Source organism: Neoarius graeffei, chromosome 1 (genome assembly GCF_027579695.1).
Source record: "Neoarius graeffei isolate fNeoGra1 chromosome 1, fNeoGra1.pri, whole genome shotgun sequence".
Lineage (NCBI taxonomy): Eukaryota > Metazoa > Chordata > Actinopteri > Siluriformes > Ariidae > Neoarius > Neoarius graeffei.
Genome location: NC_083569.1, coordinates 26,943,731 through 27,008,322, shown reverse-complemented (window position 1 = coordinate 27,008,322; position 64,592 = coordinate 26,943,731). Strand labels below are relative to the sequence as shown.

The window sequence follows — 64,592 nt, the reverse complement described above, 5'->3', positions numbered from 1 at the left end:
TGGCGGCACTTTGCCTGTCCCGCTCACGTTCGCTTGTCTGTAAAAGAAAGAAAGAGTACCTGGCGGCACTTTGCCTGTCCCGCTCACGTTCGATTGTCTGTAAAAGAAAGAAAGAGTACCTGGCGGCACTTTGCCTGTCCAGCTCACGTTCGCTTGTCTGTAAAAGAAAGAGTACCTGGCGGCACTTTGCCTGTCCCGCTCACGTTCGATTGTCTGTAAAAGAAAGAAAGAGTACCTGGCGGCACTTTGCCTGTCCCGCTCACGTTCGATTGTCTGTAAAAGCAAGAAAGAGTACCTGGCGGCACTTTGCCTGTCCCGCTCAAGTTCGATTTTCTGTAAAAGAAAGAAAGAGTACCAGGCGGCACTTTGCCTGTCCCACTCACGTTTGATTGTCTGTAAAAGAAAGAGAGAGTACTTGGCGGCACTTTGCCTCTCCCACTCACGTTTGATTGTCTGTAAAAGAAAGAGAGAGTACCTGGCGGCACTTTGCCTGTACCAACTCACGTTCAATTGTCTGTAAAAGAAAGAAAGAGTACCTGGCAGCACTTTGCCTGTCCCGCTCAAGTTCGATTTTCTGTAAAAGAAAGAAAGAGTACCTGGCGGCACGTTGCCTGTCCCACTCACATTCAATTGTCTGTGAAAGAAAGAAAGAGTACCTGGCGGCACTTTGCCTGTCCCGCTCACGTTCGATTGTCTGTAAAAGAAAGAGAGAGTACCTGGCGGCACTTCGCCTGTGCCACTCACGTTCGATTGTCTGTAAAAGAAAGAAAGAGTACCTGGCGGCACTTTGCCTGTCCCGCTCACGTTCGATTGTCTGTAAAAGAAAGAAAGAGTACCTGGCGGCATTTTGCCTGTCCCGCTCACGTTCGCTTGCCTGCAAAAGAAAGAAAGAGTACCAGGCGGCACTTTGCCTGTCCCACTCACGTTTGATTGTCTGTAAAAGAAAGAGAGAGTACCTGGCGGCACTTTGCCTCTCCCACTCACGTTTGATTGTCTGTAAAAGAAAGAGAGAGTACCTGGCGGCACTTTGCCTGTACCAACTCACGTTCGATTGTCTGTAAAAGAAAGAAAGAGTACCTGGCAGCACTTTGCCTGTCCCGCTCAAGTTCGATTTTCTGTAAAAGAAAGAAAGAGTACCTGGCGGCACTTTGCCTGTCCCGCTCACGTTCAATTGTCTGTAAAAGAAAGAAAGAGTACCTGGCGGCACTTTGCCTGTCCCACTCACGTTCAATTGTCTGTGAAAGAAAGAAAGAGTACCTGGCGGCACTTTGCCTGTCCCGCTCACGTTCGCTTGTCTGTAAAAGAAAGAAAGAGTACCTGGCGGCACTTTGCCTGTCCCGCTCACGTTCGATTGTCTGTAAAAGAAAGAAAGAGTACCTGGCGGCACTTTGCCTGTCCCGCTCACGTTCGATTGTCTGTAAAAGCAAGAAAGAGTACCTGGCGGCACTTTGCCTGTCCCGCTCAAGTTCGATATTCTGTAAAAGAAAGAAAGAGTACCTGGCGGCACTTTGCCTGTCCCACTCACGTTCAATTGTCTGTAAAAGAAAGAAAGAGTACCTGGCGGCACTTTGCCTCTCCCACTCACGTTTGATTGTCTGTAAAAGAGAGTACCTGGCGGCACTTTGCCTGTACCAACTCACGTTCGATTGTCTGTAAAAGAAAGAAAGAGTACCTGGCAGCACTTTGCCTGTCCCGCTCAAGTTCGATTTTCTGTAAAAGAAAGAAAGAGTACCTGGCGGCACTTTGCCTGTCCCGCTTACGTTCGATTGTCTGTAAAAGCAAGAAAGAGTACCTGGCGGCACTTTGACTGTCGCGCTCAAGTTCGATTGTCTGTAAAAGAAAGAAAGAGTACCTGGCAGCACTTTGCCTGTCCCGCTCAAGTTCGATTGTCTGAAAAAGAAACAAAGAGTACCTGGCGGCACTTTGCCTGTCCAGCTCACGTTCGCTTGTCTGTAAAAGAAAGAAAGAGTACCTGGCGGCACTTTGCCTGTCCCGCTCACGTTCGATTGTCTGTAAAAGAAAGAAATAGTACCTGGCTGCACTTTGCCTGTCCCGCTCACGTTCGCTTGCCTGCAAAAGAAAGAAAGAGTACCTGGCGGCACTTTACCTGTCCCGCTCACGTTCGCTTGACTGCAAAAGAAAGAAAGAGTACCTGGCGGCACTTTACCTGTCCCGCTCACGTTCGCTTGACTGCAAAAGAAAGAAAGAGTACCTGGCGGCACTTTGCCTGTCCTGCTCACGTTCGCTTGTCTGTAAAAGAAAGAAAGAGTACCTGGCGGCACTTTGCCTGTCCCACTCACGTTTGATTGTCTGTAAAAGAAAGAGAGAGTACCTGGCGGCACTTTGCCTCTCCCACTCACGTTTGATTGTCTGTAAAAGAAAGAGAGAGTACCTGGCGGCACTTTGCCTGATCCAACTCACGTTCGATTGTCTGTAAAAGAAAGAAAGAGTACCTGGCAGCACTTTGCCTGTCCCGCTCACGTTCAATTGTCTGTAAAAGAAAGAAAGAGTACCTGGCGGCACTTTGCCTGTCCCACTCACGTTCAATTGACTGTGAAAGAAAGAAAGAGTACCTGGCAGCACTTTGCCTGTCCCGCTCAAGTTCGATTTTCTGTAAAAGAAAGAAAGAGTACCTGGCGGCACTTTGCCTGTCCCGCTCACGTTCAATTGTCTGTAAAAGAAAGAAAGAGTACCTGGCGGCACTTTGCCTGTCCCGCTCACGTTCAATTGTCTGTAAAAGAAAGAAAGAGTACCTGGCAGCACTTTGCCTGTCACGCTCAAGTTCGATTTTCTGTAAAAGAAAGAAAGAGTACCTGGCGGCACTTTGCCTGTCCCGCTCACGTTCAATTGTCTGTAAAAGAAAGAAAGAGTACCTGGCGGCACTTTGCCTGTCCCACTCACGTTCAATTGACTGTGAAAGAAAGAAAGAGTACCTGGCGGCACCTTGCCTGTCCCGCTCACGTTCGATTGTCTGTAAAAGCAAGAAAGAGTACCTGGCGGCACTTTGCCTGTCCCGCTCACGTTCACTTGTCTGTAAAAGAAAGAAAGAGTACCTGGCGGCACTTTGCCTGTCCCGCTCACGTTCGATTGTCTGTAAAAGCAAGAAAGAGTACCTGGCGGCACTTTGCCTGTCCCGCTCATGGTCGCTTGTCTGTAAAAGAAAGAAAGAGTACCTGGCTGCACTTTACCTGTCCCGCTCACGTTCGCTTGTCTGTAAAAGAAAGAAAGAGTACCTGGCTGCACTTTACCTGTCCCGCTCACGTTCGCTTGTCTGTAAAAGAAAGAAAGAGTACCTGGCGGCACTTTGCCTGTCCCACTCACGTTCGATTGTCTGTAAAAGAAAGAGAGAGTACCTGGCGGCACTTTGCCTGTCCCGCTCAGGTTCGCTTGTCTGTAGAAGAAAGAAAGAGTACCTGGCTGCACTTTACCTGTCCCGCTCACGTTCGCTTGCCTGCAAAAGAAAGAAAGAGTACCTGGCGGCACTTTGCCTGTCCCACTCACGTTCGATTGTCTGTAAAAGAAAGAGAGAGTACCTGGCGGCACTTTGCCTGTCCCGCTCACGTTCGCTTGACTGCAAAAGAAAGAAAGAGTACCTGGCTGCACTTTACCTGTCCCGCTCACGTTCGCTTGCCTGCAAAAGAAAGAACGAGTACCTGGCGGCACTTTGCCTGTCCCGCTCACGTTCGCATGTCTGTAAAAGAAAGAAAGAGTACCTGGCGGCACTTTGCCTGTCCCGCTCACGTTCAATTGTCTGTAAAAGAAAGAAAGAGTACCTGGCCGCACTTTACCTGTCCCGCTCACGTTCGCTTGTCTGTAAAAGAAAGAAAGAGTACCTGGCGGCACTTTGCCTGTCCCGCTCAAGTTCGCTTGACTGCAAAAGAAAGAAAGAGTACCTGGCTGCACTTTGCCTGTCCCGCTCACGTTCGCTTCTCTGTAAAAGAAAGAAAGAGTACCTGGCTGCACTTTGCCTGTCCCACTCACGTTCAATTGTCTGTAAAAGAAAGAAAGAGTACCTGGCTGCACTTTACCTGTCCCGCTCACGTTCGCTTGTCTGTAAAAGAAGGAAAGAGTACCTGGCGGCACTTTGCCTGTCCCGCTCACGTTCGCTTGACTGCAAAAGAAAGAAAGAGTACCTGGCTGCACTTTGCCTGTCCCGCTCACGTTCGCTTGTCTGTAAAAGAAAGAAAGAGTACCTGGCTGCAATTTACCTGTCCCGCTCACGTTCAATTGTCTGTAAAAGAAAGAAAGAGTACCTGGCGGCACTTTGCCTGTCCCGCTCACGTTCAATTGTCTGTAAAAGAAAGAAAGAGTACCTGGCGGCACTTTGCCTGTCCCACTCACGTTCGATTGTCTGTAAAAGAAAGAAAGAGTACCTGGCTGCACTTTACCTGTCCCGCTCAAGTTCGCTTGTCTGTAAAAGAAAGAAAGAGTACCTGGCTGCACTTTACCTGTCCCGCTCACGTTCGCTTGTCTGTAAAAGAAAGTAAGAGTACCTGGCGGCACTTTGCCTGTCCCACTCACGTTCGATTGTCTGTAAAAGAAAGAGAGAGTACCTGGCGGCACACTGCCTGTGCCACTCACGTTCGCTTGTCTGTAGAAGAAAGAAAGAGTACCTGGCTGCACTTTACCTGTCCCGCTCACGTTCGCTTGCCTGCAAAAGAAAGAAAGAGTACCTGGCGGCACTTTGCCTGTCCCGCTCAAGTTCGATTTTCTGTAAAAGAAAGAAAGAGTACCTGGCGGCACTTTGCCTGTCCCGCTCACGTTCGATTGTCTGTAAAAGAAACAAAGAGTACCTGGCGGCACTTGGCCTGTACCAACTCACGTTCGATTGTCTGTAAAAAAAAAAGAAAGAGTACCTGGCGGCACTTTGCCTGTCCCGCTCACGATCGCTTGTCTGTAAAAGAAAGAAAGAGTACCTGGCGGCACTTTGCCTGTCCCACTCACGTTCAATTGTCTGTAAAAAAAAAAGAAAGAGTACCTGGCGGCACTTTGCCTGTCCCGCTCAAGTTCGATTTTCTGTCAAAGAAAGAAAGAGTACCTGGCGGCACTTTGCCTGTCCCACTCACGTTCAATTGTCTGTAAAAAAAAAAGAAAGAGTACCTGGCGGCACTTTGCCTGTCCCGCTCAAGTTCGATTTTCTGTAAAAGAAAGAAAGAGTACCTGGCGGCACTTTGCCTGTCCCACTCACGTTCAATTGTCTGTAAAAGAAAGAGTACCTGGCGGCACGTTGCCTGTCCCGCTCACGATCGCTTGTCTGTAAAAGAAAGTAAGAGTACCTGGCGGCACTTTGCCTGTCCCGCTCACGTTCGCTTGCCTGCAAAAGAAAGAAAGAGTACCTGGCGGCTCTTTGCCTGTCCTGCTCACGTTCGATTGTCTGTAAAAGAAAGAAAGAGTACCTGGCGGCACTTGGCCTGTACCAACTCACGTTCGATTGTCTGTAAAAAAAAAAGAAAGAGTACCTGGCGGCACTTTGCCTGTCCCGCTCACGTTCGCTTGCCTGCAAAAGAAAGAAAGAGTACCTGGCGGCACTTTGCCTGTCCTGCTCACGTTCGCTTGTCTGTAAAAGAAAGAAAGAGTATCTGGTGGCACTTTGCCTGTACCAATTCACGTTCGATTGTCTGTCAAAGAAAGAAAGAGTACCTGGCAGCACGTTGTCTGTCCCGCTCAAGTTCGATTTTCTGTAAAAGAAAGAAAGAGTACCTGGCGGCACTTTGCCTGTCCCGCTCACGTTCGATTGTCTGTAAAAGAAAGAGAGAGTACCTGGCGGCACTTTGCCTGTACCAATTCACGTTCGATTGTCTGTCAAAGAAAGAAAGAGTACCTGGCAGCACTTTGCCTGTCCCGCTCAAGTTCGATTTTCTGTAAAAGAAAGAAAGAGTACCTGGCGGCACTTTGCCTGTCCCACTCACGTTTGATTGTCTGTAAAAGAAAGAGAGAGTACCTGGCGGCACTTTGCCTGTACCAATTCACGTTCGATTGTCTGTCAATGAAAGAAAGAGTACCTGGCAGCACTTTGCCTGTCCCGCTCAAGTTCGATTTTCTGTAAAAGAAAGAAAGAGTACCTGGCGGCACTTTACCTGTCCCGCTCACGTTCGCTTGCCTGCAAAAGAAAGAAAGAGTACCTGGCGGCACTTTGCCTGTCCTGCTCACGTTCGCTTGTCTGTAAAAGAAAGAAAGAGTACCTGGCGGCACTTTGCCTGTCCCGCTCACGTTTGAGTGTCTGTAAAAGAAAGAGAGAGTACCTGGCGGCACTTTGCCTCTCCCACTCACGTTTGATTGTCTGTAAAAGAAAGAGAGAGTACCTGGCGGCACTTTGCCTGATCCAACTCACGTTCGATTGTCTGTAAAAGAAAGAAAGAGTACCTGGCAGCACTTTGCCTGTCCCGCTCAAGTTCGATTTTCTGTAAAAGAAAGAAAGAGTACCTGGCGGCACTTTGCCTGTCCCGCTCACGTTCAATTGTCTGTAAAAGAAAGAAAGAGTACCTGGCGGCACTTTGCCTGTCCCACTCACGTTCAATTGACTGTGAAAGAAAGAAAGAGTACCTGGCAGCACCTTGCCTGTCCCGCTCACGTTCGATTGTCTGTAAAAGCAAGAAAGAGTACCTGGCGGCACTTTGCCTGTCCCGCTCACGTTCGCTTGTCTGTAAAAGAAAGAAAGAGTACCTGGCGGCACTTTGCCTGTCCCGCTCACGTTCGATTGTCTGTAAAAGCAAGAAAGAGTACCTGGCGGCACTTTGCCTGTCCCGCTCAAGTTCGATTGTCTGTAAAAGAAAGAAAGAGTACCTGGCAGCACTTTGCCTGTCCCGCTCAAGTTCGATTGTCTGTAAAAGAAACAAAGAGTACCTGGCGGCACTTTGCCTGTCCAGCTCACGTTCGCTTGTCTGTAAAAGAAAGAAAGAGTACCTGGCGGCACTTTGCCTGTCCCGCTCACGTTCGCTTGTCTGTAAAAGAAAGAAAGAGTACCTGGCGGCACTTTGCCTGTCCCGCTCACGTTCGATTGTCTGTAAAAGCAAGAAAGAGTACCTGGCGGCACTTTGCCTGTCCCGCTCAAGTTCGATTGTCTGTAAAAGAAAGAAAGAGTACCTGGCGGCACTTTGCCTGTCCCGCTCAAGTTCGATTGACTGTAAAAGAAACAAAGAGTACCTGGCGGCACTTTGCCTGTCCAGCTCACGTTCGCTTGTCTGTAAAAGAAAGAAAGAGTACCTGGCGGCACTTTGCCTGTCCCGCTCACGTTCGATTGTCTGTAAAAGAAAGAAAGAGTACCTGGCTGCACTTTACCTGTCCCGCTCACGTTCGCTTGCCTGCAAAAGAAAGAACGAGTACCTTGCGGCATTTTACCTGTCCCGCTCACGTTCGCTTGTCTGTAAAAGAAAGAAAGAGTACCTGGCGGCACTTTGCCTGTCCCACTCACGTTCGATTGTCTGTAAAAGCAAGAAAGAGTACCTGGCGGCACGTTGCCTGTCCCGCTCAAGTTCGATTGTCTGTAAAAGAAACAAAGAGTACCTGGCGGCACTTTGCCTGTCCAGCTCACGTTCGCTCGTCTGTAAAAGAAAGAAAGAGTACCTGGCGGCACTTTGCCTGTCCCGCTCACGTTCGATTGTCTGTAAAAGAAAGAAAGAGTACCTGGCTGCACTTTGCCTGTCCCGCTCACGTTCGCTCGTCTGTAAAAGAAAGAAAGAGTACCTGGCGGCACTTTGCCTGTCCAGCTCACGTTCGCTCGTCTGTAAAAGAAAGAAAGAGTACCTGGCGGCACTTTGCCTGTCCCGCTCAAGTTCGATTGTCTGTAAAAGAAAGAAAGAGTACCTGGCGGCACTTTGCCTGTCCCGCTCAAGTTCGATTGTCTGTAAAAGAAAGAAAGAGTACCTGGCTGCACTTTGCCTGTCCAGCTCACGTTCGCTCGTCTGTAAAAGAAAGAAAGAGTACCTGGCGGCACTTTGCCTGTCCAGCTCACGTTCGCTCGTCTGTAAAAGAAAGAAAGAGTACCTGGCGGCACTTTGCCTGTCCAGCTCACGTTCGCTCGTCTGTAAAAGAAAGAAAGAGTACCTGGCGGCACTTTGCCTGTCCCGCTCACGTTCGATTGTCTGTAAAAGAAAGAAAGAGTACCTGGCTGCACTTTGCCTGTCCCGCTCACGTTCGATTGTCTGTAAAAGAAAGAAAGAGTACCTGGCGGCACTTTGCCTGTCCCGCTCAAGTTCGATTGTCTGTAAAAGAAAGAAAGAGTACCTGGCTGCACTTTGCCTGTCCCGCTCACGTTCGATTGTCTGTAAAAGAAAGAAAGAGTACCTGGCTGCACTTTGCCTGTCCCGCTCACGTTCGCTTGACTGCAAAAGAAAGAAAGAGTACCTGGCTGCACTTTACCTGTCCCGCTCACGTTCGCTTGCCTGCAAAAGAAAGAACGAGTACCTGGCGGCACTTTGCCTGTCCCGCTCACGTTCGCTTGTCTGTAAAAGAAAGAAAGAGTACCTGGCGGCACTTTGCCTGTCCCGCTCACGTTCGCTTGTCTGTAAAAGAAAGAAAGAGTACCTGGCTGCACTTTACCTGTCCCGCTCACGTTCGCTTGTCTGTAAAAGAAAGAAAGAGTACCTGGCGGCACTTTGCCTGTCCCGCTCACGTTCGCTTGTCTGTAAAAGAAAGAAAGAGTACCTGGCTGCACTTTACCTGTCCCGCTCACGTTCGCTTGTCTGTAAAAGAAAGAAAGAGTACCTGGCGGCACTTTGCCTGTCCCGCTCACGTTCGCTTGTCTGTAAAAGAAAGAAAGAGTACCTGGCTGCACTTTACCTGTCCCGCTCACGTTCGCTTGTCTGTAAAAGAAAGAAAGAGTACCTGGCGGCACTTTGCCTGTCCCGCTCACGTTCGCTTGCCTGCAAAAGAAAGAAAGAGTACCTGGCTGCACTTTACCTGTCCCGCTCACGTTCGCTTGTCTGTAAAAGAAAGAAAGAGTACCTGGCGGCACTTTGCCTGTCCCACTCACGTTCGATTGTCTGTAAAAGAAAGAGAGAGTACCTGGCGGCACTTTGCCTGTCCCGCTCAGGTTCGCTTGTCTGTAGAAGAAAGAAAGAGTACCTGGCTGCACTTTGCCTGTCCCACTCACGTTCGATTGTCTGTAAAAGAAAGAGAGAGTACCTGGCGGCACTTTGCCTGTCCCGCTCACGTTCAATTGTCTGTAAAAGAAAGAAAGAGTACCTGGCTGCACTTTGCCTGTCCCACTCACGTTCGCTTGCCTGCAAAAGAAAGAACGAGTACCTGGCGGCACTTTGCCTGTCCCGCTCACGTTCGCTTGTCTGTAAAAGAAAGAAAGAGTACCTGGCGGCACTTTGCCTGTCCCGCTCACGTTCAATTGTCTGTAAAAGAAAGAAAGAGTACCTGGCCGCACTTTACCTGTCCCGCTCACGTTCGCTTGTCTGTAAAAGAAAGAAAGAGTACCTGGCGGCACTTTGCCTGTCCCGCTCAAGTTCGCTTGACTGCAAAAGATAGAAAGAGTACCTGGCTGCACTTTGCCTGTCCCGCTCACGTTCGCTTCTCTGTAAAAGAAAGAAAGAGTACCTGGCTGCACTTTGCCTGTCCCGCTCACGTTCGATTGTCTGTAAAAGAAACAAAGAGTACCTGGCGGCACTTGGCCTGTACCAACTCACGTTCGATTGTCTGTAAAAAAAAAAGAAAGAGTACCTGGCGGCACTTTGCCTGTCCCGCTCACGATCGCTTGTCTGTAAAAGAAAGAAAGAGTACCTGGCGGCACTTTGCCTGTCCCACTCACGTTCAATTGTCTGTAAAAAAAAAAGAAAGAGTACCTGGCGGCACTTTGCCTGTCCCGCTCAAGTTCGATTTTCTGTCAAAGAAAGAAAGAGTACCTGGCGGCACTTTGCCTGTCCCACTCACGTTCAATTGTCTGTAAAAAAAAAAGAAAGAGTACCTGGCGGCACTTTGCCTGTCCCGCTCAAGTTCGATTTTCTGTAAAAGAAAGAAAGAGTACCTGGCGGCACTTTGCCTGTCCCACTCACGTTCAATTGTCTGTAAAAGAAAGAGTACCTGGCGGCACGTTGCCTGTCCCGCTCACGATCGCTTGTCTGTAAAAGAAAGTAAGAGTACCTGGCGGCACTTTGCCTGTCCCGCTCACGTTCGCTTGCCTGCAAAAGAAAGAAAGAGTACCTGGCGGCTCTTTGCCTGTCCTGCTCACGTTCGATTGTCTGTAAAAGAAAGAAAGAGTACCTGGCGGCACTTGGCCTGTACCAACTCACGTTCGATTGTCTGTAAAAAAAAAAGAAAGAGTACCTGGCGGCACTTTGCCTGTCCCGCTCACGTTCGCTTGCCTGCAAAAGAAAGAAAGAGTACCTGGCGGCACTTTGCCTGTCCTGCTCACGTTCGCTTGTCTGTAAAAGAAAGAAAGAGTATCTGGTGGCACTTTGCCTGTACCAATTCACGTTCGATTGTCTGTCAAAGAAAGAAAGAGTACCTGGCAGCACGTTGTCTGTCCCGCTCAAGTTCGATTTTCTGTAAAAGAAAGAAAGAGTACCTGGCGGCACTTTGCCTGTCCCGCTCACGTTCGATTGTCTGTAAAAGAAAGAGAGAGTACCTGGCGGCACTTTGCCTGTACCAATTCACGTTCGATTGTCTGTCAAAGAAAGAAAGAGTACCTGGCAGCACTTTGCCTGTCCCGCTCAAGTTCGATTTTCTGTAAAAGAAAGAAAGAGTACCTGGCGGCACTTTGCCTGTCCCACTCACGTTTGATTGTCTGTAAAAGAAAGAGAGAGTACCTGGCGGCACTTTGCCTGTACCAATTCACGTTCGATTGTCTGTCAATGAAAGAAAGAGTACCTGGCAGCACTTTGCCTGTCCCGCTCAAGTTCGATTTTCTGTAAAAGAAAGAAAGAGTACCTGGCGGCACTTTACCTGTCCCGCTCACGTTCGCTTGCCTGCAAAAGAAAGAAAGAGTACCTGGCGGCACTTTGCCTGTCCTGCTCACGTTCGCTTGTCTGTAAAAGAAAGAAAGAGTACCTGGCGGCACTTTGCCTGTCCCGCTCACGTTTGAGTGTCTGTAAAAGAAAGAGAGAGTACCTGGCGGCACTTTGCCTCTCCCACTCACGTTTGATTGTCTGTAAAAGAAAGAGAGAGTACCTGGCGGCACTTTGCCTGATCCAACTCACGTTCGATTGTCTGTAAAAGAAAGAAAGAGTACCTGGCAGCACTTTGCCTGTCCCGCTCAAGTTCGATTTTCTGTAAAAGAAAGAAAGAGTACCTGGCGGCACTTTGCCTGTCCCGCTCACGTTCAATTGTCTGTAAAAGAAAGAAAGAGTACCTGGCGGCACTTTGCCTGTCCCACTCACGTTCAATTGACTGTGAAAGAAAGAAAGAGTACCTGGCAGCACCTTGCCTGTCCCGCTCACGTTCGATTGTCTGTAAAAGCAAGAAAGAGTACCTGGCGGCACTTTGCCTGTCCCGCTCACGTTCGCTTGTCTGTAAAAGAAAGAAAGAGTACCTGGCGGCACTTTGCCTGTCCCGCTCACGTTCGATTGTCTGTAAAAGCAAGAAAGAGTACCTGGCGGCACTTTGCCTGTCCCGCTCAAGTTCGATTGTCTGTAAAAGAAAGAAAGAGTACCTGGCAGCACTTTGCCTGTCCCGCTCAAGTTCGATTGTCTGTAAAAGAAACAAAGAGTACCTGGCGGCACTTTGCCTGTCCAGCTCACGTTCGCTTGTCTGTAAAAGAAAGAAAGAGTACCTGGCGGCACTTTGCCTGTCCCGCTCACGTTCGCTTGTCTGTAAAAGAAAGAAAGAGTACCTGGCGGCACTTTGCCTGTCCCGCTCACGTTCGATTGTCTGTAAAAGCAAGAAAGAGTACCTGGCGGCACTTTGCCTGTCCCGCTCAAGTTCGATTGTCTGTAAAAGAAAGAAAGAGTACCTGGCGGCACTTTGCCTGTCCCGCTCAAGTTCGATTGACTGTAAAAGAAACAAAGAGTACCTGGCGGCACTTTGCCTGTCCAGCTCACGTTCGCTTGTCTGTAAAAGAAAGAAAGAGTACCTGGCGGCACTTTGCCTGTCCCGCTCACGTTCGATTGTCTGTAAAAGAAAGAAAGAGTACCTGGCTGCACTTTACCTGTCCCGCTCACGTTCGCTTGCCTGCAAAAGAAAGAACGAGTACCTTGCGGCATTTTACCTGTCCCGCTCACGTTCGCTTGTCTGTAAAAGAAAGAAAGAGTACCTGGCGGCACTTTGCCTGTCCCACTCACGTTCGATTGTCTGTAAAAGCAAGAAAGAGTACCTGGCGGCACGTTGCCTGTCCCGCTCAAGTTCGATTGTCTGTAAAAGAAACAAAGAGTACCTGGCGGCACTTTGCCTGTCCAGCTCACGTTCGCTCGTCTGTAAAAGAAAGAAAGAGTACCTGGCGGCACTTTGCCTGTCCCGCTCACGTTCGATTGTCTGTAAAAGAAAGAAAGAGTACCTGGCTGCACTTTGCCTGTCCCGCTCACGTTCGCTCGTCTGTAAAAGAAAGAAAGAGTACCTGGCGGCACTTTGCCTGTCCAGCTCACGTTCGCTCGTCTGTAAAAGAAAGAAAGAGTACCTGGCGGCACTTTGCCTGTCCCGCTCAAGTTCGATTGTCTGTAAAAGAAAGAAAGAGTACCTGGCGGCACTTTGCCTGTCCCGCTCAAGTTCGATTGTCTGTAAAAGAAAGAAAGAGTACCTGGCTGCACTTTGCCTGTCCAGCTCACGTTCGCTCGTCTGTAAAAGAAAGAAAGAGTACCTGGCGGCACTTTGCCTGTCCAGCTCACGTTCGCTCGTCTGTAAAAGAAAGAAAGAGTACCTGGCGGCACTTTGCCTGTCCAGCTCACGTTCGCTCGTCTGTAAAAGAAAGAAAGAGTACCTGGCGGCACTTTGCCTGTCCCGCTCACGTTCGATTGTCTGTAAAAGAAAGAAAGAGTACCTGGCTGCACTTTGCCTGTCCCGCTCACGTTCGATTGTCTGTAAAAGAAAGAAAGAGTACCTGGCGGCACTTTGCCTGTCCCGCTCAAGTTCGATTGTCTGTAAAAGAAAGAAAGAGTACCTGGCTGCACTTTGCCTGTCCCGCTCACGTTCGATTGTCTGTAAAAGAAAGAAAGAGTACCTGGCTGCACTTTGCCTGTCCCGCTCACGTTCGCTTGACTGCAAAAGAAAGAAAGAGTACCTGGCTGCACTTTACCTGTCCCGCTCACGTTCGCTTGCCTGCAAAAGAAAGAACGAGTACCTGGCGGCACTTTGCCTGTCCCGCTCACGTTCGCTTGTCTGTAAAAGAAAGAAAGAGTACCTGGCGGCACTTTGCCTGTCCCGCTCACGTTCGCTTGTCTGTAAAAGAAAGAAAGAGTACCTGGCTGCACTTTACCTGTCCCGCTCACGTTCGCTTGTCTGTAAAAGAAAGAAAGAGTACCTGGCGGCACTTTGCCTGTCCCGCTCACGTTCGCTTGTCTGTAAAAGAAAGAAAGAGTACCTGGCTGCACTTTACCTGTCCCGCTCACGTTCGCTTGTCTGTAAAAGAAAGAAAGAGTACCTGGCGGCACTTTGCCTGTCCCGCTCACGTTCGCTTGTCTGTAAAAGAAAGAAAGAGTACCTGGCTGCACTTTACCTGTCCCGCTCACGTTCGCTTGTCTGTAAAAGAAAGAAAGAGTACCTGGCGGCACTTTGCCTGTCCCGCTCACGTTCGCTTGCCTGCAAAAGAAAGAAAGAGTACCTGGCTGCACTTTACCTGTCCCGCTCACGTTCGCTTGTCTGTAAAAGAAAGAAAGAGTACCTGGCGGCACTTTGCCTGTCCCACTCACGTTCGATTGTCTGTAAAAGAAAGAGAGAGTACCTGGCGGCACTTTGCCTGTCCCGCTCAGGTTCGCTTGTCTGTAGAAGAAAGAAAGAGTACCTGGCTGCACTTTGCCTGTCCCACTCACGTTCGATTGTCTGTAAAAGAAAGAGAGAGTACCTGGCGGCACTTTGCCTGTCCCGCTCACGTTCAATTGTCTGTAAAAGAAAGAAAGAGTACCTGGCTGCACTTTGCCTGTCCCACTCACGTTCGCTTGCCTGCAAAAGAAAGAACGAGTACCTGGCGGCACTTTGCCTGTCCCGCTCACGTTCGCTTGTCTGTAAAAGAAAGAAAGAGTACCTGGCGGCACTTTGCCTGTCCCGCTCACGTTCAATTGTCTGTAAAAGAAAGAAAGAGTACCTGGCCGCACTTTACCTGTCCCGCTCACGTTCGCTTGTCTGTAAAAGAAAGAAAGAGTACCTGGCGGCACTTTGCCTGTCCCGCTCAAGTTCGCTTGACTGCAAAAGATAGAAAGAGTACCTGGCTGCACTTTGCCTGTCCCGCTCACGTTCGCTTCTCTGTAAAAGAAAGAAAGAGTACCTGGCTGCACTTTGCCTGTCCCGCTCACGTTCAATTGTCTGTAAAAGAAAGAAAGAGTACCTGGCTGCACTTTACCTGTCCCGCTCACGTTCGCTTGTCTGTAAAAGAAGGAAAGAGTACCTGGCGGCACTTTGCCTGTCCCGCTCACGTTCGCTTGACTGCAAAAGAAAGAAAGAGTACCTGGCTGCACTTTGCCTGTCCCGCTCACGTTCGCTTGTCTGTAAAAGAAAGAAAGAGTACCTGGCTGCAATTTACCTGTCCCGCTCACGTTCGCTTGTCTGTAAAAGAAGGAAAGAGTACCTGGCGGCACTTTGCCTGTCCCGCTCACGTTCGCTTGACTGCAAAAGAAAGAAAGAGTACCTGGCTGCACTTTGCCTGTCCCGCTCACGTTCGCTTGTCTGTAAAAGAAAGAAAGAGTACCTGGCTGCAATTTACCTGTCCCGCTCACGTTCGATTGTCTGTAAAAGAAAGAAAGAGTACCTGGCGGCACTTTGCCTGTCCCGCTCACGTTCGCTTGCCTGCAAAAGAAAGAAAGAGTACATGGCGGCACTTTGCCTGTCCTGCGCACGTTCGATTGTCTGCAAAAGAAAGAAAGAGTACCTGGCGGCACTTGGCCTGTCCCGCTCACGTTCGCTTGCCTGCAAAAGAAAGAAAGAGTACCTGGCGGCACTTTACCTGTCCCGCTCACGTTCGCTTGACTGCAAAAGAAAGAAAGAGTACCTGGCTGCACTTTACCTGTCCCGCTCACGTTCGCTTGACTGCAAAAGAAAGAAAGAGTACCTGGCGGCACTTTGCCTGTCCCGCTCACGTTCGCTTGCCTGCAAAAGAAAGAAAGAGTACATGGAGGCACTTTGCCTGTCCCGCTCACGTTCGCTTGTCTGTAAAAGAAAGAAAGAGTACCTGGAGGCACTTTGCCTGTCCCGCTCACGTTCGATTGTCTGTAAAAGAAAGAAAGAGTACCTGGCGGCACTTGGCCTGTACCGCTCACGTTCGCTTGCCTGCAAAAGAAAGAAAGAGTACCTGGCGGCACTTTACCTGTCCCGCTCACGTTCGCTTGACTGCAAAAGAAAGAAAGAGTACCTGGCGGCACTTTGCCTGTCCCGCTCACGTTCGCTTGACTGCAAAAGAAAGAAAGAGTACCTGGCGGCACTTTGCCTGTCCCGCTCACGTTCGCTTGCCTGCAAAAGAAAGAAAGAGTACCTGGCGGCACTTTGCCTGTCCCGCTCACGTTCGCTTGTCTGTAAAAGAAAGAAAGAGTACCTGGCGGCACTTTGCCTGTCCCACTCACGTTCGATTGTCTGTAAAAGAAAGAGAGAGTACCTGGCGGCACACTGCCTGTGCCACTCACGTTCGATTGTCTGTAAAAGAAAGAAAGAGTACCTGGCGGAACACTGCCTGTGCCACTCACGTTCGATTGTCTGTAAAAGAAAGAAAGAGTACCTGGCGGCACTTGGCCTGTACCAACTCACGTTCGATTGTCTGTAAAAAAAAAAAAGAAAGAGTACCTGGCTGCACTTTGCCTGTCCCGCACACGACCGCTTGTCTGTAAAAGAAAGAAAGAGTACCTGGCGGCACTTTGCCTGTCCCGCTCACGTTCGCTTGACTGCGAAAGAAAGAAAGAAAGAGTACCTGGCTGCACTTTGCCTGTCCTGCTCACGTTCAATTGTCTGTAAAAGAAAGAAAGAGTACCTGGCGGCACTTTGCCTGTCCCGCTCACGTTCGATTGTCTGTAAAAGAAAGAAAGAGTACCTGGCTGCACTTTGCCTGTCCCGCTCACGTTCGCTTGTCTGTAAAAGAAAGAAAGAGTACCTGGCTGCACTTTGCCTGTCCCGCTCACGTTCGCTTGTCTGTAAAAGAAAGAAAGAGTACCTGGCGGCACTTTGCCTGTCCCGCTCACGTTCGATTGTCTGTAAAAGAAAGAAAGAGTACCTGGCGGCACTTTGCCTGTCCCGCTCACGTTCGCTTGCCTGCAAAAGAAAGAACGAATACCTGGCGGCACTTTGCCTGTCCTGCTCACGTTCGCTTGTCTGTAAAAGAAAGAAAGAGTTCCTGGCGGCACTTTGCCTGTCCCGCTCACGTTCGCTTGCCTGCAAAAGAAAGAACGAGTACCTGGCGGCACTTTACCTGTCCCTCTCACGTTCGCTTGACTGCAAAAGAAAGAAAGAGTACCTGGCGGCACTTTGCCTGTCCCACTCACGTTTAATTGTCTGTAAAAGAAAGAAAGAGTACCTGGCAGCACTTTGCCTGTACCAACTCACGTTCGATTGTCTGTAAAAGAAAGAAAGAGTACCTGGCTGCACTTTGCCTGTCCCGCTCACGTTCGCTTTCCTGCAAAAGAAAGAACGAGTACCTGGCGGCACTTTACCTGTCCCTCTCACGTTCGCTTGACTGCAAAAGAAAGAGTACCTGGCGGCACTTTGCCTGTCCCGCTCACGTTCGCTTGCCTGCAAAAGAAAGAACGAGTACCTGGCGGCACTTTACCTGTCCCTCTCAAGTTCGCTTGTCTGTAAAAGAAAGAAAGAGTACCTGGCGGCACTTTGCCTGTCCTGCTCACGTTAGCTTGTCTGTAAAAGAAAGAAAGAGTACCTGGCGGCACTTTGCCTGTCCCACTCACGTTCAATTGTCTGTAAAAGAAAGAAAGAGTACCTGGCGGCACTTTGCCTGTCCCGCTCACGTTCGCTTGTCTGTAAAAGAAAGAAAGAGTACCTGGCGGCACTTTGCCTGTCCCGCTCACGTTCGATTGTCTGTAAAAGAAAGAAAGAGTACCTGGCGGCACTTGGCCTGTCCCGCTCACATTCGCTTGTCTGTAAAAGAAAGAAAGAGTACCTGGCGGCACTTTGCCTGTCCCGCTCAAGTTCAATTTTCTGCAAAAGAAAGAAAGAGTACCTGGCGGCACTTTACCTGTCCCGCTCACGTTCGCTTGCCTGCAAAAGAAAGAAAGAGTACCTGGCGGCACTTTGCCTGTCCTGCTCACGTTAGCTTGTCTGTAAAAGAAAGAAAGAGTACCTGGCGGCACTTTGCCTGTCCCACTCACGTTCAATTGTCTGTAAAAGAAAGAAAGAGTACCTGGCTGCACTTTACCTGTCCCGCTCACGTTCGCTTGACTGCAAAAGAAAGAAAGAGTACCTGGCTGCACTTTGCCTGTCCCGCTCACGTTCAATTGTCTGTAAAAGAAAGAAAGAGTACCTGGCTGCACTTTACCTGTCCCGCTCACGTTCGCTTGTCTGTAAAAGAAAGAAAGAGTACCTGGCGGCACTTTGCCTGTCCCGCTCACGTTCGATTGTCTGTAAAAGCAAGAAAGAGTACCTGGCGGCACTTTGCCTGTCCCGCTCAAGTTCGATTGTCTGTAAAAGAAAGAAAGAGTACCTGGCGCCACTTTGCCTGTCCCGCTCACGTTCGCTTGACTGCAAAAGAAAGAAAGAGTACCTGGCGGCACTTTGCCTGTCCCGCTCACGTTCGCTTGCCTGCAAAAGAAAGAAAGAGTACCTGGCGGCACTTTGCCTGTCCCGCTCACGTTCGCTTGTCTGTAAAAGAAAGAAAGAGTACCTGGCGGCACTTTGCCTGTCCCACTCACGTTCGATTGTCTGTAAAAGAAAGAGAGAGTACCTGGCGGCACACTGCCTGTGCCACTCACGTCCGATTGTCTGTAAAAGAAAGAAAGAGTACCTGGCGGAACACTGCCTGTGCCACTCACGTTCAATTGTCTGTAAAAGAAAGAAAGAGTACCTGGCGGCACTTGGCCTGTACCAACTCACGTTCGATTGTCTGTAAAAAAAAAAAGAAAGAGTACCTGGCTGCACTTTGCCTGTCCCGCTCACGACCGCTTGTCTGTAAAAGAAAGAAAGAGTACCTGGCGGCACTTTGCCTGTCCCGCTCACGTTCGCTTGACTGCGAAAGAAAGAAAGAGTACCTGGCTGCACTTTGCCTGTCCTGCTCACGTTCAATTGTCTGTAAAAGAAAGAAAGAGTACCTGGCGGCACTTTGCCTGTCCCGCTCACGTTCGATTGTCTGTAAAAGAAAGAAAGAGTACCTGGCTGCACTTTGCCTGTCCCACTCACGACCGCTTGTCTGTAAAAGAAAGAAAGAGTACCTGGCGGCACTTTGCCTGTCCCGCTCACGTTCGCTTGACTGCGAAAGAAAGAAAGAGTACCTGGCTGCACTTTGCCTGTCCTGCTCACGTTCAATTGTCTGTAAAAGAAAGAAAGAGTACCTGGCGGCACTTTGCCTGTCCCGCTCACGTTCGATTGTCTGTAAAAGAAAGAAAGAGTACCTGGCTGCACTTTGCCTGTCCCGCTCACGACCGCTTGTCTGTAAAAGAAAGAAAGAGTACCTGGCGGCACTTTGCCTGTCCCGCTCACGTTCGCTTGACTGCGAAAGAAAGAAAGAGTACCTGGCTGCACTTTGCCTGTCCTGCTCACGTTCAATTGTCTGTAAAAGAAAGAAAGAGTACCTGGCGGCACTTTGCCTGTCCCGCTCACGTTCGATTGTCTGTAAAAGAAAGAAAGAGTACCTGGCGGCACTTTGCCTGTCCCGCTCACGTTCGATTGTCTGTAAAAGAAAGAAAGAGTACCTGGCTGCACTTTGCCTGTCCCGCTCACGTTCGCTTGTCTGTAAAAGAAAGAAAGAGTACCTGGCGGCACTTTGCCTGTCCCGCTCACGTTCGATTGTCTGTAAAAGAAAGAAAGAGTACCTGGCGGCACTTTGCCTGTCCCGCTCACGTTCGCTTGCCTGCAAAAGAAAGAACGAGTACCTGGCGGCACTTTGCCTGTCCTGCTCACGTTCGCTTGTCTGTAAAAGAAAGAAAGAGTACCTGGCGGCACTTTGCCTGTCCCACTCACGTTCGATTGTCTGTAAAAGAAAGAAAGAGTACCTGGCGGCACTTTGCCTGTCCCGCTCACGTTCGATTGTCTGTAAAAGAAAGAAAGAGTACCTGGCGGCACTTTGCCTGTCCCGCTCACGTTCGATTGTCTGTAAAAGAAAGAAAGAGTACCTGGCGGCACTTTGCCTGTCCCGCTCACGACCGCTTGTCTGTAAAAGAAAGAAAGAGTACCTGGCGGCACTTTGCCTGTCCCGCTCACGTTCGCTTGACTGCGAAAGAAAGAAAGAGTACCTGGCTGCACTTTGCCTGTCCTGCTCACGTTCAATTGTCTGTAAAAGAAAGAAAGAGTACCTGGCGGCACTTTGCCTGTCCCGCTCACGTTCGATTGTCTGTAAAAGAAAGAAAGAGTACCTGGCTGCACTTTGCCTGTCCCGCTCACGTTCGCTTGTCTGTAAAAGAAAGAAAGAGTACCTGGCGGCACTTTGCCTGTCCCGCTCACGTTCGATTGTCTGTAAAAGAAAGAAAGAGTACCTGGCGGCACTTTGCCTGTCCCGCTCACGTTCGCTTGCCTGCAAAAGAAAGAACGAGTACCTGGCGGCACTTTGCCTGTCCTGCTCACGTTCGCTTGTCTGTAAAAGAAAGAAAGAGTACCTGGCGGCACTTTGCCTGTCCCACTCACGTTCGATTGTCTGTAAAAGAAAGAAAGAGTACCTGGCGGCACTTTGCCTGTCCCGCTCACGTTCGATTGTCTGTAAAAGAAAGAAAGAGTACCTGGCGGCACTTTGCCTGTCCCGCTCACGTTCGATTGTCTGTAAAAGAAAGAAAGAGTACCTGGCGGCACTTTGCCTGTCCCACTCACGTTCGCTTGTCTGTAAAAGAAAGAAAGAGTACCTGGCTGCACTTTGCTTGTCCCGCTCACGTTCGCTTGTCTGTAAAAGAAAGAAAGAGTACCTGGCGGCACTTTGCCTGTCCCACTCACGTTCGCTTGTCTGTAAAAGCTAATTAACAGCTAATTAGCTTAGCAACCGGATCCGACTTTTCTGACTAGCCGCTAACTTTCAGCTCATTATCATGGATATAAACCGATTCGCCCAACAATAAGGAACAGGTCACTTTGAGCAAAAACCCTCTGAACGCTGTGAACTCTATTCCTGAGAGCATTTCCGCCTGTTCACTGCTGTTGTTGACCCTTTTCTGTAATAAGGCGGTGCAGGGCTGTAACCAGGATTTTTCAAATCCCGAGGTCAAACATTGCGATACATCTTATTTGCCAAAAAAAAAAAAGTCCTAATATGGTGACTTTTCATACATTTTGGAAACGAGTCAAAATCACAAGCCCAACAAGATGAACATGTAGGTGAACATGTTTATTTTAACAATTTCAAAACTGCACGATCACAAAAGTATTTTGTGTGTGTGTGTGCGCGTGAGTGAGGGTGAGTGAGTGAGAGTTTGAGTGAGTGATGGAGTGTGAGTGAGTGAGTGTGAGTGAGTGTGGGTGTGAGTGAGAGTTTGAGTGAGTGATGGAGTGTGAGTGAGAGAGTGATGGAGTGTGAGTGAGAGAGTGTGAGTGAGTGAGAATGAGAGTGTGAGTTTGAGTGAGTGATGGAGTGTGAGTGAGAGAGTGTGAGTGAGTGAGAATGAGAGTGTGAGTTTGAGTGAGTGATGGAGTGTGAGTGAGAGAGTGTGAGTGAGTGAGAATGAGAGTGTGAGTGAGTGAGTTAGTGTGAGTGAGAATGAGTGAGAGAGTGTGAGTGAGAGAGTGTGAGTGAGAGAGTGAGAATGAGAGTGTGAGTGAGTTAGTGTGAGAGAGAATGAGTGAGAGAGAGAGTGTGAGTGAGTGAGTGAGTGAGTGAGAATGAGTGAGTGAGAGAGAGAGTGAGTGAGAATGAGTGAGTGAGTGTGAGTGAGAGTGACAACGCAATCTAGCCGAGCCTGAATGGACTTCAATTGCTTTTTAAAAAATATATGCCCTTTTCAATAGCAAAATACTAAACGGTTATTGGACAAAACCGACTAAAACGCCACATTCGGAGACTGAGCCTCACTGGGGATGGGAGTCAATAAGAGGGGCGGGACAAGACTTCCCGAGAGGAGGCTCATCTCCAGCTGCTGATCGGAGGAGGAGCTGTGAACGCGGCTGGGCTGCTCATGATTGACAGAAAGCAGTCAGAGGTGGTACATCATGTTGTAAATAAAATGTGAACATAAGTTTGCTACCCGTTTTCATTTCCGTTCGAAAATACAACCAATGATCAAAACAATAGTGTCTTGTGTTCACGTTAGCCTATAGTCTGGTAAGTTAGCAAAATAGCTCAAGTCTCGTCAGCACCCAATAACTTCATAAACAACAGGTCACGACTGTCCAGCCTTTTCTGATCTGAAACGCACCAAATCAAATCGAGACGAGAGAATAAAAGAGTTTGTGCCGCCTGGAAAACGAAAATCCTATCTCGCTAAGTGGCTTCGACTGTTGTTGCTTGAAATGCTAATTAAAATTGCACTGTTAATGATCATAAGCATTCCGGCACATAACTGTCAGTGACTGGCAAAATTAACTCCCCTTCTTCCCTCTTTCTTTTTCTCTCACTTGCTGACTTTCCAGAGCGGAGTTTGGTTTGTTTTAGTGTAGTAGAATTCTTCATCTTATGTCAATTTTCAGATTCCACGACTAATTGACAAACTGCCTGGCTGCGGAGTCGGACCTTGATGAGAACACTTCTCAGCTCTTGTATATCCCGCGGTGCTTAGCTGACTATCGCGAGGCTGCCTGATATGAAATGTTTCCAATGTCGGATATTTCAGCTTCGTTTAAAAATGATTATGTGGACTTTATTTTTAGACAAACAAATGAGAACAGGGGGATGCAAGCTGAATTTAGAATTTTCCACCGATCAAAGTCAACGATTTTCATCATATATTAATTTCACATTTCTGAGTGAAAAAAAAAAATACCGTGGGGAAAAAATGCCGAGGACATGACCTCGGTGTCCTCAATGGTAGTTACGGCCCTGAGGCGGTGTTTAAAGCGCTTGTTGTTGAAGGGGAAACTCGGTAACTCACCGTTGCAGGGCTCGGTCAGTCCGCTCCATCCGGCCTGAGGGGCTTTTCTCCTGGAGCGCACCATTGAAGACGGGAATAAATCCAGATGTGTTGCAGGAAGAAATCCAGAGGTTTTTCAGGAATAATCTCTGTGTCCGAGTCGCTGGTCTGATCCTGATTTCTCCGGTTTCACGAATGAACGTTGACGATTTAAACATAAACATTTCAAAGCACGCGGGGTGGGCGGGGACCTCATTAATATTCAGGAATTAGGCAGGAGGAAAGTGCTTCCTGATTGGCCGGTGAAAGCCTTTTTGTTTGACGTAACATAGCTGGAGAGCCCATTGTCCAATCCGCGCTGTACAGATGAGTGAAGTCATCTGGCCGCCATATTACCACGCACATCGCGTGTATTTTGGCTAAAGTATATCCTGATTTTTTCACCCTTTCATTACTTCCTCTTATTTTCTCAACTTTACCCGCATTCCTTACATATCTTTATAGCGCTCCCCTTCACTCTTATTGTTTTATTTTCCTTTCCAGTTCAGTCTGATCATTTTTGAACGGCTCTTTTACTACTATAATTATTTTTATGGAGATTATTTCAGTTTTTCTCTGATATACCCAGGTAACAATTTTACGTAGTAACTCCGTAATTACTACGTAAAATTCTGGAACGTTTTTACTACGTCTCAGTTATAGTCTAGATGGAAATAGGGGTCCGCGCGCACCCCCCGGCTTTTTTTTATGACACCTGATTTTTTTTGTATCTTTAAAGTGTTTACTTTCAGAATGTGACAGGTACCAAGCTGAAATAATGTCCCAAGGGCTTCATCTTTAACCCTTTAATACACCTGACCGGAACCCGACAGATTGAAAAAAGGATACAGAATGGGTCATAACTTTTGAAGTAAACTACATACAGAGACAAATTAACACATTTTCCCATACAATACTGACCCAAGGAATGAAATGAAGTGGTTGTTTTTGACTTTTGACAACATTTAAACTGCATTTCTGGACAAAAACGGCAATAAATGGCCTAAAATGTGTAGAAAAACAACTGTCTTTTCATTCTTTCAAATGTTATTGTGTGTTTTCACCACCTCTGGCTCTTCATTGCCTGTCCCACTCACGTTTGCTTGCCTGTAAAAGAAAGAAAGAGTACCTGGCGGCACTTTGCCTGTCCCACTCACGTTCGCTTACCTGTAAAAGAAAGAAAGAGTACCTGGTGGCACTTTGCCTGTCCCACTCACGTTCGCTTACCTGTAAAAGAAAGAAAGAGTACCTGGCGGCACTTTGCCTGTCCCACTCACGTTCGCTTACCTGTAAAAGAAAGAAAGAGTACCTGGCTGCACTTTGTCTGTCCCACTCACGTTCGCTTGTCTGTAAAAGCTAATTAACAGCTAATTAGCTTAGCAACCGGATCCGACTTTTCTGACTAGCCGCTAACTTTCGGCTCATTATCATGGATATAAACCGATTCGCCCAACAATAAGGAACAGGTCGCTTTGAGCAAAACCCCTCTGAACGCTGTGAACTCTATTCCTGAGCGCGTTTCCGCCTGTTCACTGCTGTTGTTGACCCTTTTCTGTAATAAGGCGGTGTTTAAAGCGCTTGTTGTTGAAGGGGAAACTCGGTAACTCGCCGTTGCAGGGCTCGGTCAGTCCGCTCCATCCGGCCTGAGGGGCTTTTCTCCTGGAGCGCACCATTGAAGACGGGAATAAATCCAGAGGTGTTGCAGGAAGAAATCCAGAGGTGTTTCAGGAATAATCTCTGTGTCCGAGTCGCTGGTCTGATCCTGATTTCTCCGGTTTCACGAATGAACGCTGACGATTTAAACATAAACATTTCAAAGCACGCGGGGTGGGCGGGGACCTCATTAATATTCAGGAATTAGGCAGGAGGAAAGTGCTTCCTGATTGGCCGGTGAAAGCCTTTTTGTTTGACGTAACATAGCTGGAGAGCCCATTGTCCAATCCGCGCTGTACAGATGAGTGAAGTCATCTGGCCGCCATATTACCACGCACATCGCGTGTATTTTGGCTAAAGTATATCCTGATTTTTTCACCCTTTCATTACTTCCTCTTATTTTCTCAACTTTACCCACATTTCTTACATATCTTTATAGCGCTCCCCTTCACTCTTATTGTTTTATTTTCCTTTCCAGTTCAGTCTGATCATTTTTGAACGGCTCTTTTACTACTATAATTATTTTTATGGAGATTATTTCAGTTTTTCTCTGATATACCCAGGTAACAATTTTACGTAGTAACTACGTACTTACAACGTAAGGGGTGTTCACACGGCAACTTTTACTCCGGTGTAGCACCGGGGCTGCCCCGGTAGAGCGTTCACACGGTACAAAGTTATACCGGTGTAGCCCCTGAAAGCTGCTTAAACCGGTGCAAATCTAACCCTGCTCGGGAGGTGGTTTAATAGGGTGTTCACACGGCACATATTTGCATCGATGCTGCACCGATGTATTTTGTTGCGATATATCTTACACCGGTGTAAATTTTGCGCAGCGTTCACACGTCACAACCCTGCTTACTAGAGAGAAGCATGTTAGCACCGGTGCAGCCCCACTTGCGGTCACACGGCAGTTTCTGCGACCGTGTTATAGTAGCAAAAACTATTACTATCATTTCCTTTGATAGTAATAAAGTTTTGATATTTCCTTTTATTACTATCATTTCCTATCATTATTACTATCATTTCCGATAGTAATAATGCGGAAATGAAATATGCGCATGCGTGAAACTGTACTTCTTTTTCCCGGTTGTCATGGCATCACCAAGCGCCGGGAAAACAACGTGGATGAAGACACCAGTGTTGCCAGATATTGCTGACGTTTTCCACCCCAAAATATGTTCAAATCCGCCAAAATGCACTTAAAACTGCCAAATCTGGCAACACCGGAAGACACGCAGTTCTGTTGTTGTTGATATTCGCCATTTTGGAAGCGCAAAATACCAGGATGCAAATTATGCAATGCTCGTATGTAATCAACTCTCCTCACGCGTAGCGAGTCTACCCCTGTAGCGTTCAGACGTCCCATTTTATATCGGTGCTGCCCCGCAAACTAGCATTTACTCCGGAGTAAATTTCTTAAACCACCTCCCGAGCAGGGTTAGATTTGCACCGGTTTAAGCAGCTTTCAGGGGCTACACCGGTATAACTTTGTACCGTGTGAACGCTCTACCGGGGCAGCCCCGGTGCTACACCGGAGTAAAAGTTGCCGTGTGAACACCCCTTAAGAAATTTACTCCGGAGTAAATGCTAGTTTGCGGGGCAGCACCGATATAAAATGGGACGTCTGAACGCTAGGGGTAGACTCGCTACGCGTGAGGAGAGTTGATTACATACGGGCATTGCATAACTTGCATCCTGGTATTTTGCGCTTCCAAAATGGCGAATATCAACAACAACAGAACTGCGTGTCTTCCAGTGTTGCCAGATTTGGCAGTTTTAAGTGCATTTTGACGAATTTGAACATATTTTGGGATGGAAAACGTCAGCAATATCTGGCAACACTGGTGTCTTCATCCACGTTGTTTTCCCGGCGCTTGGTGATGCCATGACAACCGGGAAAAAGAAGTACATTTTCACGCATGCGCATATTTCATTTCCGCATTATTACTATCGGAAATGATAGTAATAATGATAGGAAATGATAGTAATAAAAGGAAATATCAAAACTTTATTACTATCAAAGGAAATGATAGTAATAAAGTTTTTGCTACTATAACACGGTCGCAGAAACTGCCGTGTGACCGCAAGTGGGGCTGCACCGGTGCTAACACGCTTCTCTCTAGTAAGCAGGGTTGTGACGTGTGAACGCTGCGCAAAATTTACACCGGTGTAAGATATATCGCAACAAAATACATCGGTGCAGCATCGATGCAAATATGTGCCGTGTGAACACCCTAGTAGTGGTTTGGTAGATGTTACGTAGTGTTTTTACGTAATTACTACGTAAAATTCTGGAACGTTTTTACTACGTCTCAGTTATAGTCTAGATGGAAATAGGGGTCCGCGCGCACCCCCCGGCTTTTTTTATGACACCTGATTTTTTTTTTTTGTATCTTTAAAGTGTTTACTTTCAGAATGTGACAGGTACCAAGCTGAAATAATGTCCCAAGGGTTTCATCTTTAACCCTTTAATGCACCTGACCGACAGATTGAAAAAAGGATACAGAATGGGTCATAACTTTTGAAGTAAACTACATACAGAGACAAATTAACACATTTTCCCATACAATACTGACCCAGTGAATGACATTAAGTGGTTGTTTTTGACATTTGACAACATTTAAACCGCCTTTTTGGTCAAAAACCGCAAAAAAAAATGGCCTAAAATGTGTAGAAATTCAACTTTCTTTTCATTCTTTGAAGTTTTATTGTGTACTTTTTTCACCACCTGCTCTTCATTTATCATTTACAGTATCCATTTGATTATTATATTGGATATTAAGCTGAAATAATGCCCCAAAGTCAACATTTTTAACCCTTTAATGCCCTAGACTGGAACCCGGAAAATGATAAAACTGTCAGAATGTGGGATAACTTTTGAAGTAAACCACATACAGAGACAAATGAACACATTTTCCCATACAACACTGATCCAAGGAATGAAATGAAGTGGTTGTTTTTGACTTTTGACAACATTTAAACTGCATTTCTGGACAAAAACGGCAATAAATGGCCTAAAATGTGTAGAAAAACAACTGTCTTTTCATTCTTCAAATGTTATTGTGAGTTTTCACCACCTCTGGCTCTTCATTTATCATTTACAGCATCACTTTAATTATTATATCGGTTATTAAGCTGAAACAGTATCTCTCTCACTTTATTTTAACCCTTTGCATCAAACCTGAAAACTCAAAATAGAGTATAAAGTGGCATTGCTTTGATGTAAACGAAAGGGGACAAACAGACACATTTTTCTATACAACTATGACCAAGGGGAATATTTGACATCTGGACTATAGTGTCGAAAATACCAATAAAAGCTCATTTGAGCACATTTTATGAATAAAAAAGAGTAACCTACAGGAAAAAAGAACACCACAGCTTTGGAATGTTGGAATGCCAGTTTTGGAATATTGGCGCTGTGGCAGTTGGTGGCCATCAGTTGGTACCTGGAGACATCTCACAGTTCTCAACAAGTCATGAGTAATGAGTTGAACAAGAAGTAGCTATGTGACCTCCTTCTTAAGGTCTGGGGGAGCAATGAGGCAGCATCTCGGATTGAGAGGAGTATGAGAGCAGTGGTGTGTGTTGATGGGAAATCCTATGACATAACATCAACCAATGGAAAAGTAAGTTGACCGGAGACATAAGCAGTCACCCTAACAATACTGGAGGATTGATAAGTAAACCAAATGCTCTGGAATTGTGAATGTTATATTATAATAATGTAGTTACTTAGTTTCTTTATGTGTTATAGGTCCAGACTTCCGAAATCTATGCACTGCGGTCCAACCAGGAGGAGACAGACAGTCGCATTGTGCTCTACCTCCACCAGGCTGTCAAATGGGGGTACAAGTCATGTGTAGTGAGGACACCTGACACAGACATTTTGATGATCCTCCTCTACCATGCCAGCAAGATCAACCTCTCAATCAATCTTGACCATGGCTCTGGCAAACATCGCGTACAGGTAAATGTGACAGAACTGTCTGAATCACTGGGCCCTGACTACTGTAGCACACTGCTGGGATTCTATGTCTTTACTGGGGAAGACTGTACCAGTGCTTTTAAAGGCAAAGGAAAGGTCAATCCTCTGAAGAAGCTACAGAAGAATCCTAAACTCCACAATGCTTTCAAGCAGCTTGGTGGAGACTGGCTGGTCACCAATGAGCTTCAACAGGAGATGGAGTGCTTCACATGCATCATGTATGGCGAATCACGAACGACATCAGTTGATGCTGTACGGGCCAAGATGCTGAGAAACATGGTTGGTGCTGACAAAGTCCTGGACTCAAAGTCAAAAGTAGACCTGGAACACCTGCCTCCCCCCAAAGTATGTCTCATCCCACATGTACAGCGAGTCAACTACAGAGTTGCTTGCTACAAGAGAGCAGACGAAGCAATAATCGAGAGCCCCAAACCATATGACCCAGGCATGGGCTGGGAGAAGACAGGAGAAGAGGAGATGTTGGAACCCATCTGGATGATTGGACCCATCCTCCCTCCTTCTCTTGTTGAGGTACTGGCTCAGAGAGCAGTGTCAGAAGAGCAGGTAGTCGACAAGGTAGTTGATTCCAAGAGCAACAACTTGTCTGTCAATGAAGAGGGAGAGTATGAACCAAATGATGAGGATGAAGAGCTGGATATGGAAGAAATAGACTTTGAAGATCTCTTCAGTTATGATGAAGATGAGTAGTGGAGGACAACTGCTTGCCAGCCTACTTTTATGAAAATAGTTTTTTTGAAGATCATTAAAACAACACAAATCAACATGTTATCTGTTAAGTCTGTTAATTAGTTGCATGTGCCCATTTGTCCCTGTTTCTTTACATCAGAGTTATCCCACTTTTGGTTATTGGGCTATGCTGCACAGGTTTTGTTTCAAAGGGTTAAAATAAAGTGAGAGAGATACTGTTTCAGCTTAATACCCGATATAATAATTAAAGTGATGCTGTAAATGATAAATGAAGAGCCAGAGGTGGTGAAAACACACAACATTTGAAGAATGAAAAGACAGTTGATTTTCTATACATTTTAGGCCATTTTTTGCCGTTTTTGACCAAAAATGCAGTTTAAATGTTGTCAAAAGTCAAAAACAACCACTTCATTTCATTCCTTGGGTCAGTGTTGTATGGGAAAATGTGTTCATTTGTCTCTGTATGTGGTTTACTTCAAAAGTTATCCCACATTCTGACAGTTTTATCATTTTCCGGGTTCCAGTCTAGGGCATTAAAGGGTTAAAAATGTTGACTTTGGGGCATTATTTCAGCTTAATACCCAATGTAATAATCAAATGGATACTGTAAATGATAAATGAAGAGTAAGTGGTGAAAAAAGTATACAATAAAACTTCAAAGAATGAAAAGAAAGTTGAATTTCTACACATTTTAGGCCATTTTTTTTTGCGGTTTTTGACCAAAAAGGCGGTTTAAATGTTGTCAAATGTCAAAAACAACCACTTAATGTCATTCACTGGGTCAGTATTGTATGGGAAAATGTGTTAATTTGTCTCTGTATGTAGTTTACTTCAAAAGTTATGACCCATTCTGTATCCTTTTTTCAATCTGTCGGGTTCCGGTCAGGTGCATTAAAGGGTTAAAAATGAAGCCCTTGGGACATTATTTCAGCTTGGTACCTGTCAGATTCTGAAAGTAAACACTTTAAAGATACAAAAAAAATCAGGTGTCATAAAAAAAGCCAGGGGGTGCGCGCGGACCCCTATTTCCATCTAGACTATTACTTCTGAGAGCCGCTGCCACTCCAAGATGCTCTTTTTATACCCAGTCATGTTAATGACCTATTGCCAATTGACCTAATGAGTTGCAATTTGGTCCTCCAGCTGTTCCTTTTTTGTACCTTTAACTTTTCCAGCCTCTTATTGCCCCTGTCCCAACATTTTTGAGATGTGTTGCTGTCATGAAATTTCAAATGAGCCAATATTTGTCATGAAATTTCAAAATGTCTCACTTTCAACATTTGATATGTTGTCTATGTTCTATTGTGAATACAATATCAGTTTTTGAGATTTGTAAATTATTGCATTCCATTTTTATTTACAATTTGTACTTTGTCCCAACTTTTTTGGAATCAGGGTTATATTTTGAAATGTTTCTTCATCTATGTCTACATGTTTGTATATGTTAAGACACAAGTACAGTCACCAGTTTCTGATGAATATTGGCAGAACAAGTGAACACAGCTTGACAAGCAGCACAAGAACAAAATCTCTAGAGCCTCAGCCTACTCTGCCAGATCACAACATCACTGACTTCAAGTACTGTTTTCTATCAGGAGAGGGGGCACTGCAGGCATTGTGAGAGGAAGCAGGAAAGGGGAAAGTGCAGAGGGACACGGGCTAGGCTAGCGACTCATCCAAATAGACCGGCAGTACCATCCATCATATTCGCCAATGTTCACTCCATAGACAATAAGATGGACCATGTACACCTTCTGAGAGCCACCCAGTGCGACATGAGAAAATGTGTTTGTATTTTCACAGAAACATGGCTAAATAACACCATCCCAGACTCCGCCATACAGCTAGACTGGCTAATGTGCCACATAGCCGACGAGGCCTGTGGAGTGGGAGGTAAGACCAAGCAATGCTCAGTGTCGGGATATGATAGTGGTTTCTAAACACTGTTCAGCTCTGGTGGAGTTTATGATCATGAAGTGCTGAACTTTTTACCTGCTGATGGAATTTACAGCTATTTTGTTAGTAACTGTATACATTCCACCCAGCACTAATAACAGCAACAGAGAGGCAGCACTAAGTGAACTGTACCAAGCTATCAGTGAGCAAGAGCCAGCCCGCCCAGATAGATTTCTTATTCTTGCTGGGGATTTTAACTATGCCAATCCAAAGTCTGTTTTACCCAAGCTACACAAACACGTTGATTTACCGACAAGAGGAAATAATACACTGGACCTTGTTTTCACTAACAACAAAGGAGCATACAATTCACAGACAGACTGAAAAACAAAAAACACACATGATGTGAACAAATCTACAGGAGGTGTGATAATTATATAGTGGGGAAAGTCAAGAACAAGAGTTTGCTTAGAAATTTCTTTTTCAGATCCTTTTCTAGGGTGGTACGGTGGTGTAGTGGTTAGCGCCGTCGCCTCACAGCAAGAAGGTCCGGGTTCGAGCCCTGTGGCCGGCGAGGGACATTCTGTGTGGAGTTTGCATGTTGTCCGTGTGGGTTTCCTCTGGGTGCTCTGGTTTCCCCCACAGTCCAAAGACATGCAGGTTAGGTTAACTGGTGACTCTAAATTGACTGTAGGTGTGAATGGTTGTCTATGTCTCAGCCCTGTGATGACCTGGTGACTTGTCCAGGGTGTACCCTGCTTTTCGCCCGTAGTCAGCTGGGATAGGCTCCAGCTTGCCTGCGACCCTGTAGAACAGGATAAAGTGGCTACAGATAATGAGATGAGATGAGGTTCTTTTCTATCTGAATGATTGTATGTACTGCTGCCATTTTATTATTCATCCATTTCATCTTTGTAAAAGGCCACTGCCTGAGCTCCCATCCAGCAAAATAACATGCATTTTTATGTACATGCATAATTAATTAAAATAATTAAACTTGAGCATTACGGTATGTATAATGGGGAAAACTGGCCAGAAAAGTTCAGGACCTTTAATTCAGAGTAGTTCACACCAACAACACCTGACACAATGGCTCTGGTAATGTCAGTAAAATATTTCTGAAAAATGTCAGTTTGTGAATTTACTGTGATAAATGTGTCCTTGTTTAAAGTTGCACCACATTTAAACCCTCTTTGTTTTAATTTGCTTTGACTTTTAGCTGCAGATGTTACCACGAACTTTGTTTGTGTGTGTGGTTAACTGATAATAATTTGGTAAAGAGAGTATCTTTGATGAGGTTTTAGAAACTTCCTGTGTAACATTTGTATGTTTTTGTAAAGCCTTTCATTGACTCTGTATTACTGTGGTCCCTCTCTAAGAGCACAGTGATAGAGCACAGAATCTGAGAGCTTTAGACCTCTGATAGTAAGTTCAGTGGAGTCTCTGGTTGTTTTTGACTCTAATCGACGATCAGTAGGAGTGCTCTGGTAGGTGTTTGACCTTGCGCCTTTATGCAGTAAATACTGTGGTGCGCTGTTCGGATATTGTTTGTACCAGTAAAGCCAAATCTTCTCACTGCTTGACTCAAATGAGCATTTCAGAGTAACAGTGTCTGTTTCTTTCCTGACAATGGCATCTTCATCTGTCGGCCAAATTTTATCAGCAAAACTGTCTGTTGTAAAGAGGAACATAAAGAAATAAATCTGTGAAGTATTTTTGGAAACAAGCACAAAACAATCATTTCAAGAATTTATGCTTAAAAAATGGGTATTAAGGAATATAATTAATTATCTGATGAAATTTAATTACCTGTAGTGACAGTGAGAATCAGTGGGATGTATCTCACTATGTACAGGAAGTTGTATAGTTGAGCCATTTCTGAACACAGCTCTGTGAGGATCCTGTATAATAGTGCTTGCTGTATGTGCAGAACTTTACACATGAGGGAACACATTTCTAGAAGGCCACACCCAGGAAGTTCTGCTGTTGGAGCATAACTTTGTACAGATCATCACTTCACAGTATCAGTCACAGTGAACTAAATCACCAATACAACACAGAACAATCCCACTGTTGCTGATCAACTCACTGCATCCAACTTCACCTCTTAAATAGATCTTTTGGAGTTAGAGGCCTGGGCTGTGTCTCAACATTTAACTTTTATACAAAAATATAACCCTCTTTCCAGTTTTGTTTTACTTTATTGGTCCATGAACAAAGAATTATAATTATTGTACGGTTTAAGTGTCCATTGTAGTATTTTAACTCCTGAAAATAGTTCTTAACATTGTAAATGTTAACACAACTGCTCTGACAAATTAGTTCAGTGACGACTCCAGTTGAGGTTTTTGTATGAAAGATTAATGTCCAACTGCCATTATGGTCATTCGCTAACAGCTGAACCAGATTTGAAAAAAAGCTACTGAGTCATCTTGAAGGCAGCATATGTTGCTCCAAAAATCTCAGTGTACTTTTCTGAATTAATGCTGCCATCACAGAAGTGTGTTACCAAGGGCACTGACACAACCCCATACCATGACAAACCCTGGCTTTTGGATTTGTTGTTGGTAACTGTCTGGATGGTCCTTCTCATGTTTGGTCCAAAGCCCACAGTGTCCATTTCTTATAAAAAAGACCTGGAATATTGATTCACCTGACCACAATACACTTTTCCACTGTGAGATGGTCCGTCCCAGATACCGCCGAGCCCAGAGGAGTCAACAGCACATCTGGACATAGTCAACATCAGGTTTCTGTTTTGCACATTAAAGTTTTAACAGGTATTTGTGGATGTAACTCCTCATTGTACTGCTTGACAAAGATTTGGCAAAGTAATCCCGAGCCCATGTGGTTATATCAGCTAAAGTTCAATGATGGTTTTTGATGCAGTGCCGTCTGAGATATCAGAGATCACAGGTGTTCAGCTGAGGCTTGTGCACTGAAACTCCTCCTTGAATCGTTTAATGATATTATGCAATGTAGAGGGTGAAATATTCAAATATCTTCCTCTCTTTCTTTGAGGAACATTTGTTTTTCAACATTTCAATAATTTTCTCATGCATTTGTTGACAAACTGGAAATCCTCGGCCCATCTTTGCTCCTCAAAGACTAGGCCTTTCCTGGATATCGATTTTGTACCAAATCATGATTACAATCACTTGTTGGCATCGTGTGTTTCAAATTACATCATTGTTTAATTGTTTTACCTCATCACTAGCCCTAAATTTCACCATCTCAACATTTTTTGGAATGTGTTGCAGGCATGAAATGCAGGAATTGATGTATATTAACAAATGAAATAAAGTTGACCAGGCACATGCTCTCTCTCGCAGCTCGTGGTTGCTTGGCTCTGTGGATGGCTCCAGACCAGTTTGTCTAGCTGAAGGCTGAACACCACTGCTGCCTGAAACATCATGAAAATGAGGAAATAAGAAACGCCACAACTTGTAATTTTTGTGGCATGTTTGAGATCTGACAATTGTTTCTTCACCCACATCTAAAGATTTGCGATATAAGCTATTATATCCTTATTATTATGGACAGAATATTGGCTATATATCTCATGGATATATAAATTAAATAATCAAACAGCTGGATTTCAATTGTTGATGGCAATGCTGTTGACCGCAGCAGTGATTTCAGTACTGCATTTTTCTGACTTTCTATGATGCTACTTTTCTTGCTGCCAAATAGAAATAATTTCTTCAACTGGACATTTGAGCTTCTATTTGGAGGGTGGAGAAATGTTTCTTCTTGAACGTATCACACCTCTCCATGTTGGAAAGTCTTGGGCACAGCCTCTAAACCAAGAATATTTAGGGGTGTGATATTTAAATGATGGGTGGCATGGTGGTGTAGTGGTTAGCGCTGTCGCCTCACAGCAAGAAGGTCCGGGTTCGAGCCCCGTGGCCGGCGAGCGCCTTTCTGTGCGGAGTTGGCATGTTCTCCCCGTGTCCGCATGGGTTTCCTCCAGGTGCTCCGGTTTCCCCCACAGTCCAAAGACATGCAGGTTAGGTTAACTGGTGACTCTAAATTGACCGTAGGTGTGAATGGTTGTCTATGTGTCAGCCCTGTGATGACCTGGCGACTTGTCCAGGGTGTACCCCGCCTCTCGCCCATAGTCAGCTGGGATAGGCTCCAGTTGCCTGCGACCCTGTAGAACAGGATAAAGTGGCTACAGATAATGAGATGAGATATTTAAATGATGATGGTTTTCAGATGCCACAATTATCAATAGCTGATCGTTCTTATGCCGTGATTGGTAAGAAAGAAATGTTTCATGAATCACACATGAACACTGTCGTATTCTGATTTCTACACTCAGACCTGGTTTCTATGCTTGATTGGTAAACGAGGGCTATTATTTTTGTTTATACTTGTGACCAGTTAGTGGAATTCTACAGGTTTCACATACTTTTTCTCACCACTGTGTTTCTGTGTAAGCTGCATTTTTTTTCTTTACAACTATTTATGGGATATTATTCTTGACAAAAATTTGTGCATTGTAGGACTGCTGTGAAAAGTAAAAACTGAATCAGGAAAAAGGTTGAATGCTCATGTTTTCTTGTCTTGTCCCTATTTTCAGACTTGATGGAAGGAAATGGCAGCAACCATTTGAAAAAATATTGTTTTTTTTTATATCAGTACAACATTCCCATCCCTCTGTCTTGGACATATTGCTGATGGATTAAGTAAAGATGACACTTTCCTCTGAAAGATAGTGTTGGCCGCAAGTAAAAAAGCCATTACATAATACTGGCTTGAGAAAAAAATTGCCCTACTGTTGGCTTCTTTGTCAATATTGTTCAACAACTACACCTTCTTCAACAGATAACAGAAATAATTACGGCTCCAAAAAGAGCTGGGAGAAAAACTGTGGGGAAACTGGTGTGTTTTTCCATAATTATTCTCTGTATGGATATTTTGTTTTAAATTATGCAAATCTGTGTTTATTTACTGAACATCCCATGATCTCATGTTATTTCTCTCTTTTTTCTTCTTGCTTTGTTTCTTAACTGCTTCTTACTAGTTATTCTTAACATGTGAAAATGTTTATAAATAAAAAGTTTAAAAAAAGAGAGAATTCAGTAAAATTAGGTTCAGAAAGCATGCAAATTATGGAACTTATCAGTTAATTTGTTTTCAGTATAATAAAACTGCTTTACTGTTTTATGATACTATTATACATGTGACATCAATATAATCCCTTTATAAATATTCAGAGAGAAAGTGAGATTCTCATCAAAAACTTCTCAAAATCATCAGCAGAACTGTCTACAGTATAAACGAAACTGTGTGAAAGTTTTTGTACAGTGCAGTTGGATTTCCTGTCACTGTGGGCTGCAGAGCACAGTAGTATAGTGCAGAGTCTGATACAGCAGCAGAGGAGATGAGCAGATCCACTTGGTTATTATTTCCATTCACTTTAGCAGACATTCTTGGGGGAATGTTGGGACTTAAATCTCCACTTTGGTAAATATAAAGAAGGAACTCAGGTTTAGATTTTGGATATTGTCTGTACCAGTAGTTTGTTGTAGTACTTGAGTCATAGTTGCAGGACAGAGTAACATTACTGCCTTCATCTCTCACTGTCTGAGTGAAAAGTGGCTTTATTGATGCTGCCATGGAGTCACCTGTCATAGAGAAGAGAACATAATGTGTTTAACCTTTACACCATCAAACCAGAACTACATGTCAGACCCACATTCTGATTTTTCTCACCACCACACAGACTGATTAATCACTCATTCTACAATTAATATTTCTGAAATAACAAAAAATAAATGTATAACTCACCTAGTGAAAGCCACAGACCCATGAATATAACAGTGAACATGATGAACGGTCTCAGCTGAATGAAACTATTATTTGTGTCTCCAATATTGTTCACATCATGCAGGTTGATGAAGCTCCGCCCCACAGCATCACATGACAGTGACACCTACAGAATGAAACAGGCTGATTTTGGGGGTGAGCCTTTCAATTTAAATATGTAAATATGTCCACTGTGATTGGCTAACAGAATCCATATGTGTGGATGGCAGAGTTGGATATTAGCCAATCAGAGTGAAGCTATTTACATATTTTGAGAGTTCAAGCTGCAGCTGCATAATCAGCCTGGAGTGTTTACATCCCATGATAAAACAGCATGAGGCAAAAGAACCAAGGTGCTTTTTCAATCAAAACAATATCACAAACTTTACAAAAGCACCTCAGAGAATAATATAAATTAATTGAAAAGAGTATGGCATGTCCCTTTGAACACTCTCAATCAATTTATAATAATAATAATAATAATAATAATAATCAGCATGGTCTTGGAACATATGAGACACTGGTTTTGAACTTCCTATGTGAAGAATAAACATGTCAGGGTCTGTCCATTCTTCATCAAAAGCTCTGCTTTTTTATCCATGTTTCTCTTTTTAGAGCACCATGTGAAATTACTTTCCTCTGTTTCTCTGACTGTCTCTTGTCTTTCCCCTGTGTGTGTGTGTGTGTGTTTCACTGACTCGAGCCTTTGACTTGAGGACTACACAGATTTCATTGATGAAAGAAACACACAGCATAATTATTTTTATCTCCTTATCAGAAATTGCTGTGAATAAGTCATGATAAATAATTTAGTATCACAAGTTATTATTACTATTATGATAATGTGATTGATTTATTGACTTTGTCATCACAAAGCCTGTTATTTCACTGAGGTGAGGAACAAACCAGCTGCTGCTCTTGGTAATAATATTAAAGATGCCAGTAAGTCATTAGGCCTTAAGGGAGGTGATGCATTTTGTGCGTGAAGTTTGCTGGATCGAGTGAAGGTTGCAGAGAGAGAGAGAGAGAGAGAAACTGGGTGTTTTTTTCCTTTATGTTTCTTATTTCCTCTCTGTAGCCTCGTGTTCTGCCTGGCCTACCTGTTCTCTTTCTCTTTTTATTTATTTTTTAATTAATTTGCCTCTAAAAAATAAATCTCATGATTGCTCATTGTCATTTAAACATGAAACTCTGTCAGCACAATAAAGTATTTACATTATCCAATCACAAACACCTCCATTACAAGTGAACCTGTCCAGAGCCCATTTTATTCACTGCAGCTTGTCCATGCAGGAGAGAAAAATATTACAGGTCACACATTATTAAGAAACTGTATTTATAGCCTGACTGCAATTTCAGTTTTCTTCATTAATTCAGAGAAACAAGTCATTTTGTTGATGATAAGTTGACAGTTATACTATTCAGCTCAATCGAATAATCAGATTTGATGCTGAAGCTCCAAAGATTCAACTGCAATAAGATCTCGCATTTGGACAAACTAGTTTTTGTACAGTACTATAAGTACTATGTATGTATGATTGAAGAGAGTCTATATTATAATAAAAAGTAGTATTCATAATCAAAGAAGTTGAACTCTTTGGGGATGTGATCAGGGCCCTCGTGCTTGGCCCACAGTAAGATAACTGACAGTGCCATCTTGTGGAGAAAGGTGAAAGACTTTAACACACCAAGGTTGTTTTGTTTTCTTAAAATGAACCTTGTCCCAGTTAACCCTGAAAACAAAAGTGTTGCTGGGAAAAAGAAGCCTTTTTTTTTTAATTCACAAATCATTACAGCAAAGATCTGAACTTGAAAAAACTCATGAGCTTGTACAGATCCTCAGCTCCATCACTCAGGTTCAGTATTGGTCTCAACCACAAACCCTGTGGACCTTTCTGTAAAACCTTCTGTCTGCTGTAACTGAGTCAGCTAGAAAGTCTTCTTGTGTCTAAAAAAATCAGGAAATCTTTATGATTTCGACAGTGAAAATTGGTCCATGTAGACAGAAGAAGTTGTACTTGAAAGTTTTGGCACAAGTCTATCAAAATCAAATTTCTATATTTTGTTTTAATTTTATTAATATATTTACATGTTTACGCAGACAGCTACTTTACACTTAAAGTGTGTAAGTCAAAATGTGCCATTAATCCAATCGCCCAAAAAAATGTGTAAACCACCATGAGATAAAAGTGATGCATTTGAGATCAGTTATTGACTGACCTGAGAGTTATATTCACTATAGATCATTCCTGAAGCTTTTAGCTACCTGAGACCTTTAACTGTGAAATGTTACCATTTAATAAGATAATCTGCTTTGGAAATCCTGAGTAATGTATACTCGTTTTTCCACAAAAAGGATATAATTCATAAGTATTGAAAATGTGTCTAATCTAGTAGCCTGCTGAATGCGTGTACATGCACTGAATATGGCAATAATTCAACTGGGCATTTATATGCACAGCAATACCATGATTAGAATAAAAACAAACAAACAAACAAACAAAATGGATCAGTGAAGTAGCGCAGCGGCTACAATTATCGACGCCTTAACAGTCTTTTGGCCGTTGCAAAAGTAGAAAAGACTTTCAATGCGTAAATTGTGCATGAATCGTTACTCAAACTTCCACTGGAAAAAAAAAAAGAGTTGATTCCCGATTACTTAGCGTATCAGATCAAGTGACACCGTTCCACAAGTATTGACACCATTCCACAATTATCAACACCCAGATGATTATTTCATCTCATCTCATTATCTCTAGCCGCTTTATCCTTCTACAGGGTCGCAGGCAAGCTGGAGCCTATCCCAGCTGACTACGGGCGAAAGGCAGGGTACACCCTGGACAAGTCGCCAGGTCATCACAGGGCTGACACATAGACACAGACAACCATTCACACCTACGGTCAATTTAGAGTCACCAGTTAACCTAACCTGCATGTCTTTGGACTGTGGGGGAAACCGGAGCACCCGGAGGAAACCCACACGGACACAGGGAGAACATGCAAACTCCACACAGAAAGGCCCTCGCCGGCCCCGGGGCTCGAACCCAGGACCTTCTTGCTGTAAGGCGACAGCGCTAACCACTGCACCACCATGCCGCCCAGATGATTATTTATTTAAAAAATAATCAGTATGTGGCATTAAGTTAACAAAACATAGTTCTTATTTAAAATTTGTTTTAGATTGACATATTTTGTACAAATTTATTTTATATAAATATATGGACGTCGGTGCTTACATAAATGAGGAAGTAATTGTAATGTTTGTAAACAAATGAACTGATAATGTTTAACCTGTCAGAAAATCTTAATAATAATAATAATAATAATAATAATAATAATAATAATAACCCAAAAATTTGGGAAAGGGAAAACCAAAGACTGGGAAAGTTGTGTAATGTTTAAAAAAAATAATAACAATAATTAAAAAACTAATAAGGTTAATTGGCAACAGGTCAGTAATACGATTGGGTATAAAAAGAGAATCCCAGAGAGGCTGAGTCTCTCAGAAGTAAAGATGGGGAGGGGTTCACCGCTCTGTGGAAGACTGTGTGGGCAAATAGTGCAACAATTTAAGAATAACTTTCCTCAAAGTTAAATTGCAAAGAATTTGGGATCACATCCTCTACGGTACATAATATCATTAAAAGATTCAGAGAACCTGAATAAATCTTTGTCCGTAAGGGATGAACGTGCGCACGTCGTATGGTCAAAGCCATCAAAAATCAGGCCAATGCATTACCATATTCTCTTAAGTCTGGGGCTACGCTCTGCTATAAATGAATAAAAGTTGATTGGAATAAATCATGGGGTAAACTGGGCGACAAAGTAAACTACAATGAAGTTAAAACAGGATGCAGCAGTAACACCTGACACACTCCCTCTTTATTTTTATTTTCTGTTATTCAGCTGCATCTGTTACCACAAATGTTGTTTGTATCTGTGGTTAACTGATAACAAGTTGGTAAAGGAAGTATCTTTGATAAAAACCTTTTAACTTCACATGTACTGTTCTTAGGTTTTTGTACAGCCTCTCATTGACTCTGTATTACTGTGCTGCTACTTCTGCTCTAAGTGCGCAGTGATAGAGTGCAGAATCTGAGATCTGTAGATCTTTAATAGTAAGTTCAGTCGAGTCTGAGGATGTTTCTGCCTTGAATCGTGAGCCAGAAGGGTTGCGCCCAGCAGAACTTTCTGACTTTGCGCCTTTATACAGTAAAAACTGTGGTGCGCTGTTAGGATATTGTTTGTACCAGTAAAGCCGAATGTTATCGCTGCTTGACTGATATGAACATTTCAGAGTAACAGTGTCTGTTTCTTTCCCCACAATGTTGGTATCTTTGTCCATCGGCCCAATGTTATCTGCAAAACTGCCTGTTTGCAAAGAAGAATAGAAATAAATAGATCTGTGAAATATTTCTGTAAACAAAATACTGACTTACAAAAATAAGAAGTTAATATATTAACACACACATGAGTATTAGTTAATACAATGAATGAGCTGATGAAGGTGAATTACCTGTTGCTACAGTGAGAATCAGTGGGATGTATCTCACTGTGTACAGTAAGTTGTATAGTTGAGCCATTTCTGAACACAGCTCTGTGAGGATTCTGTATAATAGTGCTGTATGTGCTGAAGCTGAGGTTGAAACAAGGTTTACACATGAGGAAACATGTGTCTCTAGAAGGCCACACCCAGGAAGTGCAGCTGTTGTTGCAGAACGTTACACAGATCATCACTTCACAGCATCAGTGACAGTGAACTGAGTCACCAGTACAACACAGAACAAGTCCTGCTGCTGATCAACCCAAAGCATCTGATTTTTTCCCATTGCAATTGTAATTCATGATGATTTTATCAGTGAAATTGATGGATGATCATGATTTAACTCTTAAACAGCATTATTTAAAAAAAAAAAAAAAAAACAGGACACATCCAGAACTGAATATCTCCGCCTACACACATCCCTTTATCTTTACTAAGTGCACAGTGGATCTGGAACCTTTTCCTGAACACACTGAGCAAGTCGTAGGAATTAGCTTCATTTTATTTCAGAGTTTTTAGAGCTTCACAAAAGAAGACTTTTTTGTCGCAACTTGAGGCACAAGCACCTCTGCCAGTTTCTCTGAAATAACATTTTTTCTGAACAGGACTTAAACAAGGTGTGGAAAAAGGTTTACACACAGTGGATTAGTAAAATGTATATATTTTTTAAACAAAACAAAATATCTTTGGCAGTTCATCAGTAGATATCGCCGATGGGGAATAAACACTGATAAAGAATTCAGCAGATAATTATTGTACAACAATCCTAAAATACCCTAATGATACCCTGAATATGCTGCTGGTGTGAAATTATTTTTCTTGTACATTGCACGTACATCAAGTTAATTATTAAATAAATATATGCAAAATATTCTGACTATATTTCAATGTGTTATGGAATTATGTATGGATATTGTAATGTCACATTGATGTCACCACATTTTAATCAAATTTAACTCCATTAGGCAAGTGATTATCTCATTTAGTGTCTAATTTCTGCACCTGTAACATTGTGTGTGTGTGTGTGTGTGTGTGTGTGTGTGTGTGTTTATATATGAGAGACCATTGCCAACTTGGCATTGTGAATAACAGTTAAAATAATCATAACTCCGTGAATCCACTCTGAAGCTCCACTTCTCTGACCAGCAGGTCTAGTTTTGCCTGTTTAAGGCCCATCCGCTCCTGATGGTGCCACTCATACAGGTCTCGGAGTAACTGGAGCCGCTCCTTCTCAATGCTGATCAGCTCCTGGGTGCACTGATGCTCTCGGCCAGCTGTAATCTGGCTGCCTGCAATCTGTGAAGCGGCACTGCGGTCTGGGGAAGTGATGGGATCGATACTGTACCTCCTTCATATGCCAAACATCACTCAGCTGCATGCCAGTGTATAAGGGACATTAAGCTCTTGATTGGGTAAAAATGAAATGAGCAGGCAAAGGAAAAACATTTTACTGAACTACAACCCCGATTCCAAAAAAGTTGGGACAAAGTACAAATTGTAAATAAAAACACAATGCAGTAATTTACAAATCTCAAAAACTGATATTGTATTCACAATAGAACATAGACAACATATCAAATGTCGAATGTGAGACATTTTGAAATTTCATGCCAAATATTCGCTCATTTGAAATTTCATGACAGCAACACATCTCAAAAAAGTTGGGGCAGGGGCAATAAGAGGCTGGAAAAGTTAAAGGTACAAAAAAGGAACAGCTGGAGGACCAAATTGCAACTCATTAGGTCAATTGGCAATAGGTCATTAACATGACTGGGTATAAAAAGAGTATCTTGGCGTGGCAGCGGCTCTCAGAAGTAAAGATGGGAAGAGGATCACCAATCCCCCTAATTCTGCGCCGACAAATAGTGGAGCAATATCAGAAAGGAGTTCGACAGTGTAAAATTGCAAAGAGTTTGAACATATCATCTACAGTGCATAATATCATCAAAAGATTCAGAGAATCTGGAAGAATCTCTGTGCGTAAGGGTCAAGGCCGGAAAACCATACTGGGTGCCCGTGATCTTCGGGCCCTTAGACGGCACTGCATCACATACAGGCATGCTTCTGTATTGGAAATCACAAAATGGGCTCAGGAATATTTCCAGAGAACATTATCTGTGAACACAATTCACCGTGCCATCCGCCATTGCCAGCTAAAACTCTATAGTTCAGAGAAGAAGCCGTATCTAAACATGATCCAGAAGCGCAGATGTCTTCTCTGGACCAAGGGTCATTTAAAATGGACTGTAGCAAAGTAGAAAACTGTTCTGTGGTCAGACGAATCAAAATTTGAAGTTCTTTATGGAAATCAGGGACGCTGTGTCATTTGGACTAAAGAGGAGAAGGACGACCCAAGTTGTTATCAGCACTCAGTTCAGAAGCCTGCATCTCTGATGGCACGGGGTTGCATTAGTGTGTGTGGCATGGGCAGCTTACACATCTGGAAAGACACCATCAATGCTGAAAGGTATATCCAGGTTCTAGAGCAACATATGCTCCCATCCAGATGACGTCTCCTTCAGGGAAGACCTTGCATTTTCCAACATGACAATGCCAAACCACATACTGCATCAATTACAGCATCATGGCTGCGTAGAAGAAGGGTCCGGGTACTGAACTGGCCAGCCTGCAGTCCAGATCTTTCACCCATAGAAAACATTTGGCGCATCATAAAACGGAAGATACGACGAAAAAGTCCTAAGACAGTTGAGCAACTAGAATCCTATATTAGACAAGAATGGGTTAACATTCCTATCCCTAAACTTGAGCAACTTGTCTCCTCAGTCCCCAGATGTTTACAGACTGTTGTAAAGAGAAAAGGGGATGTCTCACAGTGGTAAACATGGCCTTGTCCCAACTTTTTTGAGATGTGTTGTTGTCATGAAATTTAAAATCACCTAATTTTTCTCTTTAAATGATACATTTTCTCAGTTTAAACATTTGATATGTCATCTATGTTCTATTCTGAATAAAATATGGAATTTTGAAACTTCCACATCATTGCATTCCGTTTTTATTTACAATTTGTACTTTCATCTCATCTCATTATCTCTAGCCACTTTATCCTTCTACAGGGTCGCAGGCAAGCTGGAGCCTATCCCAGCTGACTACGGGTGAAAGGTGGGGTACACCCTGGACAAATCGCCAGGTCATCACAGGGCTGACACATAGACACAGACAACCATTCACACCTACAGTCAATTTAGAGTCACCAGTTAACCTAACCTGCATGTCTTCGGACTGTGGGGGAAACCGGAGCACCCGGAGGAAACCCATGCGGAAACGGGGAGAACATGCAGACTCTGCACAGAAAGGCCCTCGCCGGCCACGGGGCTCGAACCCGGACCTTCTTGCTGTGAGGCGACAGCGCTAACCACCGTGCCACCCCCAATTTGTACTTTGTCCCAACCTTTTTGGAATCGGGGTTGTATTTAACTTATTGGTTCATAATTTTGTGTGAACATTTGCTCATTTAAAGGTCCCATGGCATGAAATTTTCACTTTCTCTGTTTTTTTAACGTTAAAATGAGTTCCTCTGACCTTCTTAAGTCACCCCAGTGGTTAGAAATTTCATAATGTGTAAACCAAACTATGCCCAACATTTGAGAATGGCGCGTCAAAACGGCGCGTTGATAAGCTCTTCCCTTTACTATGTCAGCAAGGGAGATGATCCCCACGCCCCCCTCTGGATTCCCACCCACTGTATGGATTGCCCCGCCCAGTTGTAGTGAGGAGACCATAGAGGACACAACAACATGGCATCACCTAAGCGAGCGAAACATGGAAATTGCGCTGTACATGGATGTGACAACACAGAAAAGAGTCTGTTTTTACTGCTGACGGGAGAGCCCCTGAAGACGCAGTGGCTTAATTTTATTTACTTCAATAATACGCCGTCGAGTCTACCTAAGATGGTGTATGTTTGTCGGAAGCATTTTCCTGAGGAATGTTTCCACAACTTGGGACAGTACAGGGCAGGTTTTGCACATCAACTGTCACTGAAGCCTGGGTCCGTACCAAGCATCCCTGCTGCATCAGCAACAAACACCGAACAAGTAAGTGTATAACTGGTCGTTTTGCCGTGTTTTAAAATCGGTGCGTTAGCCTAGCAATGGCTACATTAGCTGTGCAGCTAACCGCTTCCTGCAGTTAGCCAGGTAGTCTGCGCTACAAAACTAAAGAGCATGCAGCATGCTCTGTTAAACTGAGTTTAGTCTGGAAATTGACTGTAACTTATGAGCTTATGTTTGACTATTGCTCCACAATGCATGTCTTCTGTTGGATAAGCGATATGTTGCCGTAGTTGCTGCTTCTATCCTCTTTGGTTATGGAGTGCGTGTTCAAGCCTAGGGTATTATACGTTCGTAAACTACCACTCCGAACACTCTCACTCTCTGTTCTCTGTGTCACATTGAGTTTACGAAAGGAGTCCGAGGGAGAACGGGGTTTTGTCTTAGCAGAGTGGCTACAGGTGCTGATAACAGCGAGTATGTGTGTGCGCAGCTTGGTCAAGCCCCTCCCCCTCCCCCCATGGCCCGCCCCCACCCTCTACCCTTCCCCGCCTCCTGCTTCTCATTAGCAAAACGACGCACTGGGAAAAGCGCTGAAATGGGGCTTTCTCCCAGGAGGCTATATTTACGTGCCTAGGGTTCATTTCGAGAAAGGCTGCGGATATAACATCCGGAAGCCTCCACGAGCCCGTTTAAAGCATCAACAAACCACCATGCCATGGGACCTTTAATTAAAAAAAAACACGCTTGGAATAAAAAAACAAGTTATTGTCCAAAATGTAAAAAAGTTTCAATGATTCATTCCCACATTATATATGTAATGCTTAATGACAACACAATATATTAACATATTTTGACACTTTATATTTCATTGGTTTTTGATTAAAAACAAATACCATGTGACCTCATCGACTGGATTTAGCGACTACTATAATGCCTTTAGCAACTACAGTACAAATACCTTTAGCAGTTACTAATGCTTATTGCGAGGATGCGCATTGCAAAGTCACTCTGAGCAAAGTTGCACTTAAGATTCCTTCTTACGAGTGTAGGTGGAATTAGCATTAATTAAATTATAAATTATGTAATAATTGATAATTGAATTAATCACTTTATTAATAAGATCAGTCTCATAAAATCTTAAATTATTAATCTTAATACTCACCGTGAATGGTTACATTCAAGATTAATGGTAGCTCTGCATTAGATGGGAAACCCAGTTGTATACAAAAGCTAAATTTTGAAGGAAAAAGGAGTTCTAAATAGTTGACCTTGTGAATAAACAACAGGAACAAGTAAAATGTAATTCAATTTGATTAGCTTTTATTTGTCTACTACTCACTAATAATAATCTCACAAAATACATTCAATGTCGGGCAAAGGTAATAACAAGACAAAACAATGGAACAATTACACCTGGACCATAAATTTGAGGAAAAGAGAGAGAAAGAGATAGGAAAAGAGAATCCCGTGTGTGTGCGTGTGTGTAGAGGTGTGTGTGTGTATGACCTAGCTTGTCGTTAGCTAAAACAAAGGAATGTTAGCTAAAACAAAGGAATGTTATCTAAATAGAACAAAGGATTAGCTCTGTGGCTAATGTGTGCTTTGTGTAGGTATCTGTGGGCAGATGCTAATGACTAGCCACTCTGGCAATGCTTAAACAAAATGGCGGTCAGTGCCTCACAGGTAACTCAATGAGGGAGGTAACAAAATGGCGTCGGGAAATATGGTGCCTGCAGGCCTAGTCGAGAACACAAGCCTACCAGCTAGCGTATCACCCTGAGGTAGCTAGCAACAAGTTGCTAAGGAGAATCTGACCACGTTACAGCTGGATCCAAACACTGTACTTAACAACAATTTCCAACAGACTATCTAGGCAAAGAACTCAACGAGAGAGAGAGAGAGAGAGAGAGAGTGTGAGAGAGAGAGTGTGTGTGAGTGTGTGTGTGTAATAGGTGTTGGATGGAGAGGACTAGGCCTTGTAGCGGTCCAGCCTCGGAGCTTAAAATAACAAACTTGTCGCTGCGCTGCTAATCAGATAGGGAAGCTAGCGACGGAGTTAAGGAAATATATCATGCAAGATACCCTGTCTAACAAGTTCAAAGAAAAAAACAGAACCAAAACAAACAATAAAAACAAACACCTTCCGTGTCTGAGCAGGTATGCTAAACAGCTCAAAGCTTAAACATGACCCTAACAACCATCTGAATAAGCTACAAATTAAAATTTGCCCAAGTGCCTACTCAATGCGATGGAAGTTCGTTCTCCGATGTCCGCGCTGAGTGTCGCGGTCCGAGGAGAGGAGGTTAGCGGCGAGTTGCGTCCAACCGCGGCTAACGAAGCAGGGAGATGGAGGCCTAGCTGGCCCACGGTGCTTCGGGAGAAACCTCCGGTGATGCGTCGACGAGAAAAGGCTGAGAGGAGCGAAGCTGTCCACAAATGCCTCTTAGCGTGGAAAACTACTTAACTGTAGTTAAACTTTGCAAAGGTTTAGAATCGAAACCACTATATCACTGAAACTTAGCAGGTCGTTCAAAAGTTCGGCCGAAACTAATTTGAACAGGCTGTTCTCAGACAACAGTGTCTCAACACTGTAGGCGAGTGTGCCAACAGTCCGTCCGACCACTCCAGTAGCCAGAACACGAGAGGACGAATCGAGGCGCTCTCGATACAGTTAAAGCAGTTCCACTTTACGTCACATCCGGGTGGAGCGCGCAAGGAATTGTGGGATCGTTATAGGGGGCGCTGGCAAGTTGCCAACATTCCCCCCTTGGCCATAGGCGCTGAACGGAGTGATGCCCTATGGGCACATGGTGTTTAGTCCGCGACCCACGGTCTGAGGTAGTTCCACAATGAGGTAGTTCCACAATGAGGTAGTTCCAAGGGTCCTTTCTGTGAAAAGTCTTTCAGACACAGTTCAACAGTTCAATTCATTTCATACAGTCCATAAGATGCATAGGCACTTGGGCATGAAAGCATAGGCACTTGGGCATGAAAACAATTACACTATGGCTACTTAACTACCTTCTACATACAACATTTCACACAGCAAACCAAAAAAATAATCAAAACTCCATAAAAGAAAATGGAAAAGAGGGGTTAGTTAGCGTGTTAGCAAGCCTACTCTTCAAGAAAGTTAGTGGAGGCCTTAGGCCTGATGGAGAATCGGACAATGCCACGATCTAATTTCTCAGGTGCGTAGATCGTTTTGTCCAGTTTGCGGTGTAGTGTCAGTATGTACCTATGTAGAGTGATGGCTATGAAGACTGTGATAACCCAACCGCTAGCTAGAAATCCCAGCGCAATTTGGCTTATTAAAGATCCTTGATCGGACGAGGGGTTTGCGCGGTTATTCAAGAAAGTGGTAGCGATGCCAGTGGGCTTAAGATTGAATTGCACGGTTTTGGTCCCTTCCAGCAATAGTTGTGCTTGGAGGGTGGAGTTTATCTCAAGTTCGTGACCTGGGAAGGCATCGGGCATTTCTATTTCAGTCTCATACTGGTCAGCGCTAAGGTGATGGAGGGTGATGTCACCCACGTGAACAGTGGCTCCTAGTGGGACACTTAGGAGAGAGGTTTCGTTAGGGATCTTCATTCTAGTGGCAGTGTTATGTTGATCATATGATATCAGAATCTCAGTTTGGGGAGTGTTGATTAGCCACCGATTACCAGCTCTTTCTACTCTAGTTCCGATTCTTTCATCTTTAATAGACAATTTGCCTGCACACTTCTGATCGGGGACTTTTGTCAATCCACAGAGACGGTCTGTGGTGTCTCGGATAAAGGGATTGCTGGGGCAGACCCAGTGGATATCTTTGGTAGAGGTGCACATGTCTAAGTTAGGGATGAGGTAGATAGAGGGGTTGTCATCGTGATAGGCTATGGTAGGAGGTGTCTGCAAACGTACGTGTACGTCATTGTTCCAGAAACCTACATTAAGGACAGATTTGATTCTGTATATGTTTTGCCATTCAATAACGGGAAGATTGAGGATGAAGCCTATTTCTAGGTTTTGAGGGTTCACAAAAATGGGAATAGCACTGCCAAGACTATAAGCCAGATTATAATAAGTATTCTAGCTAAGAAAAACAAACTTGTTTTGAGCCTTTAAATAAGCTGGAATCAAGCACATTTGCCTTGTTTTTAAGCCTATTAAATGCTAATTTTGAGCAATATTTGCTCAGATGAAATTGGTTTCTAAGCAATAATTACTGAAAATCAGAAGAAATGGCTTAGAATAAGAGAGAAAATCTTAACAAGTAAAATAAAAACTAGTTTTTTATGCTTAATTTAAGATTTTTGGTCTGCTTACTACTTGCATATTTTTTTCTTGTTTTAAGAAATCTTACCAAGTCCCATTATCTTGCTGCACTGGCAGATTATTTTGCTTAAAATAAGTGATTTTCCCCCTAAAACACTATATATTTTTCTTATTTTTTAGAGGGCATTTTTTGCAGTGCTGGGCCTCAAATACAGAAGCAATGGCACTTAGGCATGTGTCCCCAGGGTAGGCCTGCAGCGTTGGTGGTATAGTGGCTGGCATAGCTGCCTTCCAAGCAGTTGACTCGGGTTTGATTCCCGGCCAACGCACACCCTTTCACGCTTCGTTGCTCTGATGAAAGGCAGATAGTGTGGCGAGGCACTTGGGAGGAAACAGCAGGAACGGATCGGGAGGTGACTGAGGGCTGCTCCTTCTGCTTTCCGCTCGCATTGCATGTAGTCGAATAGCATCAGTTTGCGCAAACCTGGGTGTGTTTGAAGGACACGGGCACCTGTGTGTTTGTCTTTCATTGGCGACAGGCTACTTTGCCTGTTTTCCACAAACGGAGAACTGCACAGTCACGGCTTTAGAGTTAATAAGCAAATGTGTCTGAATGTTGGCTGGCAAATACTCGTTGATACATGATGAAGCATTCCAGAGTCAGTGCCACTTTGCAGCATTCTGATGCCGTGTGCAGCCCTGTTGACCTGACCTCACTCCGTAAATGAGCAACCAAGTGGTATTTGAGAACACCACCTCCTTGTGACCAATTGCAATGTCCATGCTTCCACAGTCAACAGAAATGTAGATTTAATGCTCGATTTTGTTTTTAAAGCAGCCGTCACGGACCTTGACGGAAAACCAGAGAGGCAGGGAAACCGTTCAAATGAGGCTTTGTCCCGACAGTCGTCTGCACGTAGGAGAACATGACAACCACTAATCCACAGAAAGCAATCCGGTCACATTAAGGGTCTGTCTTTCTGGCTGTTTCGAGAGTACCTGATTTTAGCAAGGCGATAACTGGACGTTAACGAAAGCAGAGCTCAAAAGGCAAAGCATGGCTCTGCCAGGTTTCTCAGGAGTGTCTATTCGCTTGTCAGGTGAAAGGGGAAACCACTGCACAGCAGAAAACACGCAAAGCTTTTTCAGCGTCTCGGTCTGGGATTGTTCGAAAAGGCATGGACGGAGCAGAGATGGCAGCTCCACATTTGTTCGCTGCCAAGTTCAAGAAAACCAGCACCGTTTCCGCCCGGTTTCGAATCGCGGACCGCTCTCGTGTTAAGCGAACGTGGTAACCAATACAATACGGAAACCACACGTATGTTAGCTCTTGCCTGGGCCTCAAGAAGAACGCGGGTCACACTTAAACAATTGTCATGAGAATAGGGGCACGGCCTTGGCATCGTAGAGATGAGCTGGTGGTCGAGTGTGACGAGGTTCAGCATCGAAAAGCGCTGCAACATCATCACGGTAAGAAATCGAATGCCTTGTTTGGATGGGCCAAGGAGGTGACTGAGGACTGTTCCTTCCGCTTTCCACGAGCAACGTACCGTAAGTAGTTGTTTGCAGGTTTGAATGACATCAGTTTGCCCCTGCGCACGGTCGACCCATGAAGCCGTGAACAACACAGGCTCCTGTGTGTTTTCCTTTCGTTGGCAACAAGCGACAGGTGTATGTTTGTCCACAAACAGAGAACTGGAGAGTCACTGTGTAAGATTTGTTCAGCAAATGTGTCCATACCTTGGCTGGTGAAAAGCAAACACTTGCTTCTGTAGTTGGCACGGTCAGAGCAGAGATCACAGCTCAGCAGTTGCTCAAAAAATGAATAGATAAATAAACCAACCCAGGGCTGTTTCTGCCCGGTTTCGAACCAGGGACTTTTTGCGTGTGAGACGAACGTGATAACCACTACACTACAGAAATCTCAGCTCTTGGGCCGATCAGTTGTTGCCTGGGCCTCAAATACAGAAGCAATGGCACTTTGGCATGTGTCCCCAGGGTAGGCCTGCAGCGTTGGTGGTATAGTGGCTGGCATAGCTGCCTTCCCGGCCAAGCGAGGGGCATAATGGACTGTAAGAAGGGGGGAAGAAAAGAAAAAAGAAAAATAAGAAAATGGGGGAAAGAATGGGGAAAAGAAGTGAAAAAGAGGAAAAAATAGTGTCAAGTGTCTTGTCCCCTTTCTCCACCCCTGACCCAATGTTGATGTACAGTTGCACTCCTGGTGGATCCTGGATGCAGGCAAGGTGTTTCTGCTGTATCTCCCACACTCGAGGCATGCTCTTGTGATTGATGAGGTGCAGTCCAGTGCTGTCCACCAGCTGCCATATGGAGTCAAGCAGACTTTTGATGAGTGCATGGGTCTCTTCTACCCCTCGGGTTCTCCTGCGGCAGTGCCTCACTAGCTCACTTGTGCTGATGGTTGCCAACACCTGAGCATCTGTTGGCTCATAGCCAGGATGTTTCTTCTTCAGCTCTGCCTGTTTGGCCTCCTTCAGATGACAGATATCCTGCTTGTCCCACTCAAAAATTGTGCTTGACAATTTAGAACAGAACATACCATACAGTGGATGGTGTTCTGTGGTGAGACTGTCAGTGAACCGCCTCATGAAGTGGAACACATCCTGTTCAGAATTGCGGTGCCAGGTCTTAATTATTTTGACCTTTAAAAGTAGTAAACAGGCACCCTTGTCAGACATAGTGGCTCCCAACTCGTTAGTTGTCAGGGCATGTTACAACATGCCAACTTCAGACACCCTGGCGCCACTGTCCATCACACGCCAACTTCAGACACCCTGGCGCCACTGTCCATCACACTGTGCTGCGTGGACTATATAAGATGCGCACAAACATCGAGGAAAACACGGCACACAACAGACGGGGACTCCATGCAACACCTGCTTCTCATCAGTGAATATTTGGATCCGTTTCTCTCTTTCTTTCTCGGTTTCATTTCTTTCTTGCTTTCTGTCTTTCTATCGCGGACGTGTCAGGATCCAACGTCCATCATTCGTGCCGTGTGTGCATTCCGTGCGTCCTTGAATGTAAGTTGTTTATTGTTGCGTAGCTACTGTGTTATGTGTGTACTCGCTATCTGTAACTGTTACATGTAGCGGTAATGCTAGCGAGTATTTCTTCTCTTATTCTCTCATCCTGTGTCTGTCTATTTTCTTACGTGTTTGTTCTGTTCTGTTCAGTAGCCATGTAATGATAGCGCTTGTTTTCTCGACCACGGTTTGTTACGGGAGCACATTTCATTATTAGCTATTGCCGTGTTGGGAGTGTAGTGGTGGTATGTACAGTTCATAACCGCGCCACATATTCTAACCTTCTATGCGCAATACAGCGCGGGGCAGCGCTTAAAGGAGCCATGCTCCCCTTCATTCAGCCGACACACTCTGTGTCTTCATGCGGGTGTGACTCGCTGTAAGCAGTTGCACCACGCACCTTGGTAATGATAGCTGCTGTAGGCAGCTATCCTCATCCTCCGTGTACGTTGTACACATTGTACATATTGTGTACATATCGTGTATATAGTCAGTATCTAGTGTGTTGTGTTATTTATTATGGGGTGTAAATAGCATTCATTGGGCTTTACATTGTTTTACTTATATAGTATTCATTTGTGTGTTTTACATTTGTATTACATTGTATATAGTTATTATTCATTTGCGTTAATATATATTTAATGCGATGTGTATTTGTATTTATATCATTGTCATTATTTACATTATTGCTTGTGTGTATATTATTGCTCATGTCTTGTTGTATTTGTATTTTATTCTGTTTTCTAGTAAAACCACGGTTTACACGGTTTCTCGTGAGTGGACATCCATTAATTCCTGTTCTAACCGGACAGCCTGGGTAGCTCGCTGTATACCTGATCCAGTGTCCCTCTTATATAGTCCTTTACCCTGTCCATCACCGGACACCCATTTTTATATGGTCCTTCGAGCCGGATACAGCATTCTACACAGTCAGGATGTCCACTCATGATGGCAGTGCCCGTCCTCGCCGTGAGCACCACCACCCCAGGCACCTGGATGACGACGTGGTGACCCAGGCTCAGCGACGGCTGCCACAGGACGGCGCACATACCCAGGATGATTCTTCCCACGTGGGAGACAGCAGGCCCCGGGAGACATCACACACTCCCCCTGCTGGGCAGACTCCCCTGGACACGTCAGCAGCTATCCTCCTCGCCCTTCAGCAGATACGGGAGGACAATCGGCAGCTGCAGCGGGATGTGCAGTACCTGTTGCAACAACAACACTATGCATCACCTCCACGCACTCCAGCGAGGGACATCCAGGTTCCAGCCGTCACGCCTGGAACCCCCCCAGCAGTCCTATCATCACCACTGCAGCATGACAGAACATACAGCCCTGCTGACTCAACCAGTGGACATCGCCGCGCCCCGGTGGCAGAGCAGTCGTCACCTCTACCTCGGCCACACATCGCAGGAGCTGAGGCAGCGACGTCCACACCGCCACACGGAGGAGCTCCCCATCTGCCAACACTACTGACGGCAGAGCTGACAGAGCACCTGAGGAGCATGAATCTGCCACGGGGTCACTCATTCACGTCATCCTCACCCTCTCCTGCCACCCCACAGTACTCAGCGCCATTCAGCCCATGGCGCCCTTCGTCTGCTCAGAGACAGCGGACGTCATCACCGGTGTCGGCCGGTCAGAGGGCAGTGGCACCAGATCATCACAGGCTGTCACCTGTCCCACAGCGACTGACATCTCTTCCCCCTCAGGAGCTGACCTACCGCGGGCCCAAGATGAGAATCCCAGCGTTCACCGAGGACGACCCACGGCAGTTCAACAGGATGCAGCTGGCACTCGACAACGTCCTACCACCCGACGCGACAGAGCGCTTCAAATATCAGATCCTGCTGGACCACCTGAAGCTAGAGGATGCTGTCCTGGTAGCGGATGCTTACTGCCACAGTAGCTACCCCTACAGTGATACGATGGCAGCCCTCACGAAGCTCTTTGGGCAGCCCCGCAAACTGGCACTCAGGCAGATCAACCAGGTCCTGGCTGAGCCCCCTGTCAGGAGCGGTGACCAGAGAGGCTTCAGGAACTTCGCCCTGAAGGTGCAGTCCTTGGTGGGGATGCTGGATAAGATGGGGACCCAGGAACAGCTTGAGCTACGGTGTGGTTCGCATGTGTCTCGGTTGCTGCCCAAGCTGCCTCACGAGCTGCGTACTGCCTTCAGGCGGTACATCGACCCAGACCGTGTGCCTGTCCCCACACTCCTGGACTTCACCGCATGGTTACAGCACGAGGTTGGTGTGCAGCTGGACGAGACCAACGACCCGCCAAAGGCAACAGCGAGCCAGGCAGAGCGGCAGCGGAGCACCAGAGGCAAGCAGCCGGCAGCCACACACTCCACCACGGTCCTGCTGGTAGACCCCCCAACCAAGTCAGCTCAGCAGCCATCAAAGTCAGCTCCACGCACACCCGCCAAGGTGGAGCCTCCAAAGAAGTACTGCCCCTTCTGCAACAGCACGGAGCACTACTTCAACCAGTGCACTGCGTTCAAGAGTATGTCACTGGAACCGAGGCTCCAGTGGATCAAGACTGGGAAGAAGTGCTGGAGGTGTGGACGCGACCATCAAGCAGCTCAGTGCTACCTCAAGGCACGGTGCCCGAAGTGCAATCGCCTGCACCTCGAGGTACTGCATGAGGTGAATGCACAAAGCAGGCCGGAGACTGCGACACTGTCTTCACCCAGCCAGCCATCCACCTACTACCTCGACCCAGCACGCAGAGGTAGTTGTGTGCTGCTGAAGATGGTGAAGGTGCTCCTTCATCACGGGGGCAAGAAGATGGAGACCTACGCCATCCTCGATGACGGGTCAGAGCGCACCATGCTCCTCCCCCAAGCAGCGCAGCAGCTTGGCCTCAAAGGACAGAGTGAGAACCTGGCCCTCCGCACCATCCGTCATGACATCAGAACGGTGCCGGGGAGGTCAGTGTCCTTCTCTGTGTCATCCCTCAGTCAACCGCAGCAGCGGTACAAGATACAGCGGGCCTTCACATCACCCGAACTGGGACTGTCCCCTCATTCACACCCAGTTGAGGCTCTCCAAAAGACCTACCGCCACCTCAGAGAGCTGCCTCTTCACTCCTTTACTCAGGCCCGTCCGCTGCTCCTCATTGGGTCTGACTACCCAGACCTCCTCATCCCCATCGAGCCTGTGCACATAGGCCCACCAGGTGGACCCATTGCCCTGAAGACACGCCTTGGGTGGACACTTCAAGGCCCCGCCAAGGCTGTCAAGCATCGGTCTTCCACCTCAGCGTGCCTGTTCATCAGTGCACCGTCACCATCAGTGGAGCTGCTGCAGGACGCCACCGAGCTGCGGAAGTCCCAGTTCTGCGGCCACATCACCGTGACCTCTGACCCTGCGTTGCCTGATGCAGGGAACTTCAGTCAATATCCAGAGCTGCTGGAGGCCACAGTCAGAGCGCGTCACGAGGCGGCCACATCCGCCATCACAGCTGAGGACTACAGGCAAGCGGAGATGGCACTCCTCAGGAAGGCACAGAGTGACTCCTTCCCCGAAGACCTCACCCTGCTCTCAGCGGGGAAGCCAGTCTCCACTGACAGCAGGATCCTCACATTGTCCCCGGAGTACGACGCTGAGACACAGCTGATCCGGGTCGGAGGTCGTCTGCGCAGGTGTGACACGGTTGAGGAGGAGACTCTGCACCCCATCCTGCTTGACCCTCAGCACCCCATCACACAGCTCATCATCCGAGACTTCGACAGCCACCTGGCGCACCCAGGACCAGAGCGAGTGTTTGCTGAGCTGCGCCGGCGGTACTGGATCATGCGTGGGAGAGCGGCTGTCAAGAAACATCAGCACAGCTGTCCAGAGTGTCAGAAGTGGCGAGGCACACCAGTGATCCCCAGAATGGCTGACTTGCCACCATCAAGTCTGCGCTTGCACAAGCCAGCCTTCTATTCCACTGGAATGGATTGTTTCGGGCCGTACCTCATCAAAATCGGCCGACGCACTGAGAAACGGTGGGCCATCGTTTTCAAGTGCCTGACAATCCATGAAGTGCATCTAGACCTCCTCACCAGCATGGACACTGATGCTTTCTTGATGGCCCTGCGGCGCTTCATCGCACGCCGAGGGAAGCCACATGAGCTGCTCTCCGACCAAGGCACCAATTTCAGAGGGGGTCAGTCTGAACTGCAGGAGACATTCAAAGCCCTCAGCCCAGAGCTACAGTCCCACTTAGCCAGTCAACAGATTGACTTCAAGTTCAATCCTCCACATGCTCCGCACTTCGGTGGTTCCTGGGAACGGGAGATCCGTTCCATCAAAGCTGCCCTACACACTACACTCGATGCACAGACAGTCACTGAGGAGGTGTTGAGGACAGTGCTGATCGAGGTGGAAAGCATCATCAACTCCAAGCCCTTGGGTTACACCTCGTCAGACATCGCAGATCCAGATCCCATCACTCCAAACATGCTGCTGATGGGGCGGCACGACCCCTCCATACCACAAGTGGTCTACACCGACTCCGACATCCTGAGCAGGCGCAGGTGGAGACAGTGCCAGGCCCTTGTGGACCAATTCTGGGCTAAGTTCATCAGGAACTACCTGCCCTCTCTTCAAACCGGCTCCAAGTGGCAACGAGACCGGGAGGACCTCATCGTTGACAGCATCGTGATGATTGTCGACCCTCAACTCCCACGTGCCCTGTGGCCTGTGGGCAAGGTCACTGCTGTCATCCCTGGAGCAGATGGCAGGGTACGTACTGCACAGGTGCAGGTCAAGGACCGGACCTACACACGCCCAGTCTCACGCCTGGTGAGACTCCCTTCACTCCCTCAGGACACCTCTGCCTGACATCATGGACACAACTTTGTTCCACAAAGTTGGGGGCGGCTGTTCAGAATTGCGGTGCCAGGTCTTAATTATTTTGACCTTTAAAAGTAGTAAACAGGCACCCTTGTCAGACATAGTGGCTCCCAACTCGTTAGTTGTCAGGGCATGTTACAACATGCCAACTTCAGACACCCTGGCGCCACTGTCCATCACACGCCAACTTCAGACACCCTGGCGCCACTGTCCATCACACTGTGCTGCGTGGACTATATAAGATGCGCACAAACATCGAGGAAAACACGGCACACAACAGACGGGGACTCCATGCAACACCTGCTTCTCATCAGTGAATATTTGGATCCGTTTCTCTCTTTCTTTCTCGGTTTCATTTCTTTCTTGCTTTCTGTCTTTCTATCGCGGACGTGTCAGGATCCAACGTCCATCATTCGTGCCGTGTGTGCATTCCGTGCGTCCTTGAATGTAAGTTGTTTATTGTTGCGTAGCTACTGTGTTATGTGTGTACTCGCTATCTGTAACTGTTACATGTAGCGGTAATGCTAGCGAGTATTTCTTCTCTTATTCTCTCATCCTGTGTCTGTCTATTTTCTTACGTGTTTGTTCTGTTCTGTTCAGTAGCCATGTAATGATAGCGCTTGTTTTCTCGACCACGGTTTGTTACGGGAGCACATTTCATTATTAGCTATTGCCGTGTTGGGAGTGTAGTGGTGGTATGTACAGTTCATAACCGCGCCACATATTCTAACCTTCTATGCGCAATACAGCGCGGGGCAGCGCTTAAAGGAGCCATGCTCCCCTTCATTCAGCCGACACACTCTGTGTCTTCATGCGGGTGTGACTCGCTGTAAGCAGTTGCACCACGCACCTTGGTAATGATAGCTGCTGTAGGCAGCTATCCTCATCCTCCGTGTACGTTGTACACATTGTACATATTGTGTACATATCGTGTATATAGTCAGTATCTAGTGTGTTGTGTTATTTATTATGGGGTGTAAATAGCATTCATTGGGCTTTACATTGTTTTACTTATATAGTATTCATTTGTGTGTTTTACATTTGTATTACATTGTATATAGTTATTATTCATTTGCGTTAATATATATTTAATGCGATGTGTATTTGTATTTATATCATTGTCATTATTTACATTATTGCTTGTGTGTATATTATTGCTCATGTCTTGTTGTATTTGTATTTTATTCTGTTTTCTAGTAAAACCACGGTTTACACGGTTTCTCGTGAGTGGACATCCATTAATTCCTGTTCTAACCGGACAGCCTGGGTAGCTCGCTGTATACCTGATCCAGTGTCCCTCTTATATAGTCCTTTACCCTGTCCATCACCGGACACCCATTTTTATACATCCAAACGCACAGTGGAGGTCCACGGCCGAAACCATCCTTGGCATGCACTTCCTCAAACCACTGGGCCAGGGGCAGGGGATGGAAGGCTGGTGGCGGCGCACAAACATCCTGGGGCTGGCTGAGGCAGGATTTCTTGTGTAGCTGACAATCTGTTAAATAATCAGAACATCTCCTTGCCCACTCCTCGCCTGCAATAGCTGTCTTCTGGAAAACATTGGAGTAAAAAGACCACCAGCTAGCAGAGGATGGTTTCGATCCATCGGCCTCTGGGTTATGGGCCCAGCACGCTCCCGCTGCGCCACTCTGCTGACCTCACACACCAGATGGGACTCAAACCCACAGTGCCTGGCTTAGGAGACCAGTGCCTTATCCATTAGGCTACTGGGGCTCTGCCACAACAGGACGAAAAAGGGCAGCCACTCAAAAATAGCTAGGCTCGTTCCTCGGCTGTCTCTCATCTCCGCGACAGAAACTTCTTTTGTGTTTGCTCAGTTTGAAATAATTTGCTGGGTCTGCACCAAAGTCAAACGCTTGCAACATCCGGCTTTAATGTCAGCACGTCCTCATTCCAGTCACAAATTGCTCACAAGGCATTTTACCCTGACTTAAGTAAGTACCGTAGACTTTTCTTTGGAAGCATGTACACTGCCAGTCGTAGCCAAGCAATTTTACATTGGAAAGCACAGCTTTGTACTGAATTTACATAGGCCGCATAATGTTGCAGTGGTTAGAAGTGTCAACTCACACCGAGCAGGGTCTGGGCTTGAGCCTAGTGGGTGACCGGCAGCCTTTATGCCTGGAGCATGCATGCTCTCTTCGTGCCTGTGAGGATTGGCACCGGGTGCTCCGGGTTCCTGCCCCAGTCCCTAGACCTAGAGAAGGTCAAGCGAAAACTCTGAATAGCCCAGAGGTGTTAATGTGTCTGGGTTACCCCTGAGATAGCTCATGGGTACAGAAAATGAACGACTGTATGTGTACAATTCAGGGCACTTGATTAATTACGTTTTATGTCTTGTGCTTAAGAAGAATGTGGAAAAAAGTTAGAAAACCATGAAGTCACTCTGATTTTTCCTGATTCACTGACCAGGATCTTTGCTGCCCAAAGAGCTCTGATCTGTGAGTCGTACACATGGGTAGCATACTGTGACAACAATTGGTAGATGCGGTGGGCCTTATTTCACTCCCATAATGCCTATGTGCCTGTCTGCGTGATACAAAGCACTGACCAATGGCAAACTAGTGACAGAGCACTGAAAATCAGGCTTCCTGATGGACAATTTTCGAGGCCAGCCACCAAATTTCTAGTAAGACACATAGATGACGTTTATTGCCTCTGCTGGGAATTTTGGGAAGAAAAGTGGCTAGAAAGAGCAGCGGACTGTGTCGGCGTCTGGGCTCTGGGTCCAGCGCGCTTCCGGTGTGCCACTCTGCACACCCCACACGGGTCTCGAACCCACAATCACTGGGTCACGGAAAACGTTGGAGTAAAATTTGGCAGACTCGACAGAAGATGGTTTCGATCCATCAACCTCCGGGCCCGGCATGCTCCCGCTGCTGACCTCTCACTTTCTGTGGGTCTGGAGCCTGCAATAGCTGTCTTCTGGAAAATGTTGGAGTAAAAAGTCTAGCAGAGGATGGTTTTGATCCATCGGCCTCTGGGCCCAGCACGCTCCCGCTGCGCCACTCTGCTGACCTCACACCCCAGATGGGACTCGAACCCATAGTCCCTGGCTTAGGAGGCTAGTGCCTTATCCATTAGGCCACTGGGGCTCTGCCACGACAGGATGAAAAAGGGCAACCACTCAAAAATAGCTAGGTTCGTTCCTCGGCCATCTCTCATCTCTGCGACAGAAACTTCTTTTGTGTTTGCTCAGTTTGAAATAATTTGCTGAGTCTGCACCAAAGTCAAACGCTTGCAACATAATGACATTTCAGTATTATGGGTAGACCATAATATTGGTCTCACGGTAAAATAGCTCGTGCTATTTTACCGTTAGGCCATTCACTATACACTATGTGTATAGTGATTGGTCTAACGGTAAAATAGCATGAGCGCTCGAGAACTTTTTTGATACGTTGGAAGGTTATAATTATACTTGGCAACAGAATGTATCTGAATTCTGATTGGTTGTTGTTACGAACAATAGTGACGCGTGCTGTGCACTGCATCACTAATAATAACTAGAGACAACAGTTCCCCTGGGGGAAACTGTGAGAGTGATGCAGCGCGCTTAGCCAGGTTTTGTGAAGACACGCCAAAGGGTGGGCGAACGGTTCAAAAGCTACAAGCAGAAAGTGTATATTATTGCCCTTCTGTTGTGTCCTTGAGCCCAGAGTGGAGGGGGGAGGGAGGGACAGGGTTCTGCTGAAGCGCACATAGTGTTCTGGTCGAGGGAAATTGTGTAAAATGTGTTTCTTCAATTCAGAACACGCTTAAAAAAGTTTTCAAAAGAGAGGCGGAGGAACCAAACATTTCTGATCAAGATGGCGGAGGCTGTTTTGCTGATTCCATGAAAATGTTTGATTTGATTAAAAGGTGCCTGGGCCGCGAACAATGTCCACATCACCATGGGGTTGTTGTTGTTGTTGTTGTTTACATGTGTCATGTTACAGGAACTTGGTCAGGGCTCTGCAGGTCTTAACTGAAGCGCTTCAAATTCAGGGTTAGCGGGCTGCTAAAGTTTGCAGGCACTTCACAAACAAGACTCGGTGCAATATTAGCCAACATTAGCACAATCTGATATGATTTAATAATGTCTTTGTGACCTTAATGAACTCCAGTTTTTGTCGGATTGTTATTTACATGCCACACAAACTTAGAAAACAGTCATATTCCCATGTTGTCATTTTTACACACTGAATCCAAACTGTTGTTAACTGATTCATTTTACAAGCTAATCTAACGCTACATTCCTCAAGGACAGTTTGCTTGCGAGCAGCCGCTCACTGCACTGCAACCGCACTTGCTAACTGACATGGGCTTGCTGTTTTCGTGACCACGCCCCCAGAGTGAATATTCATGAGCGAATTGGGCGTGGTGTTTCGCCCAATGGAAACCTACAGTAACCCTTTGTGTCCCGCGCATGGGGCGGGATTTTTTTCTTCAATCAGAAATATTAGTAGGGACATGCCCATACCACCCACACCCAATTCTACACCTGTGTTGTTGAACATGGAGAAAACCAGAAAATAAGGAAAAAGTTAGGGCAGGTAAAATAAATATTTTTTTCTTTCTTTTCTAAAATAAGGTAACCATTCCTAAATCCACTATAATACCACATGAGCATATAGAATAAAAGAACCAAATTCCTATTTTAACTCACTACTCTAAAAAACCCATTCATCAATTTCATTTAAAAAGAGTGTGTTAAATAAAGAAAAAAATACTTTTTTTTGAACAAAGGTACCATTCCTGGAGGTACTATAACATCATGTTGATGGCTGTAGCCAAAAGAACAAGCCCCTATTCCAACCAACCATTCTAAAAAAAAAATCGCTTGATATAATATCCTTATTTAGAGAACATATCAGATATTAAATTGATAAGAACACCTACTACACTTGATCTTAACCAAAAGGCTGAGAAGTGATAATTTACTGCAGTCAATAGCTTTAAATATACCACTTCCAAATATTAAAATCCAGAAAGGTAAACACAGGTAGACTCCGCCACCAACAGCTGGATCCTTTTGAAGAGAGACATCGGCTTGTGGGGTGTGTGAGAGAGGCGAGTGCTTCAACGCAAAAAGATCAGTAGTTCTAACATTTGTTGACCAAAAATGTTCAGCTCCGTCAGAGCAAAGCCTCCACAGAAATCTTTAGTAAAAAGCAAAAGATTTATGCGTCAATGAAGAGAAACCTGATCTACACTTAACACTGGATTAGGTTAGTGACACTGGATTGGAGGTGCAGAAAGCTGGTAGAGGGTAAGGTGGCCTGGGCCAATCTCTTACACTTTTACAGCTTTGCTAGCGATTGCAAACAGGCAGAGAAATGTCTGACCAACGAACTTTTTTGAAAGATAGATAGATAGATAGATAGATAAGCAAGCGGGGGGGGGGGGGGGGGGGGGGTTGTTGAATTTTGAAAAGGAACAGTTGAGTGCTGTGTGATCTGTCCAATATCACGGACGTAGGCCTCATCTCACCTCATTATCTCTAGCCGCTTTATCCTTCTACAGGGTCGCAGGCAAGCTGGAGCCTATCCCAGCTGACTACGGGCGAAAGGCGGGGTACACCCTGGACAAGTCGCCAGGTCATCACAGGGCTGACACATAGACACAGACAACCATTCACACCTACGGTCAATTTAGAGTCACCAGTTAACCTAACCTGCATGTCTTTGGACCGTGGGGGAAACCGGAGCACCTGGAGGAAACCCACACAGACACAGGGAGAACATGCAAACTCTACACAGAAAGGCCCTCGCCGGCCCCGGGGCTCAAACCCAGGACCTTCTTGCTGTGAGGCGACAGCACTAACCACTACACCACCGTGCCGTCCCAGGACGTAGGCCTATAAATTAAATATGAAACCATCAGCTGGAGTTTGATTATTGACAGGAACGCTGTTGACCCCAGCAGTAAGTGCTTTCCATACCACATTTTCCTGCCTTCCTGTGATGCTACTATTCAGGCTGCCAAATAGAAATAATTCCATTGGATTTGTGATGTTAAAGCTTCTATTCTGAGGGCAGATAAGTTTCTCTTCTTGACCATATTACCACTCTCCATGTCGTAAAGTCAAGGAGCAAGGCCTCTAAACCGATAATATTTAGGATTGTGATATTGAAATGACAATGGTTTTCACCCACCACATTTATCAATGCCCAATCATTCTTACACTGTGGTTGGCAAGATACAAACGTTTCATGAATCACACGTGAACCCTGTCATACGGTGATTTCTACACTTTGATCTGCGTTGGTTTCTACATTAGATTGATAAATGAGGGTTATTGTGTCATCCTTGTTAGTATAGTGGACAGTATTGCCGCCTGTCATGCAGAAGACAGGGGTTCAATTCCCTGCGGGGGAGACTTTAAAAATGTATTAACTTGGGCAGCAGGGGGATGTAGTGGTTCGCACTGCTGCCTCACAGCAAGAAGGTTCTGGGTTTGAGCCCAGCGGCTGGTGGGGGCCTTTCTGTGTGGAGTTTGCATGTTCTCCCTGTGTCAGCTCTGGTTAACCCCATGGTTCAAAGACATGTAGTTGGGTTAACATGGGGTGGTGTTGGGCTGAAGTGCCCTTGAGCATATACATATACAGTATGAATGATTCACCACATTTCGTGTCAATTAAATCTTATTAATAGTAACAGATCTAGATAAATCCAGTGACTATAGACCAAACTTTAATATGCCTAAAGTCAATGTTAATGTCAATTATGACTATTATAAATTGCCAATGGTAGACCCTCTGATGATGTTCTTCTAATAATATTCTATTTCTAAGTTTAAGTTAGTAAAAATCAGACAATAAAAGTGAGACAAGTTCATTAGAATCTGTCTGGTCTGGTGATCTAACCTTGTCAGATATAGGGTCGTCCAAATTCCGCTCCATTCATACACGCCCTTGATCTGCGAGCACATGCTTCCGGCATTCACTCCAATCCCCCCGTTACGCCGATCAGTGTACTGACCGGGGAATTGGCATATACCACGGGATACACACTTGAGTCCACCCATACAATGTCAGACACACGAAAAGCAGAAAATCAACTATTAATTTTCATCAACATAAACATATCAAGTTATATATTTTTTTAACTAATCATGTGTAGTAAGGGCGGGCGGGAGATTTTTATGTTGTCAGGGGGAGGTTGGGAGGATTTTCTAAATGTTCCCTAAAGCGGGAGATCTCCCGCTCACGGCGGGAGAGTTGGAGGCTCTGTATATAGAATGAGGCACTGCCTAAAAGCAGAGCTCCCATCTGTTTCTGGGTTGTAGAATGTTCTTATATCATAGCCAGCCTCTTTTGTTTTATTTCTTTACCATTATAGTTACTATACTGTTTCCTTATGTTGTACAAAACAGACACAGAAAGAAAATAGCTCTGGCCTGATGAGTAGAGTCAGGGCAGTGATTTTATTTACAAATTCGATTTCACCATGGGGTGGTGTAGTGGTTAGTGCTGTCGCCTCACAGCAAGAAGGTCCGGGTTCGAGCCCTGTGGCTGGCGAGGGCCTTTCTGTGCGGAGTTTGCATGTTGTCTGCGTGGGTTTCCTC

General features: G+C 45.4%; 4 non-coding genes and 1 pseudogene across 4 annotated transcripts; all 5 read right to left on the bottom strand.

Annotated features, from left to right (window-relative positions):
* Window positions 1-50,978: 50,978 nt before the first annotated feature.
* trnav-cac (transfer RNA valine (anticodon CAC)) lies at window positions 50,979-51,051 on the bottom strand. The gene has a single exon. It is a non-coding gene; the product is annotated as a tRNA-Val (tRNA).
* A 7,553-nt stretch (window positions 51,052-58,604) lies between these two features.
* trnam-cau (transfer RNA methionine (anticodon CAU)) lies at window positions 58,605-58,676 on the bottom strand. The gene has a single exon. It is a non-coding gene; the product is annotated as a tRNA-Met (tRNA).
* Window positions 58,677-60,065: 1,389 nt separating this feature from the next.
* On the bottom strand, window positions 60,066-60,138 carry trnar-ccu (transfer RNA arginine (anticodon CCU)). The gene has a single exon. It is a non-coding gene; the product is annotated as a tRNA-Arg (tRNA).
* Window positions 60,139-61,766: 1,628 nt separating this feature from the next.
* Window positions 61,767-61,959, bottom strand: LOC132897735 (U2 spliceosomal RNA). Its single transcript, XR_009656369.1, has one exon. It is a non-coding gene; the product is annotated as a U2 spliceosomal RNA (small nuclear RNA).
* A 169-nt stretch (window positions 61,960-62,128) lies between these two features.
* On the bottom strand, window positions 62,129-62,235 carry LOC132896666 (U5 spliceosomal RNA; annotated as a pseudogene).
* Window positions 62,236-64,592: the final 2,357 nt, after the last annotated feature.